This window comes from Enhydra lutris, unplaced genomic scaffold (genome assembly GCF_002288905.1).
Source record: "Enhydra lutris kenyoni isolate GAN:26980312 unplaced genomic scaffold, ASM228890v2 scaffoldscaffold4, whole genome shotgun sequence".
Lineage (NCBI taxonomy): Eukaryota > Metazoa > Chordata > Mammalia > Carnivora > Mustelidae > Enhydra > Enhydra lutris.
In genome coordinates, this window is record NW_019154088.1 from 456120 (window position 1) to 525262 (window position 69143).

The 69143-nt window shown below is 45.7% G+C and overlaps 5 protein-coding genes across 9 annotated transcripts; 3 read left to right on the forward strand and 2 right to left on the reverse strand.

Moving 5' to 3' along the window:
- Positions 1-2847: 2847 nt before the first annotated feature.
- On the reverse strand, positions 2848-11623 carry LOC111140568 (purine nucleoside phosphorylase). The gene is made up of 6 exons (XM_022492783.1): positions 11515-11623; positions 8516-8685; positions 4709-4812; positions 4331-4506; positions 4025-4215; positions 2848-3504 (listed from the first exon to the last, which is right to left on the reverse strand). The coding sequence occupies exons 1-6, from the start codon at positions 11523-11525 to the stop codon at positions 3278-3280; spliced, it is 879 nt and encodes a 292-aa protein (XP_022348491.1). The 5' UTR covers positions 11526-11623; the 3' UTR covers positions 2848-3277.
- Positions 11624-24590: 12967 nt separating this feature from the next.
- LOC111162295 (phosphatidylinositol-4,5-bisphosphate 4-phosphatase 1) lies at positions 24591-28166 on the forward strand. 2 transcript variants are annotated; one of them, XM_022526608.1, is made up of 7 exons: positions 24591-24897; positions 25218-25408; positions 25772-25878; positions 26313-26418; positions 26623-26675; positions 26777-26867; positions 27332-28166. In XM_022526608.1, the coding sequence occupies exons 1-7, from the start codon at positions 24735-24737 to the stop codon at positions 27473-27475; spliced, it is 855 nt and encodes a 284-aa protein (XP_022382316.1). In that variant the 5' UTR covers positions 24591-24734; the 3' UTR covers positions 27476-28166. The 2 variants fall into 2 exon arrangements, with proteins under 2 accessions (XP_022382316.1, XP_022382326.1); XM_022526618.1 differs by having other exon boundaries at positions 24591-24876.
- An 84-nt stretch (positions 28167-28250) lies between these two features.
- LOC111162273 (apurinic/apyrimidinic endodeoxyribonuclease 1) lies at positions 28251-31229 on the reverse strand. 4 transcript variants are annotated; one of them, XM_022526578.1, is made up of 5 exons: positions 31195-31229; positions 30731-30856; positions 30345-30529; positions 29357-29549; positions 28251-29027 (listed from the first exon to the last, which is right to left on the reverse strand). In XM_022526578.1, the coding sequence occupies exons 2-5, from the start codon at positions 30786-30788 to the stop codon at positions 28510-28512; spliced, it is 954 nt and encodes a 317-aa protein (XP_022382286.1). In that variant the 5' UTR covers positions 30789-30856; positions 31195-31229; the 3' UTR covers positions 28251-28509. The 4 variants fall into 4 exon arrangements, with proteins under 4 accessions (XP_022382286.1, XP_022382277.1, XP_022382303.1 ...); XM_022526569.1 differs by having other exon boundaries at positions 31164-31214; XM_022526595.1 differs by lacking the exon at positions 31195-31229 and adding an exon at positions 31010-31140.
- Positions 31230-31529: 300 nt separating this feature from the next.
- On the forward strand, positions 31530-38235 carry LOC111160105 (O-sialoglycoprotein endopeptidase). Its single transcript, XM_022522950.1, has 11 exons — positions 31530-31916; positions 33355-33474; positions 33659-33834; positions 35824-35919; positions 36056-36105; positions 36250-36328; positions 36902-36967; positions 37076-37166; positions 37596-37671; positions 37771-37869; positions 38024-38235. The coding sequence occupies exons 1-11, from the start codon at positions 31802-31804 to the stop codon at positions 38061-38063; spliced, it is 1008 nt and encodes a 335-aa protein (XP_022378658.1). The 5' UTR covers positions 31530-31801; the 3' UTR covers positions 38064-38235.
- A 12874-nt stretch (positions 38236-51109) lies between these two features.
- LOC111158145 (kelch like family member 33) lies at positions 51110-58501 on the forward strand. Its single transcript, XM_022520033.1, has 4 exons — positions 51110-51863; positions 56636-57560; positions 57676-57843; positions 57949-58501. Exons 1-4 carry the CDS (start codon positions 51110-51112, stop codon positions 58499-58501), a joined length of 2400 nt encoding a protein of 799 aa, XP_022375741.1.
- Positions 58502-69143: the final 10642 nt, after the last annotated feature.

The window sequence follows — 69143 nt, forward strand, 5'->3', positions numbered from 1 at the left end:
TGTGTGTTTTGACACCTATCCTGAGATAAAGAAAATCAATTTTGGGGGGCGCCTAGGTGGCTCAGTCAGTTAAGCATCTGCCTTCCATTCAGGTCATGATCTCAGGACCCTGGGATTGAGCCCCGTGTCTCTTCCTCCCTTTGCCCCTCAGCTTTCCCTTGCTTGTGCTCTGTCTCTCAAATAAATAAAATCTTTTTCTTTTAAATCTATTTTGCAGGCACCTCTAGAGAGCAATAGTCTCATCACAGACTGTTTTTGAGAACTACCCTTCTCTGGGTTCTCTTCCCAGACCTTCTTCCTTCACTTTTGCTTTATTCTCTTGCTCACCTAAACTGATCCATTCAGTTTGGGTTGAGTTGGTTGGCACTTTGAAGATACTTGATAAAATGCAGTGTACCCATGCAATGGACTATTCCTTGGTTATAAAAAGAAACGAGGTACTGATAGAGGCTGTAACCCAGAAGAACCTAGAAAACATGCCAAGTGAAAGAAGCCAGATACAAAGTCCACATGAATCTATATACAATTCCCTTCATATAAAGGTCCAAGATAATTCTATCTATAGATCAGAAACTAGACTAATGGTTGCTTGGGTTAGGGAGTGTTGAGGGCATAGTAGCTAAAAGGTACAAGGTTTCCTTCTGAGTTGCTTAAAATATTCTTTAATTTCCTGTGGGGATGATTATACTGACCTGTGAAAATACTAAACGTCAATGAATTATTTACTTTAAATGGATGAATGTTATTATACATAAATTAATAAAGCTGCTTTTATTCTTCTTTTAAAATTTTACTTATCTGGGTGCCTGGGTGGCTCAGTGGGTTAAGCCTCTGCCTTTGGCTCGGGTTCTGATCTCAGGGTCCTGGGATTGAACCCCATGTTGGGCTCTCTGTTCAGCAGGGAGCCTGCTTCCCACTCTCTCTCTGCCTGCCTCTCTGACTGCTTGTGATCTCTGTCAAATAAATAAATAAAATCTTAAAAAAAAAAAAAGGATTTTATTTATCTGAGAGGGGGGGAGGGGCGCAGAGGGAGGGAGAAGCAGGCTCCCGCATGAGCAGGGAGCCTGGGAACAGGGAGGGAGGGTGGATCCCAGGACCCTGGGATCACAACCTGAGCTGGAAGGCAGACACTTCATCAACTAAGCCACCCAGAAGCCCTTGAATCTAGTATTTTATCATTAAATACATGACACCCTTTACAGGGTAAATGGGCAAACCCATCTACTACATCTAAAAGGCTAAAGGTGTGTCTAACAATTCCATTTGAATCTCTCTGGGACCTATTTTTTAGATGGCACCATTCTCATTCCCGAGCCGTCTCACCATGAGGTAGATCAGGGGTAGGAAAGCCAAGCGACAAATGCTTTCCCTTTCTAACTTCCAAGTATGTTTGCCCATGTCTCATTAGAACCCTCATGTCCTCTGTCCTCATTACACTTGTTTGACAATGACCCAAGAACATGTCTAGTACTTTTTATAGCTCTGTGCTTTGGCTCACCTGATTATGAAAACCTTTTCCTCCCTTCCATCCTTTAGGGCTAACAACCCAATCCTTAAGGTCCAGAGTATACAACTGGTCTATCCTTTGGGCTCCCATTTTATGTAACTTGTACACATTTTATATCATCTTGTATTAACAGTTAATGGTTTCACAAATGCATCTCTCTTAAGATTGAAGGGCAGTTAAGAGGACTTTTATATTTTTAATTTAATATTTTCTTGGCTGAGGGTGTTATAAATCACTAACTTGATAAAAAATGTTTATGAACCATCTCATTAGATGAACAAGTTACAGTAACATACGTATCTGAAGGACACACAGTACTTCCCTCTAAACCAGCTCTCTCACGGGCACGTGGCTTACACCAGCAGAGTGCCTGAAGGTCCAGGGTTTTAGAGCCAGTGGATGTACAAAAAATAGACGAGATAGAGACTGGGGACAGGGCCATTCCAGGATACTTTTTCTTTGTGCTGAGTTCAGGTAGGTAGGTCAGTTACCAAACAAAGGATGATTTGAGAGGCTTTAAAAGTTTTCAATGGACAACTGACATATCACTACTATTAGTGGCTCATCCAACTCCACCTTTCCTCAAAAGGCAAAGAGGTCTGGGAGAGTAGCGTGGTTTTGCAACTCACCGGCCAGCTGAATGCAAACTGGTGAGTGCATAGAATAGTGCAATGAACCAGCAAATGCCTGGATGTTGGGTCACTGGGGTGTTCTGAGCAAGCAAAAGTGAAGAGAAAGATTAGAACCCAGGAAGGAAGCAACAGGAGAGAAGGAGGTTCTCAGAGAGAAGTGAAGTATGAGCTAACTTCACAGGTTTGCCTGGCGCTGGCAGGACTCGAACCTGCAGCGGGATGACTGGTAGCAGAGAAAGAGGTATTTGCCACAGCATTGCCAGAATGCAGAGAGGGAATGTAGGGTTGCCATTAATTATGGCAGAAGTTAGGGTAAGGGAGAGAAAGAAACCAACAAGAAATATAATCGGGGAGTAAGAAGAAAATAGCCAACTGTGGAACAGCTGAGACCAGTGAAGCAATTCAGATATTCATCAGAGTGTAGACAGGGCATAAAGCAATCAGAAGGCAAAGGACAGAGGCAAGACTGGTCTGAAGAAAGGGGCCGTCTTGTGCCAGATGTTAACCCTTCCTTCTTTACCTTCTAACATCTCTATCTTTCAGTCTTGGCTCTCCTTCATCCTTCCATGCAGTCACACACGACCCATCTCAGTTCTTCGCCACTTGTCTTAGAAGCAGATAGTCACACAAGACATGGGATCTCAACCATTGATGCCAAACTCGGCCTGTGCCCCTACCCTCATCCCAAACCACACAAAAATGAAGGAATTATTTCATCTTTCTTTTTATTCTCAAAATATGGGAATACAAAAGTCCTAGGGGTATTGGACTGTGCTGGCCCTTACGGGGGCTCTCCTGCTTTGGAGGAGTCAGAACCGAGTCCCGGGAATGTGAAAGCATTACATCAGAAGGACAGCAGTAGCTACTGTGCCAAGTTCAACAGCCCAAGTCACACCCCCGCCATTGACACAGCAGGGGCTGGGCTCTAGCTCCTGAAGAAGAAGGTGGGGAAGTGATAAATGATTTGAGATAATGAGAAAAAAAGCCTGTGCAGAATGGTCTGGTGGAAGAAATGGCGAAGGTGAAGGACAGGGGTCTTCCTCTCCTCTCTCCTACTACTGAAGGGCAGAGGCACGTGACCCCAGCAAGGGACCAAAGTAGACAGCAGCTACTTGGATCCCATTAGGGAAAGGCCAGATCACTCCAGCTCACAGGCTTTGGCAGGTGGTGGGATACTGGCCATAAGAACAGAGACAAACTGTTCCAATTTTTCTGCAGCTTGTCTTCCGGCCTCCAGTACTTCCTCATGATTGGCCTTCCCCTTGGTTTCATAATCCAAGACGACTTTGTTAGTGATGAGGGAGAAGCCAAAGACTCGAAGTCCACAGTGCCTTGCAACTATAACTTCTGGTACTGTGCTCATGCCTGATGAGGAGAGAGAGGAAATCAACCGTCAGGATCCTCAAAGGACTATTTTCCTCACCCTCTGGCCTCATCTCCATTCGTTACCTCACTGACAATTTAGTATCTCAAAAAATCATCCAGAGAAGCAGCTAATTTCCTGTCTGGCTTAGGTTGTTCTGTATTGCTTCAATGAGTGGGGCCTCAGAGGGCCTTACACATCACTTATAAACACTACGATTACTTCTCTGTTTCTGGTTATTCTAAAGTCAATTCTAAGGATGAGGTTCCATCTTCCAGCCAGAGGTACATGGATGGGTCATTAGCATTATGGCTGTTAAAGCCCTAGGTGCTGGGTGGGGAGGTTTAATGCTGACAAGACACCAAATCTCAACACCTTTCAAATCAGTTTAACTCAATCTTCCCTTAAGTTATATCCTCTCCCAATTTACCAATGAGGTCTATCATTTTTTACCCCTTTCCATCCCTATTTTTACCACGCCCCTCCCCTCTTCAAGCCTCCAGCCAAAGTTCCCCTGCTCACCAACAGCATCTGCCCCCAGCTTCTGCAGCAGCCCACACTCTGCCACAGTCTCAAAGGAGGGGCCTGCCAGCATCACATAGGTGCCTTCCTTTAGCTCTCTCTGCTCCCCCATCTGTTTCCAGGCACTGTGAGCCCTCTGCCTCATATCCCGGTCATAGGCATCGGACATGGCAGGGAAACGAAGTCCAAACCTAGGACACAGGTTAGAATCTCAGATTCCTGGAACCACATGAGCCCTCTCCTGATTTCCAGACAAATCCTTAAACCCTACCCAGCTATAAAAAAATTACAAAGTAAGATACACACCTTTCATCATTGGGCCCCATAAGAGGGTTCACACCACTGAAGCCAGGTAAGTTGATGTGATCACGGATCAGCATGATATCTCCGACCTCAAACTCAGGGTTGAGTCCTCCAGCTGCATTGGTGACCACTAGGGTGTCCACACCCATAAGGTAGAAGACCCTCACTGGGAATGTCACCTTATAAGCACAAGACAAAAGATCATAAAGTGTTCTTAACAATGTCACCAACCCACTCACACAGATAGGCAAGATACAGATCAGGAAAGAAGAGAAAGGAAAGGCCTAAAACCTACCTAGCCCAGGAATCTAGGTAATAAAATAGGATTAAGAACTCTCTTCCCCCTCCTTCCAGATCCATCCAGGCTTTGACCTGACTTACCTTCCAGATTGAGTAGCCTTCGTACATGTGGAATCTGCCCTGCATCACCACACAGGCCTTGCCATTCAGGAACCCAAACACCAGTCGACCAGCATGACCTGGCACTGTATGCAAAACAGAAAGGAGAAAGAATGGGGTGATGTCTTCATAGGATACATATCCACTGAGCACCCACCAGCCAACTCATTGCGCCCAACATGTGAGGATGTAATTAAGCCGAAGAAAACATTCTTCTCTCTCCTTTCAGAAAGCTGAAGTCTGGCAGAGACAGAAATAAATCAATCATAAGCCTACAAATAAGTATATAAATACATCTTGAGATTGGGGCTATGGGAGTAAGGATGTTCAATGTGAACCATGTAGCAAGGGAAAGAAGGAGAGGTTTTTTTTAAAGAAACTTCAAAAGGATAAGAAGGCCATACCACAAGAGAATGAAAGTGAGTAAAAAATAAGAGTAAGTGGGAAATACTGATTGCAGTAAATGTAGTCATTACACATTACTTTTCCAAAAATTTTAAAACTCTCAAAATGTATATTCTTATTTTTTTTTAAGATTTTATTTATTCATGGGGCGCCTGGGTGGCTCAGTGGGTTAAGCCTCTGCCTTTGGCTCAGGTCGTGATCTCAGGGTCCTGGGATTGAGCCCCGCATCGGGCTCTCTGCTCAGCAGGGAGCCTGCATCCCCCTCTATCCTGCCTGCTGCTCTGCCTATTTGTGACCTCTCTGTGTCAAAAAAAAAAAAGATTTTATTTCTTCATTTGACAGAGAGAGAGAGAGAGAGAGAGCACAAGCAGGGGGAGCGGCAGGCAGAGAGGGAGAGGGAGAAGCAGACTCCCCACTGAGCAAGCCTGACGTGGGGCTCAATCCCAGGATCCTGGGATCATGACCTGAGCTGAAGGCAGACGCTTAACTGAATGCGACACCCAGGTACCCCTCTTCTTATTTCTTACCCTAACTAAACCATGGTTTAATTGACTCTTGAGAGGGAACTCATGGTATATTCTAGCTTCCTAAAGAAGCTACTGACCAGCAGGCAAATGGGCTGAGTTTGGACCCATCTAAGTCACCTCCATTATGACCCACAAAACCATCGTGTAGGAATACAGGCCCCTAATGGGGCCTGCAGGGATGTGGGAGTGCCAAATAACTCCCCACACAGACATAAGAACCACTATTACCATTTCCCTTCTCTGGCATTTCTCTTCTAATGGACTAGAGGGAATGGGTGGTGTGAGAGAGGGACCAAAATCAAGAGGAAAAGTTGATGGATGGTCAGAGACAGAAGAGCTTATAAAAAAGTAAAAAACCTGCCAGTAATAGAGCAGAGATAACAGAGCTAGGAAAAGGAAAGTATAAAAAAATAGGCTGATAAAGAAAAATTAATCCACTTATCACTTAGTATAGCACCCTTCTTGGGGTGGGGTGGGGAAGGGCAGGTGGAGCCAATGTCACTGCCACCTCCCTTAGAAAACTTTGCCCTTTGCCTTCCCTCTTTCTCTTTTTTTAAGGATTTATTTATTTGAGAGAGAGGGTGCACAGAGGAAGGGTCAGAGGGATAGAGTCTTAAGCAGAAACCCCACTGAAAGCCAGCAGAATTCTGGGCTCCATCTCACAACTCTGAGATCAGACCTGAGCTGAAACCAGGAGTCAGAGTCCATGGCTCTGAGCCACCCAGATGCCCTCCCCTCCCCGTCTTTTTAATCTTTGTTTTCCCCAACCCCCCATTTCCACCTCCCTGCTCTGGTCTCCCAATCTTGCTTCATAGGGTTTGAAAAATACCTGTGCAAAGTCTTAACTCCTAGAGAAAAGGGGAAGGAAGACAGGAATTTAAAACATGAGTAAGGGGCGCCTGGGTGGCTCAGTGGGTTAAAGCCTCCACTTTCTGTTCAGGTCATGATCCCAGGGTCCTGGGATGGAGCCCCGCATCGGGCTCTCTCCTCAGCAGGGAGCCTGCTTCCCCCGCTCTCTCTACCTGCCTCTCTGCCTACTTGTGATCTCTTGTCAAACAAATAAATAAAATATTTTAAAAATAATAAAATAAAACATGAGTAAACAAATCAATGGATATTAGTTATCTGAGAATTAATAAGTAAACCAAATAAACCACTCTTGCCCTTATTTTACCTGGTCTATCCGCCCTCCCCTCATTTTTTCCCCCAGAGAACCAGCTAAGGTCACTAACCTAAAGTTCATGAACCACAGGTGAAAACAGAGTTTCATAGGTAGTAAATGGAAAAATGTCAGTAAATTAAGAGATTTGGCTAACATGGGAGAGTAGCGAAGGGAAGTGTGTGGCCGCTCCAGGAGTTGCCCACAGTTTGGGGGGGGGCATAAACCCAGAAGGTTAATCCAGTTTATTACTTACAAGTAATAGGAACTTCCCAGCCTCATTTATTACTTTCATATGAGCCTACTCTCAGTGTGAAAGGGGACGAGCAGGAGCAGATCGTGACTCCCAGGCATCTTGTAAAGTAGGTGCATCACCTTAGGTGCAATCTTTACCCACTCAAAAATCCATCCCACATTAGCAGTAAGGATTTGGGCATCACCCCGAATTGTTATTTTCCTTACTCATAAATTGAAGGCATGGCTTCCCCCTTTTTAAGTAAACTCTTCCCCAACAGGGGATTCGAAGTCCTAACCCTGAGACCAAGAGATGCATACTCTACCCATGAGCCCAACAAGTACTCCCTACCTGCCTCTTTTCTGAGGGGTAGGCTTAGAGTTTTCTAGCTGCTATTAAGATACTGGATATGCCATCCTCAGACCCCATGGAGCTCCACGTGCATAGGGGACATCAGCTCCTTTCCTCTTCCAAAGGGTGAGTGTCAATCAGGTCTTGCGTATCCATGCATTATCTGTGTATTTTGTCTACAAGAACATGGCAAACTGTGTTCATTTATTATTGGGCACCAGTGTGTGCCTTATCCTGGGACAGGAGCTAGAGCTGGGGAGATTGGGAATGGTAGGAAGACGTAGGACAGGGCTTCCCTGACTGTCCCTAGGGGTTAAGAGCACTACTCTTTCCATTTAATCTGCAGACTGAAAGAAATGAGAGGGGTTGTGCAGATGCGGTGACTACATAGTGTGTGAGGATAAGGAGCATGGGAGTGAGATGCTGCAAAGCTTTATGAAATTCAGAATCGTTACACCACTGGAAATATGTCATCATGTGGTACCACTGCCACACACCTGCCCTGTTTACTACAAAATTTCTTTTGGCGGGGGGGATTTCCTTCTAAAGTCACTCTGATTCATGGTGGTCTCTTTCCACCACCACGCCCCCCCCCTTTTTTTTTAAAGATTTTATTTATTTATTTGACAGACAGAGATCACAAGTAGGCAGAGAGGCAGGCAGAGAGAGAGGAAGGGAAGCAGGCTCCCTGCTGAGCAGAGAGCCCGACACAGGGCTCGATCCCAGGACCCTGGGATCATGACCTGAGCCAAAGGCAGAGGCTTTAACCCACTGAGCCACCCAGGCGCCCCCACGCCCCCCTTTTTAAAGACAGATTGAGAGAGAGCGCACGTGCACAAGCAGGGGGAGCAGCAAGCAGAGGGAGAAGCAGGCTCCCCACTGAGCAAGGAGCCTAATGCAGGACTTGATCCCAGGACCCTGGGATTATGACCTGAACCAAAGGAAGATGCTTAACCAACTGAGCCACCTAGGTGTTCCTATTTTTCCCCTCTCTTAAACAAGCTGTCCTTAGTCAAATGCTGTAGAGGCCAAGCAGGTGCAGGCATGAAAGAAGCACACCTTCTCATCAGTATCCCTTGGTCCAATTCCTCACCGCCCCCCCTTGCCAGCACCTGTACTTTGGGGAAAGTTTGGAATCTCGCTGTAGTCAAAGCTTTGGGTCTCCGTTAATTTATTGGCCAGATTCCCTAGCCCAGAGCCACAGATAATCGCCACTTGAGGTCGGTGCTTGGTTTGGCACAGAAGCCATTTACTCGTTTGCTGATAATCATCATACGTAAATCTAGGAGAAAAGGAAAATCAAGGTAAGTTTCTCTCTCAACCCATCACACACTAAGGACTTTCAGTGCAAAAAGGCTGGGAGATGTGCCAGGGTGGTAGGGGACACAGAAGCTAGACAAAGAACAGCCCCAGAGGGGGGATCCTTGCTCTCAGGAAATACCACACTAAATACCCACCCACTCCTCTTTCTGAATCAGACCCACCGAGAAAAAGTCTGGCTGGAAACTCCCTCCTCATTCCAGAGCCTGGCAAAAGTTAATGATACCTATGTTTCCACCCCGATCCCAAGCCCCAACTTCAGTTTTGCTACCCCTGGCAGGTTTAGTATCTCTCTTTACGGCAAAGATTTAGAAAGGAAGGGCCCATAGAGTCTACAGAGAAGTACAGTAAAATAATCAAATCAAGGAGGCTAAAATGGCTGGGTCTCAGGATTAAGACTTCTTTAGGGCAGTGACAAGCCCAATACAATCCTTCTACCCTATCTATCACTGAGGATACTCAAAATGTAATTAAGACTACCCTGTGGGCAGGGATAAAAGGCAATGGGAACACTCCAGTAAAAATCTATGTGCCAGGGACGCCTGGGTGGCTCAGTGGGTTAAAGCCTCTGCCTTCGGCTCAGGTCATGATCCCAGGGTCCTGGGATCGAGCCCCGCATCAGGCTCTTTGCTCAGTTCCTCCTCTCTCTCTGCCTGGGGCTTTGCCTACTTGTGATCTCTGTCTGTCAAATAAATTAAAAAAAAAAAAAATCTATGTGCCAGTTAGTTCCCCCACATCCATATTGCTGGGATACTCAGACCAACACAGACCCTGTTCAATGGAATTGCAAAGGGTAGTTTGCCACCAGCAACCAGATTAAGCCAAAAAAGCAGCTTTGGTTGTCAACAGCTCCAACAGAACTGACTGCCTCATGTTTCTCAACAGCAGCTGGTTACAAATTCTGTAAGCCCACCCCTAGAGATCCGTAATTCCGGGGAGAGTCCCAAGGATCTATATTTTTTACAGAAGTGTCTTAGGTAATTCTGATTCAAAAACCAGGTTTAAGAATTTCTGGTCTAGAGGAATGCAGAACTCAACCTGGATTCTAGTCTCAATTTTGCCTGTTTAAGCAAATAACCTGTGTTTCAAAGTCTTTCCTCAAGTATAAAGCAAAGGAACGTCATCAGCCCCACCGGTCTTACAGGTGCAGTTTGAAAATGATTTAGAAACTTATCAGTAAGCTCCTAAAGGCCTTACACTCCATAAATCAAGGTTCAGGTCCACAGCACTTGAACCTTTCTCCCACTTTCCCCATCTGTGTTCTCCATCCTGCTCTCTCCCATCACCCTTCTCTTCACCAAGGTTCTCTGCTCTTCAAAGACCTAACCATAGACACTTACTTGGAACCCATGCATACCCAAGAACCAACTGAGAATTCTTCTCACAATTCCAATCCAATTCTCAAACACCCAACTGGAAAAAAAAACAAAGATGGGGCGGCAAGGGAGGGAGGGCCGCGAGTGGGACTGAGATGTGACAGAGCTGAAGACACCTAACCAAACCTTCAAAGGAAATCTTTTCTTTAAAAGCAAAGGCTTTGAAACCAGATGACTCTACAATAAAACAGGCTACCCTCTAGGTAGTAACTGGATAAAGGATGGGGGGGTTGGATAATGGGGCTGGGGCCACAGGATGATGCAAAGAAGCAATGAAATGGTTCATCAAATAGAATCCCAAGAGGTGCAAAAGAAATGAAAAGTGAGAAGCCCTGGACATCTAGCATATCTAGCAACAGTTTATACAACTTCTTCATGGGCCATCAGTCCCCCAAGAACACCCTGGATCTCGGTGCATCCAAGAGCTACTGTGATCCCCAATGCTGGTGACTTGGAATGCAATTTCTGGGACTAAGGCAGAGTTTTCCAAGGTGCGAGGCGGGAGGAATGGGCAATCTTTTGCTCAGTTCAATAAGTAAGGATTTCCTTCTCTCCTTGGAAACTCCATCCCCAACTTACTTTAAAAGAAAGGGGGGGGGTGCGCACCTGGGTGGCTCAGTCGGTTAAGAGTCTCACTTCGGATCATGAGGCTCAGGCCATGATGTCAGGGTCCTCTAACTGAGTCTCCCGGAGGGCTCCCTACTCAGCTTCTCCCAGTTCCTCTACCCTTCCCCCTCTGTTCCTGCGCGCATTCTTTCTCTCAAATTTTATAAGTCTTAAACCTTTTTTTTTTTTTTTTTTTTAAAGTAGGCTCTACGCCCAAGGTGGGGCTTGAACTCAGGATTCTTGAGATCGAGAGTCACAGACTCTCTACGGACTGAGCCAGTCAGGCGCCCGGACTCGAAGTTATTTTAATTGGATCTCCAATTTGAAGGGAAGGGAGGCGCTGTGTGGGACTTCAGGATTTCTCCTCTGAAAACGGTCACCAAAAAAAAACCTCGCAGCTTTACCTAAACTCTACAACGCACATCTGTGAAAAGCACACGGGGTGGGAAGACCTCTTCCCGGTACGCGTGTCAGGGTGGCTGGGGGACAGGGCGTATGCCCCCCTGACACTTGGATCTCAGTGCGCGCGCGCACACCCACACAAACACACCGGCTCCTTCCCGGAGTAGACTACACCGTACTTATACTACACGGGTCCCCTTCATGCTCCCGTGACGCCAGCCCTGCTCGATTCCTGCTCCCCCAGTGCTGCGCCGCGCGGCCGCGACACCTGGCTCCCCGCCAGGCCTCTCTGCATTTCCAGGGCACTCGTTCCCCCTCTTGGCCCCCTCGGGGCCCTGGTACCGGGCTTCCACATCTCGGTGACAGCAGTTCCCCTCCCAGGTTCCCCGGGCCTGCAGCCCTCTCACCGCTTCTCCATGGCGCCGCCGCCGCCCTGTGGAAGAGACCGTCTTCGGCCTCTCGGAACCGGTCCGCTGAGCCGCTCTGAGCTGTACTGGCCGGGAGCCGTGTGCCCAGTCAATGCAGTTACTCACTGCTGGCTCTCAGCCCAGCCCGGAGTCCCCAGCCAATGGCAGCCGAACACGCAAGACAGCCCCCATCTCCATGGTGACACACCCAGATTCAATCGCCCCAGGCTGGGCTAACTACTTAATCTGAGTTCTCCCAGCGCAGAACCTGACCTCGCTCCACCCCACCCCCTAGAGGCTTCTAGCACTGCATCCCAGCCCCCACTTCCGTTCGCCAGGCCGAAGTTTCCCTTAAGCAAGCCTCTTCCACCCTTTCCGGATTGTGTCTAGAGCGAACCGCGAGAGATTTGAAAAGACAAAAATTTAAACCTTATATCTTGCAACTGCAGAATAAAATTAAGTGAGCCTGTATCTGAGTTGTGTCAAAATTTGCAACGAGGATGCAAGGCAAACACAAATTCATTGGGGGTCTTAGGAATTGCAATTTGGGAGACTTGGATTTGGGAAGAAAACCAAATTGTGTTCCGCTGAAGGGAAAATGTTAAAAAAAGGGGGGGGGGGAATCCCAAGAAGATTTACATAAATTGTTTTGCCAAATTAGGATTGTCTGAGAGAGTCTAATTTCCGTTGAATTTCCAGTTTGCTTTCCGGGGCTGCAAGAAGCCAAGATGTTGCAGTTTGGCAACGAACTATATTTAAAGTCTATGTTCTGTGCAGAGATGGACCTACATAAGCCCCACTTCCCTAATAGCTTCCTGGTTCCACTTTTCCTGACAGTAGTGATTCCATTCCAGGTTTTCCACTTTCATATTTTTTTTTTAAAGATTTTATTTATTCATCTGACAGTCAGAGATCACAGGTAGGCAGAGAGAGGAAGGGAAGCAGGCTCCCTGCTGAGCAGAGAGCCTGATGCCAGCTCTATCCCAGGACCCCGGGATCATGACCTGAGCCGAAGGCAGAGGCCTTAACCCACTGAGCCACCCAGGCGCCCCACCACTTTCATATTTTTTGACCAACATCTTTCCTTGGAAAGCACTGATGATCAACCATTGGGTCATCTGTTATCCACCTAGCTCAGAAGGTTCATTCCTAAAAGGTCATGCATGTCCCAAAGAGGAGGGAAAATGAAATGTCATAGATGATGAATGTAATGGAGAGCATATAGTCACAGCAACAAAGAGGTTTTTAAGAGGCAAGTCTTAGACATTGTCCTCATCTTAAAAGTCCACGGAGTTGATTTGTCTTCAGGGATTGCTAATGGTTAGCAGTAGGTTGATCATTTTAAACCTTTGTGTGACCATAATTTTGACATCTTGAATGGCTAAACAACAGTGAGAAATTCAAAGCATCATTGATTTAATTATAATTAAAAAGGAGCATGTAAGTACAATAATAAATATGATTATTTGTAATTCAGATCTTAGAAGGGCTCCAAGTCCTGTGGGGAGTCCACTGAAAAGTGGACTGAAAGAAAACTTTAAACCGACTTAGAGGACTGAAAAAACTTCTTTTAATGATGACAAGTTTAAGTATTCTGGTGGTTTTCAACTGAGCCTGTTTGTGAGGTGTTAATCTAGGTGCAGCAGGAAGTCTTGGGGATGGTACAGACTCCTTGAGCAGCCAGCAAGTAATCCAAAGCTCTTCTGTCATCTGGTACAACTCAAGCAAGGGAATCTAGAGACCATTGTGCTCTAATGGTCCTCACAGTGGATCTGGCTATTCTATTAACCATCCAGGACAGATTCATAATCATGACCTCATTTGTGGCAGGTCCTGCCAGAAAAAAAGGATCACGAAATTCTAAGGAAATCCATACCTTCGTTAGGATTGTATCCTATAATACAGGATGTCCATAGCGATTGTCCATAGTGATGATCTTCCTATTTGTAGGAGTCATCATCTGGGAGGTCATTTAATGGAAATCATTCAATGGAAAGAGCTCTCTTGTTTCTATGGTGAGTGTCTTTAGGGCAGGAGAGATCCCTGTGTCCAACTGAAATACAGTGAAGGGAGAAACTAGATATTCTAGGAGACACTGTCCTGTCATTCTCTGACTATGATGAGGGAGCAGAAGGCAAGCTGAGGACAAAGCATAGGCTGACACCCCACAATGTACCTCTCCCCAAGTGGGAGTGCCTGTGTTCCTCAGGCACTCCTGGTTCCTGACTGCCCTAAAACTAAGGGAAGGAAAAAACAAATGGTTTTAATAGAGATCACCATCTTGCAAGACATGAGTCTCCATCAGTTTACCAATGTCTTAGTGATTTACAAGAAAAAGAGCATTCTTATCAATATCCTACCTCCCAGAGACCCATAACTCAGTTTCCTGGAGCCCTAACATCACCCTCCCTTCCTTGAGTGATGTGGGAAACCAAGGCAGAAAGGAAAGTAAACAAAATTAAGTTTCTTCTTGACCTGCAGCCCATTGACAAGGACCTGAGATGGGCAGAGTATGACATTAATCCAGGAAATTCCCAACTGTCTTAAGGTTGATGACTTACTAGAAGAAAAAACAACCCTAGCTTGACAGTAGCAAGGCCTCTAGCATCCCGAGAGTCTTCTATAGCATATCAAAGTCCTTTTGGACACCTCCCTTTTTCCTTGCCTCCCCCAACTCCCAAGTATATGATCAACCATTCCTCACAACCCCAGTGCAACAGCTCCTTCTGCCCACAGGTCCTGTCCCTGTGCTTTCATAAAATTACTTGTTTGCACCAAAGACATCTCAAGAATTGTTTCCTGGCCATTGGCTCCAGATTTCAATAATATTCAAAGACTACATCATCTAGGCAGTAAAATGTCCAAGGTTGCCACTTGTAGGCATGGACAAATGCCTACATATATCCCATAGGATATGGGAAGCACAAAATATTTCTTTCCAAGTCTGATTATCTATAGACTCATCTATAAGTATGGAGGGTAAGACAGGAGAAAACCAGGGGCCTGTTTTGTTCAAGCAGCCAGATGACTGCTTCTTTTGATAGCAGAGCTTAGTTGAAAGACTCTTTTGCAAAGGGGTGGCAGGTAATTCGTTAAGAAATTTAGAACAGGGTTAGAGGGTGAGTTTATGGTTAGGCCAGTAAAATGAGATTCCTAACCACTATGAAGTTCAGCAGGGACTCCCCAGGTAGGAATAGCCTTTTTTTTTTTTTTTAAGATTTTATTTGTTTATTTGACAGAGAGAGATCACAAGAAGGCAGAGAGGCAGGCAGAGAGAGGGAGGGAGAAGCAGGCTCCCCACTGAGCAGAGAGCCAGACATGTGGCTTGATCCCAGGACCCAGGCATCATGACCTGAGCCGGAGGCAGACGTTTAATGACTGACCCACCCAGGGACCCCTGATAATTTTTGGTGATGGCTTCAAGTTGTATTGTTTACCCCATGAGACCATCTAATCGGTTTTCTAATGTGTCAAATCATGTATATATTGCAGGACTATCTCTATAGGCAATCAGGGAAAATTGTTAGAACCTATCCATAGATTTCATCTGGGGTCAAATTTACAATCTATTCTGTTCATTTCTTTCTAGTTTGCCAAACGAATTTGTCAGCAAATTCAGGAGACACGGACGTTGCAGGTGGTAAGTGATAATAGGATAGGGGCTGACTTAAAGCAGCTGGGGTAGTAGCTGAATCAGCCAAATGATCTCCTTTGCTTTTCTCCATGTTTGTCTTAGAGTGTCATGGATTTTAATGACCACCAGAGATTTGGGCGGTTGGATAGCATTTAAAGATCAAATATATCTTAAAATTTTTTTTTTCATTTTCTGTTCAGAAGTCAAGAAACCCCCTTTATTTCTAGATACCAGAACCATGAGCATACAAAAACCATGAGCAACACCAGATGCCTATCTACTATTGATATAGATGTTAGCAGCCTTATTTTTACCTAGAAAATAGGCAGTAGATATTGCCAGAGAGTTCTGCCTGCTGAGCAGAACTGGCCTCTGGTATGGGTTTAGCCTCAGTGGTTTCAGTTAAGGATATTACAGCATCACTGGCTCAGTAGTGACTGGTTTCAACCTTTGAGTAGGATCTGTCAGTAAACCAGATTAATTCAGCATTCTTTTTTTTTTCTTTTTAAAGATTTTATTTATTTATTTATTTATTTATTTATTTATTTATTTATGTATGTATTTGAGAGAGAGAGAGAGAGTGAGCAGGGGAGGAGCAGAGGGAGAGGGACAAGCAGACTTGGCGCTGAGTGCAGAGCCTACTCGGGGCTCAATCTCACACCCCTGAGATCACGCCCTAAACTGAAATCAAGAGTCAGACACTTCACCAACTGAGCCCAAGCGCCCCTAATTCAGCATTCTTGAGAGGCACTTCCTGTTTATCAATTCAAGGGGTTAAAAGTTGGTTCCTCTGTGTTAAACGGTCATGAGAGTTTTCATCACCTGGCAGAGAAAGAATGGCAGGAAATCCTCTTGAGGTGTTTCATCAGGCTCAAATGTGGAAATATTTCCCTCTTTTGGGAAAAGATATGTGTGCCTCATGGGCCTCAAGGACATCTCATCCTAAAGGATGAATAGCTGCTGAGGTACTAAAATGAATTGGCGAGTGCCTTGGATGAAACCCGTCTGAAAAGGGACTGGTAATGATTTTAAAACAGTTATAGGTATATTAGAAACTCTCAGCACTTGAGTAGTTCCAGGACTCTGAGGAGGCGGATGGGGTTAACGACAGACAGCGTTGCCCAGTGTCCACAAGCTTTGGTCACCTCATCTCCCACAGCGTAATCTATCTCCTCCAAAGGATTGATCTGGAGGGTGGAAGAACAAATAAACAAAAACCCTTTGGGGCCCCTGAGCAGCCCTAATGTTGAAATTTGGCTTGTTTTCCTGGGAAAGATGCCATGAAATTTGAGGGCTAACAATCTTGTCATAGCCTCTCAAGTTTGAAGCAGTTCATCCAATGCCGAGGCTTTTTGCAGTACTGGCAATCCCTTAAGGGGTGATTTGCCTGGAGAGTTTGGTAAGAAAGTTTAGTCAATTGCTGTAATTGCAGGCTGGTAATCTGGGTTGCTTATATTTGAGTATTTAGGGCTTGTGTGGGTTTCCTTTTGATATCATTTTGAATAGCCCACCAGAGCTGCCTGGCAGTAATTAATTCGGTCATGAGGTCGGTTGCATAGCAGCACAGTTAAGTTCCAGTTTTTGATTTGAGTTGCAAGTTCCTCTTACAAACCTTCAATATAAGCAGAATTTAATGGGGTGGAAGAAAGATGGTCAACTTTTTCAGTGCCATGTAGTGGTTTAAAAGATTCCTCAAATCTTTAAACAAACAAACAAACAAACTATTCATCAGATCTTTGGACACATTTTTGGATTTTTTTTTCCAGTCAGTAGTATGGGAGAAACCACTAGGAAGCTTTCTGTGGAGTCTTTAGCTAATTTTGAGGCTTCCTTCATGCCTAAGGCCTTTTTGTGGGCAAGTCCAATAAAGAATCTTTTTGCATCCATTCTCTGCCAAGTCTTTCATCTACTAACACGTGAAAGAGCTGATAAGAGAAAGAGAATCCTGGGGCACCTGGGTGGCTCAGTGTGTTAAGCCTCTGCCTTCGGCTCAGGTCATGATCCCAGGGTCCAGTTTCCAGTCCATACTACTGGACTGGCTTATAAATTTGGACTACAATCAAGAATTCTCTAGCAAACCCAATAGGGTTTTTTTTTAGGGTTGGGGAACTGCTTGGTAATAGCTCAAAGTTCAGCTTTAGTCCTAGGAGAATGAGAGACCTGGAGCCCTAAGATGTCATCTCCTGGCTTAACTTTAAAGGGGGTACATCATGGCAGGCCTGTACATCATAGGACATCTCTGTGGCTCAGTTGGGTAAGTGTCTGCCTTGGGCTCAGGTCATGATCCTGGAAGGAGTCCTGCCTCGAGCACCCTGCTCAGGAGGAAGCCTGCTCCTCCTTCTGCCGACAGCTCCCTCTGCTTGTGCGCGCTCTCTCTCTCTCTCGCTGACAAATAAGTAAAATCTTAAAAAGAAAAAGGGGGGGGGTCCCTCCTGAGGAACCTCCAGATAATCATTACAGAAAGGAAGTTCAACAAGCAAAGGGACAGGAATAATGAATAGGTAAGCAGGGGTGGAGCAGAGGGAGGGAGGGATGGAGCAGCAGAGGATTCTTCTAGTTTAGTAAATCTCCGAGATAATTCAGAATTTGCCTTAGTTTAGAACTAGTATCCTAGAAAGAAGGAATTTTTGAGTCATTAACACGTTTTGAGGCCTCGAAATGCTAGTTAAAATTAACTTCCTATCTGGGTTGTGGTTTAGCCTTATATCCTTTCTCTAATTGATTGCACAGATAAACTAACTTAGGAATCCCGAAGGAGCCCCGGTTGGCCAATTAAATTTTAAATCATCCCAGGTAATCATTGTCCAGACAGATAGGAATTTGCAGGATGAGGGCCCATAATTCTTATACTTAAAACCAGCACTATTTCCAGAAGGGTGCCCAGCAGCCTTGCTTCAGAAAGCAAACTTCCCATTTTCAAGAGAAACTGTGAAAAACAGCGGGCCACAGAGGACACTCCAATAAAGCCAAACCTCAAACTGGAAAGTTCAGATTACAAGAGGACTCAGCAGACTGACTGGGACCACTGGGGAGTTAAAGGAGCAAGATGGACTCTGTAAGTACCTTATTTGAATCTATGGTAGAGACAGAGGAGGGAGGTGAGACACTCCGCAGGCCCACTTCTGACACCATGTAATGTCAAACAAAATTTGCAATGAACTTGCAAGGCAAACAAAAAATGTATTTGGGTAACCTCCCAGTATGATGTGAAAAGGCTATTTCATCATTCTCTTGCTTTGTTTCCAAGTTTGGGATAATTTTTCTTAAGAGCCCTTTTTCATTCTCCCAACACATCCCAGTTCAGACAATAAATCACATGGCAACCAAACTTATAGAATATCGTGGATATATTCTCCACCTTCCCGGCCATCCTTTTCTTGACATATTCTTATCCAGGTTTATCCTTTAGGATGTGGCACCCAGAACCAAAAATTAAAAATCTCCACATATGCCTTGAACCATGAAGGCTACAGAATAATTCAGACTCCCATAATTTCAACACTATCTCAGCACAACGCATGGAATGAACAAAGATCACATTAGTAGCCACATGGTATCTCATTGGCTTATGTTGAGCAACTGAAATTTTCAAAGTCTTCTTTATCTAGAATGCTCCTTTTGTAAAAATCTTTCAAAATGCTGAATTTACTCCTCCTGACACATAAAATTATTCCCCTCTTCTGTATCTTCTTCCACCTATGTATCCCTTTCTATTAGAACTCAGTTAATATTGAAACTCAGTTTGGTGAATATTGCACACACACACACACACACACACACACACATATACACACATATACATATGTGTGTATATGTGTGTGTGTGTGTGTGTGAATAAACATAAATAAATAAATAAACATAATAAATAAATAAATAAACATAAATAAAAAGAATAAACATTCTTTTTATTGTTAAATCAGTCTGGGTGGGTTTTGTTTTGTTTTGTTTTTAAAGATTTTATTTATTTATTTGACAGAGAGAGAGAGAGAGAGAGAGAGATCACAAGCAGGCAGGCAGAGAGAGAGGGGAAAGCAGGCCCCCTGCTAAGCAGAGAGCCCAACACGGGGCTCAATCCCAGAACCCTGAGATCATGACCTGAGCCAAAGGCAGAGGCCCTACCCACTGAGCCACCCAGGCGCCCCTCTTATACATGTTTTATAAAACAAATTGATGGGATGTCTGGGTGGCTCAGTTGGTTAAGTGTCTGCCTTCGGCTCAGGTCATGATCCCAGGGTCTTGGGATCAAGTCCTGCTGGGCAAGGAGTCTGCTTCTCCCTCTACCCCTTGCTCATGCTGTCTCTTGCTATCTCTCTCTCTCATATAAATAAATAAAATCTTTTTAAAATAGAAGCCCCAGCAAGCCAGCACATACAGTTGCTAGACATATGAGTAAGGCCATCTTGGACCATTCAGTTATTTCCAGTCACCCATTACGTATTCATGAATGAGCCCAGGTGAGACCAGCAAAAGAACCATGCAGCCAACATGCAAAATAACAAGGAGAAAACACATATCACTTTGTTTGGGGGTTGTTCATTATTTGCAATAGACAGCTAAAGACAAGAAGTATACCTCTCCTTCATGCCAGCAGGGATTTTTTCCACCTCTTTTATGGCTCTTCTCACAAATTACTGCCTTGCTTTATGGGTATGAATCTTCTGACCACTACCAGATTGTAATGTCACTGAGGGCGAAACAATTTATTGGCCTTAGATTTCTCCTACAGGACTATACTCAGAACTGTAGGTATTAGATGATGAGTCCATTTGCAGATTAACTAATGGCTCCTTGGAATTCAAGTCCCAAAGGAATTTATTATAAGGCAGTTTTCATTGTGAGAGCACTTAGAGAACCACTGTCCTTCCTTAGTTCTGTTCCAAACATATATGGATGGAGGTAAATCCGGCATTGAAAGGGATCTAAACAGGACATATTCAGGGATTATTCCATCAGACCTCCCATCAAAGCCTCACATTCCTGTCCAACAGAACATGCTTCTTACTGGTTAACATTTATGTCTCATCATGGGATGCGTGGGTGGCTCAGTTGGTTAAAGTCTCTGCCTTCGGCTCAGGCATGATCCAGGGATCCTGGGATCCTGGGATCCAGCCCCGCATCGGGCTCTCTGCTCAGCCGGGAGTCTGCTTCCTCCTCTCTCTCTCTCTCTCTGCCTGCCTCTCTGCCTACTTGTGATCTCTGTCAAATAAATAAATAAAATCTTTAAATGGGATGCCTGGGTGGCTCAGTTGGTTAAGCCACTGCTTTCAGCTCAGGTCATGATCCCAGGGTCCTGGGATCGAGTCCTACATTGGGCTCTTTGTTCGCAGGGAACCTGCTTCTCTCTCTGCCTCTGCCTGCCACTCTGGCTTCTTGTGTGTGCTCTCTCTCACTCTCTCTCTCTCTCTCTCTGACAAATAAATAAATAAATAAATAAAATCTATAAATAAAATCTTAAAAAAAAAGATGTGGTTCATATACACAATGGAATTTTACTCAGCCATCAGAAAGGATGAATACTCACCATTTGCATTGACATGGATAGAACTGGAGAGGATTATGCTAAGCAAAATAAGTCAAACAAAGAAAGACAATTATATGGTTTCACTCATATGTAGAACATAAGGAATAGCATGGAAGACCACAAGGGAAGGGGGGGGAAACTGAATGGGAAGAAATTAGAGAGGCAGACAAACCATGAGAGACTCTGGACTCCAGGAAACAAACTGAGGGTTACAGAAAGGAGGAGGGTGGGGGGATGGGGTAACTGGGTGATGGGTATTAAGGAGGGCATGTGTTGTGATGAGCAGTTGCTGTTATATGCAAGTAATGAATCGCTGGACACTACATCAAAAACTAATATATGTTGGTTAACTGAATATAATAAAAAAATAAATAGATACCAAATATGGCTTTGGTGAAGGTGGAGAGAGTCATAAAAGGACAGGTTTTGGAATGTAAGTATAACTAACGTACAAATAATGAACACTGTTACACTGTAGAGTGAACACTTGGGTTTGTGTGCCAGAAACACTATAAAGAACAGCAGACTGGCCTGTCCCCCTGTAGAGCTCCAGTCCCTTCCCCATTTGAATCCAGATGTTCCTTAGTTCATTAGGTGTATGTGGGACCTAGGTGGTGGGAGGATACCAGCATCTAAGTAGAACCTGTCCTGGGAAAGTTGTCTAATGATCAGAACCTAGGTGAAGTCTCCAGCTCCTGCAGCAGCCACAAGTGCTAGGACAGCAGCGATTCCTTTATCATCACGTATTTGGGGTGGGTTGTACTTCCTTCATTGTTAGGCTCAGTGGAGAGGCTTCTGGCTAAACTGGCCATGGTCCTTGGAGTTGTCTTTTCAATTCCCTGTCGCCTCCCAGATGTAAGGCAGTTACCATTTGAGCTATGACCTGGGGAAACTCAGTGTGGTTTACGTTCCCATAGAGACCACACAAGGTTGGAGAAGGAGGCTGGTGGGTACACTGCAAAAGTTGGGTTCGGAGGTTACTAGTAGACATCAGAGTTCTCCTTTAGTTTCTGGGAAGGGAGTGAGGTAGAACCCTTGTCTGAAGGATTCTTCGGGAAAAGGCAGCCATTCCAGCATGGTTTTCAGTCAAGGATCCTCTACATTTAATAGATCTGAGCTAAAATGGCCCATCTGTCTCAATCAGATATTTACCACGACCATGAGCTGGTACCACCTTTTGTCTTTGTCTCCCAGTATTTCCTTCTCCTATGACAATGGGGTCTTTCCCATCTGTACTTGCTTAATTAGAGGAAATTACTTCAGTAACACCTAAAACAAAGACTTTTATTCTATCATCCATCATTAATCCCAGAATAATAGTCAGCTCATCCTACACTTACATAATTAAAGAAATCCTCCTAAACTATTCTTTACATAACAAGGGACTACTCACCTTGACTTCTGAACCTGCCCAACCTGAAACACCCAATAAAGGTGAAAGAATACAGATCCCTAAGTGGGGGGATCCTGCTGTCTAGGTACCCATTTGGTAGAGCACTTTGGTAGGCTTGAAAATTGCAGGTGTCCCCTATTTTTTGCAAGTTCAAGTTATGCCACTTTGGTTTATGAAACACCTACATTAGTACAGGTAAACCTCAGAAATATTGCAGGTTTAGTTCCAGACCATTGGAACAATGATAATACCACAAGAGAGTGATTCAAGTGAGTTTTTTGGTTTCCCAATGTGTATAAAAGTTATGTTTACACAATATTATAGTCTATTAAGTGTGCAATAGTATATCTGAAAAGTACTTACCTTGATTAAATACTGCTAAAAATGCTAACCACTAATAAAAAAACTAAACCCAAAGATATATATACCTTGTGATCAAAATCTACAAAAGAAAATACAGATGGACATAAAAATTTAAATGTAATATATTTTTGGAACAACATGGCGTAGTTGGAGATAGAAAGGTATAATCCAATGGAGGTAAAGCCAACTCAAACGTGCATTCAAGAAGGAGCATAAAGAAATGATTTAATGTTCCTAGGATCTGTTTCCACCTAACAAGTAACTGAGAAGGCAAAAGCCCTTGGTATACTGACCCAAGATATTTCAGTAATGAGGCTTAATCATTTGTTAATAAGTAACTCATATTTTTGAAAATTTCATAATGTCATAATTTATTACTGTTGCTTTTGGAAGGATGGATTTCATGAGGCATCCAATTAAAAAATAAAATTTCCCACCTGGTAAGAAAAAGGCTAACCAATCATCTGAGCTTTCAGCAAGTTGTAATCACTGATTACAGATCACCACAACCAATATAATAATAATGGATAAATTGGCAATGTTGTATAATTACCAAACGGTGACTCAGACACGAAGTGAACAAATGCTGTTGTAAAAATGGCGCTGATAAATTTGCTTGACACCGGATTGCCACAACCTTCAGTTTGTAAAAAACCGCAATACCTGCGACGAGCAATAAAGCCAAGCGCACAAAAACGAGGTATGCCTGTAAATGTTTTCCCTAAGCGTAAGAAATCCGAAGAGCCTTTCGCTTTAAAAAAAAAAAAAAAAGGAAAATAGCTTTCACCGTTCTGCCGCTGACTCCGGTGGAGGCAGCACGCCTAGAAGGGAAAGTGGCACCACCCAGCTCCTTCCCTGGGAACTACACTCAGCATGAAGCCGCCATAGGTTTGAATTGTGTCTTTGAAACTCTGCTTTTTTTTCTCCATGTATTTTGTTCATCTCTTAGCAAGAAGTGTCCTACGGTATCAGAAAAGCCTAAGAGAGATTATTTTGGGGGTTTGGGACCACTCAAAAAATTTTCCATAATAATTAATGGTAATTGTTTCTTCCCTTTATTCACTTCAGCTTAAGAAAGATTTCATAAGACTTCTCCTTTCGGATACGGGTGTTTGGGGGGAACCTGTAGTCTTATCAGCTATGCAAGTTGAGTATGGAGGAATACGGATGAACCGGAGAGTGAGTAGGATTGGCTCTATGTTTAAATGTCCGAGCTGCTCAGCTTTTCCAGTACTTGTCAGAATCACCTTCATTAGCAGTATCCTGGGTGGGGCAAAGTTGTGACTAGTCTAAAAACGGTCTCATCTTGTCAGACTAAGTAATTAAAATATCCTTATACTTAATCGGGTCAAGAAATTGAGTGAAACATGAGATATCCTTGTAGTGGTAGATCCAGACTCATTGAAGAGGTGATTTCATAACCAGGGATGGGGAGTGGGAAGGTTGAGTCTGCAGGGCAGGCTCCTGGAGAAGCCAGGCTTGGGTTTGGTTCCAGAAGTGACTCCAGTGTGAAAGGCCTGGTAACCTTAACGTTTCAATCCATTTCGTACACATGGTACACATGTACAAATGGTGCACATTTACTCCAACTTTTTACAGGTGTCTTTGCAGCCTGCCTAATCACCACCGACCTCCCTCTTTTCTCAGCTCCGCCCCAGCTCTGACACTTTCACGGCCGGCTCCTTCAACCACGCCCCCGGCTTCCGGACCAAAGTTCGGACCAATACAGTTGCACCCCACGGGTCACAGGAGAGGCCAGCCAATTGGAGACCAACTGTAACCGCAAAGAGGAGATGTCTTTTAGTGGCATCTTTGGGCCAATGAGGAGCAATGATTCCGCGCTCACTATGGGCGCGTAACAGAGGACGCGCGGCTTCCTGAAACACGTGACCAGCCCGCTGAAGCCGCCTAGTCCCACCTCCTGGTCTGGAGGTAACGCGATGGCTACGCTTCCAATGGCTCGCAGAACCTCTCGTCACGTGCAGTTTTTGCAGGCCCAGCGGCCTCCGGGAGGTCATGTGACAGTTGACGTTGCCGCGGCTCTCCCCAATGGAAAAAAAGAGCTGCCTTGGCAGGACCAAGAATTGATTTGTGGCCACGAATAACAGCACGGCCGGGGCGGGGATAGCCTATCACGTGCTTGCGGGACGGAATCGGGCGGGGTGGGCCACTGGTTGCGGGGCGAGCTGGGCGCGAGGCGCGCAGGCGCCCTGGGGACCCGGTAGCGGCGGCGGCGGTGGCTGCGGAGACGGCAGCGGCGGAGAGAGCCGGATCCTTGGCCGAAGGAGGAGGCGGTGGCGGCGGCGGCCATGGCGGCAGACGGAGAGCGATCCCCGCTGCTCTCCGAGCCCATCGACGGTGGCGCCGGCGGCAACGGATTAGTGGGGCCCGGCGGGAGTGGGGCTGGGCCCGGGGGAGGCCTGACCCCTTCCGCACCACCGTACGGAGCCGGTAAACATACCCCGCCCCAGGGTAAGCCGGGGCGGGTCCGAGGTGTTCCCGGGGGTACTCTGGAGCAGCGGGAGGGGGCGGGGCCTGGGGCGGAGGCGGGGCCCCAGCGCCAGGTGCGGAGCAGTTGCACCTGTGACTGGGTGACGCTCTCTTTCTTTCGCAATTGCCATGGAGCTTGGGAAAGGAAGGGGCTTCTAGGGAAGCTGATTGAAGCACGGATTATAAGAAGCCCGCCGAGCTAGGTCAGAAGGGTTGAGGACGAAAAAGAGTTCCTTGACCCTTTGGAGCATCAGTGAGGTGTCTGCAAGTGATGCCACCCTCCTTTTTACTTTCCTCTTCAGCATTTCCCCCGTTCCCTGAGGGACACCCCGCCGTGTTGCCTGGGGAGGACCCGCCCCCCTATTCCCCTCTGACCAGCCCGGACAGTGGGAGTGCCCCTATGATCACCTGCCGAGTCTGCCAGTCTCTCATCAACGTGGAAGGCAAGATGCATCAGCATGTAGTGAAATGTGGCGTCTGCAATGAAGCCACTGTGAGTTATACATATCTATGAAATGGGCCCTGTTTCCTAGATCCTCTTTCTGATCCCTCGATTCTAGACTCTGACCTTCAGGTGTTAGCCAAGTGCTAGTCATGAAACCCCGGTTTCAGTTCCAGGAGTCTCACACTGTCATTTCTCCAGAAGCCACTCACTGAAGATAATGTTTACAATCCTGTACCTTCATACCTGTCTTGGATACTTAAGCCTAGTTTTTGTGAATCTCATGTTATAATTTCATCTGTCTGTCCTGGCTAAAATCTTATTTCTCTGATCTCTCCTCAGAAGGTGTTTTTGGAGGAAATGGAAGGGATTGGAATTAGAGGTTTGCTTACCGATGTCCTCATTATTCTCTAGCCAATCAAGAATGCACCTCCAGGGAAAAAATATGTTCGTTGCCCCTGTAACTGTCTCCTTATCTGCAAAGTGACTTCCCAGCGGATTGCCTGCCCTCGGCCCTACTGGTAAGAGACATAAGGTGGAGAAGGGCATCAGTGGGAAAAATTGGAAAGCCGTAAAAAGGATGAATGTTTGCAGAGAACCTTAAGTTGAAAGAGCCTCGTGTTTATTTAGAAAGAGAAAAATACTGCGGACTGTTGTATCTTTTAGAATATTATAGCCATCTTTCACATCTGACAATAAAAAGATTGGGGTGAAATGGTGTCTTATAGGACATAGAGAGTCTAGTAGGCTGGGTGAATTATCATGAGATAAAAGAGAAATTAGCGATCTGAAGTTTAAACTGTGTTATTTCTCAATTCCCTGGGGATAGGGTTGGGGTGGTGTGGGGTATAGTACACGTACAGAGAAGTAGAGGAGTGGAGGGTGTGGAGGAGGGATAGTGTGGGGACCTTTAAGATTAAAAGTTATTTAAACGTAGTCATTTTCTTCTTTACAGCAAAAGAATCATCAACCTGGGGCCTGTGCATCCAGGACCTCTGAGTCCGGAACCACAACCTATGGGTGTCAGGGTTATCTGTGGACATTGCAAGAATACTTTCCTGGTGAGGAGGAATATTGGGAAGTCTTGGGAAGGAGGGGGAGAAACAGAAGTAATCATGAATGTATTTCTGAGTTATGATAATTAATCCTAAAAAGGCTTGTTCTAATTTCCCTTCTGTTCATTTCCTACCCTCCCCTGCCCCAAGGGCTTCATCAGACATGGCCCTGCTTCTATTAATTGGTTCTCCCCTTTTTGTTCTCCATAGTGGACAGAATTCACAGACCGAACCTTGGCCCGTTGCCCTCACTGCAGGAAAGTGTAAGTGATTGGAGAGTGGCATTGTTGAGCGACTAATTGTTGACATGTGTGGGAAAATCTGCAAGGCTTTTGCAAACATCCATTTGTTTGCCTCCCCACAGGTCATCTATTGGGCGCAGATATCCACGAAAGAGATGTATCTGCTGCTTCTTGCTTGGCTTACTCTTGGCCGTCACTGCCACTGGCCTTGCTGTGAGTAATCTTGATCCAGCCCCTCTCATTCTTCAGCCTCATCTCCATAGCCTAAGATTTGGGAAATGGCTACCTTAAAAACAGTGAAAGATTAACTGAGGGGGTTTTGTTTTAATGTGTAGGTGAACTGAACTTGAAGGTAACTGATAATCTTCATTGTTAACTGTAGGAGTAAAAATCAGCCATCTTCTTTATGCAGAAGATAGGGCAGTGGAGAAATGTGTTAAATTAAAAAGAGTTGTTGTAAGGAAACCTGGCTCACCTGTTAGAAAAACTGACAGATGTCTAGAATTATATAACTTATGTACGTGCCTAGGGGAAGGGAGCAGAACAACTGGCTAAGGTGGTCCCTGAAGATGGATACACATGGATAGGGAACCAGGGATTGAAGCTCCCAGTCTGTTACTACAATTTCTAGAAAATGTTAAGAGATCAACAGTAACCCCATCTTCCTTCTTCATCAGTTTGGCACATGGAAGCATGCACGGCGATATGGAGGCATCTATGCAGCCTGGGCATTTGTCATCCTGTTGGCTGTGCTGTGTTTGGGCCGGGCCCTCTATTGGGCCTGTATGAAGGTCAGCCACCCTGTCCAGAACTTCTCCTGAGCTTCATGACAACCCACAGACTGTGCCTGGCCCCTCCCTGGTGGGGACAGTGACACTACGAAGGGAACCGTGGTAAAAGGCTCCCTCGGCTTCTGTAAAGGGAGCCAAGCAGCTGCCTTCCTTTTCCCTGGGGAGAGGTAGGAAGGAACCAGGCCCTCACCTAGGTTTGGAGGGGTAGAGAAGACCACTGCTGGCCATCTGCTTTCCTCCAAGGGCTGCTGTGTTTAGGGTGAAATAGAATGTTGCCCCTAAACCTGGGTCCTAGAAGAGGGTTCTAGCCTTGTCCTTCTATTATGCTGAGAGCCATTCCTGTCCCTTAAACATTCCAGGGCAGGGTGGGGGTGGGTAGCCCTGGGGGTTCCCTCCCTCTTTTGCACCATTAGGACCTTGCTGCTGCTATTGCACTTCACCAGGGGCTGGCTCTGGCCTCAGTACCCTCAGTCTCCTCTCCCCCCATTCCGTGTCCTGGGGGGGTGGGGTCAGCCGCTGCTTTGTACAGAACCACAGGAACTGATGTGTATATAACTATTTAATGTGGGGTATGTTCCCCCAGTCCTGTATTTCCCTTAATTCCTCCTTCCAACCTTACCCCCTAGTTGGGAGTATTTAACTGGGCTGGGTAGGGTTGCTCTGTCTTGGGGGAGGCTAGGGATTCATCCTGTGCTTGTAAATAAATACGGTCATGACTATCCTTTTCTAGTTGTTTATCTTTATATGTAAAAAACGAGGGGAATTTGTAGCCCCACGAAGGGGTAGAATACAAAGACAGCAAGGCTGAAACTATGGCTCTTTATTTTCATGTGGACAATTCAAAGGAAGTCATCAGTAGCTTTTTTTAATGTAAAAAAAAAAAAAATGGGGGGGTTTAAAGAAAAGCATCAGTAGTAAGCTGGTTGAAGGATTTGTATTGTTAGAAGGGAAATACAGTGCACATATTTCTAGAGAGCAGTTTTTAAAGATGTTTTGGGGAGGTTAAGTTTTAAAGCTAAATTGGGGGGCTTATTTCCCAGTTTTAAAGTAATTTAGGGATGGTGTCACAGTGCTAAGTATAGGGTGATAGGACAGTGGTCACTACCCAGGGCCTTGGAACGGATCTTGCTGTCACACAATGCAGGTAACAGAGAGTGAGACAACAAAAAGTAATCAAGGCGCCAACCGACATTTTTGGATCGAGCATTCATCATATAGGTCCAAAAGGTATAGGCATAGGCCGTGTTGGGGTAGAGGTGCCGGAAACTGTCAGCCAGTGGCACGGCCTGTAGTAATTCCCCAAAGCCTTGACGCTCTTGTGGAGTGAAGCCAGCATTCTTTTTGTTTCCCTTGGGGTTGCGAAGGTCGATTTCTTCATGAGCCACATTGAGGTCCCCACATAGCACAAGGGGCTTGCGGGAAGCCAAACCCTTCAGGAATTTGCGAAAGGCTTCATCCCAGCGCTGCCGGTACTCCAAGCGTACCAGACCTCGGCCTGCATTAGGTACATAGGCTGTTACCAGCACAAATGCATCAAATTCAGCCACGATCACTCGGCCTTCCTGATCATGTTCCTCTTCACCTACAGAAATGATGAAACAAAATCAGCACAAAAAAGTGTAAGAAGGGGCCTCTGGTTAGCTCAGTTGTTAAGCATCCGCTTTCAGCTCAGGTCATGATCTCAGCATCCTGGGATTGAGCCCCATGTTGGGCTCCCTGCTCAGCAGGAAGCCTGCTTCTCCCTCTCTCACTCCCCCTGCTTGTGTTCCCTCTATTGTGGTCAAATAAACAAAATCTTAAAAAAGTGTAAGAAAAGGAAAAGCAAAGAAAATAATTCACATTAGGAGCTGGGGTAGGGTATTAGCCGTTGGATTGGAAGAGTTCAGGGATTAGAAATGAACAGGGTCTCACCAATGCCATAGGAGACTTTCAGGGGACACTGGCGGGAAAGCAGGCCCACACCACTGTACCCCTCCTTGTCTGAAGGAGCTGACCAGTACTGATGGGATAGTCCAGGTAACTCTTGAAGTTCAACTGGTAGTTTGTTCTCTGAACATTTGGTCTCTTGGAGGCAGAGGATATCTGGGGCTTCTTCCTTTACCCACTGTGAGTAAAATGAAAAGTAGAAAAAGTACTATCAATTCAGACATTCACTGAAGACTCTGTGCCAAGTACTAGAACTACACTGCTTAGACACAATCACTATGCTTAAGAGTCTAAGCACGTGGCAGCTAGGTGGCTCAGTTAAACATCTGCCTTAAGCTCAGGTCATGATTTCAGAGTCCTGGGATGAGCCCAGGGTTGGGCTCCTTGCTCAGTCGGGCGTCTGCTTCTCCCTCTCCATTTGCCCCCCCCCACCCTTTGTGCACTCTAATAAAATATTTAAAGAAAAAGTCTAGTAAGCGTAACAGCTAAATTCTATAACTGGCAACTAACAGGAAAAATGAGTATTACATGCAATGCTGAAGAGACGGTATTTCTTTCATAGGAAATGAATAGCCACGTTAAGATTTTTAAGCGGTATTTTTAAAATTTAAACTCCAGACCACAGGTGGGGCTCCAACTCACGACGCCCCAAATGAACCAGCGAGGGACTCCTAAACCGTAATTTAAATGGAAGACCTACTGGAAATAAAGCAAGTCCAAAAACAAGGTGCATGGCAAAGAGTTAAAGCCATTAATTAAAACAATAGAAATGGAGTTGAAAAATTGGACATTTCTCAGAAATACAGTAGTTCTATAACTTGGTGAAGCTCCTCCTTTTAACTTTCACCAAAAAAAATCTACACACAAAGGGAAAATAAAACCTACACATTGGGACTAAAATGTTAAGGTGATTAAATCCCAAGATCGTTCAATACGAAAGAGAGTCCCTTCCCCCTCCCTGAATTCCACTCACATCTAAACCTTTCTTCTTAATCCAGGCTCGAAGCCCATCCACATTCCAGGAGCAGATCTTGAGGGTGGCCGATTTACCATTGGGCGAGGTTTTCTGATCTGGGGGGTCCTCATACAAGACTGGCCCCTCTCCTGCCTCTTTTTCGTTTTTCTTTGCTCCCGCCTTACTCTTCTTGGCTTCTGGCTCTACAAAATAAGTAATACACAATGATAAAATGTTGACAAAAAGCAACTTTGATCCGCTTTACTATAGACACACTGAGAGTTGTTATGACTTCTTTACAATCTGCAAGAACACACTGAGTACGTTCCCACTTCCCGTTCACTGAAGGAATCTGAAACCCCCATGGCAGCCTCTAGGGATAGGGGCTCATTTCGTTTTCTTACCAATCTTGGGTTCTTCCCCGTCTTCTACCACGGCTCCCTTTTTTCCACGCTTCGGCATCACTGTAACGAAAGCCTTTCTGAACCAGTACCACGTCGCCCACCGAAGCAGTATTTTTACCGTGTTCCCTGCAGACAGGAAGAGGTCGTGAAGTCAGCTAAGGCTGGGGAAAAGACTCCTCCCTCGGGCGCCCCCGCACTAGGTACCGCCTCTCAAACCATATTATCTCTGAATCCTTTCCCCGCCTCCATGCACCACAGGCCCTTCAGCCCCTCACCCACAAGACTAGATCATTTCAGGGTGCCTTGTGCAGTCCTCGTGAGATCCGCCCTCGGGCCAATCGAGGGCCTTAATTCAGGGTTTTGATTTAGGCTTGCGGATCAGACGTCCGGGAAGCCCCTCTGCTGGGCAAACAAGAGCAACCCAGTATCTGACCTGCTCCGATCCCAGCCTGGCTCCTCCTTACCCGAGCACAAAGAGTCTTGCACGCTGGGCCCCCACGTGGGTATGGGGAATGGTCACGTGACCCGAGGAGCACCGCCTCAGGTAGAGGAGTGCGTGTGACTGGTCGTCTGGGACCATGTGACAGAGAGGCTCGGCCTTTCCCGCTCCCCGCCGCCAAGTCTCCAAGGGACTGAAGGCCCCAGCCTTTCCTTCTTGGGCTGTTTATGGTGTGCCAGATGCACGACTCGTTCTACCACCCCGACCGAAGACTCCCAGTGCTGGGCAAGAGCGGGAAAAAAATCAGTGGAGGTGTCTGGACTGGACCACGGGAGAGAAGTAAAGGAATGGCTAGGAATGTAAGGAGCAGATGCCAGCTCAGCGTCCCTGGCAGTTAGGAGGACAGGTCCTTGAAGGGGCCTTGATGGGTCGCCGGGACGACGGGGGTGGGGCTGGCGCGGGCGTGCGAGCCTTGGAGCGCTTTGGGGCCCGTCTCGGTGCGCGCTTCTGCCTGGCACCTGGCGTTTGAGTCTTCCTGCGCGCTCCGGAATCCACGGCCCGGCGCGGCCTGGTGAGGGCCCTGCGGCTCCTGTGGTAGCCAGCCCTGCCGGCGTTTTCTCTCAGTCTCCGCCATGCCGGCGGTGCTAGGGTTTGAAGGCAGCGCTAACAAGATTGGCGTGGGAGTGGTCCGGGATGGCGCGGTGCTGGCGAATCCGCGGCGGACTTACGTCACGCCTCCGGGCACAGGTGCGTGTGTGGGGGACTAGAGTTCGCCGCGCGCTCCTCGGCATGGCAGCACCTTCCATCTGTCTGAGCGCTGGCTAGCAAAGTAGGGCGTGGGGCGCGTTGTCCGCTTGTAGAGGTTTTTGCCCCGAATCTCTGAGATTATGTGACAGTATGAACATGACAGGCTGATGGTTAGAAGAGTCACAGGCACTTGGACCTGTATCTTCTGGGTTTCTTTTGCTTTTATTAAGTGCTTTTTATATACTAATCGTCAGCTGGATGCTAGATACAAGAGTAGATATTAGGAACAGCTTTGGAGTCGGACGTAAGAACAAAACTTTACGGTATGATGAACAGTATAACAGATGCAATCAGAATTATCTAGAATGAGAAGGAGTGTAGAGACTTCCACCTTGGGTGTTAGACAGGAACAGTAATATTCGTGTTCAGTATTTGGTTTGGGGTTTATGTTCCTGACTCTTTAAATGGAAATAATAATAGCATTATTGGGTCTTAAGAAATAAGTGAAATTACTAAACATATTACAACTCATCTAACAAATGTTATTTCTAAGTTATTATGTTGGTTTTTTTTAAGATTTTATTTATTTATGTGAGAGAGAAAGTGAGAGAGAGCACGAGAGGAGAGAAGGTCAGAGGGAGAAACAGACTCCTCACAGAGCTGGGAGCCCTATGTGGGACTCGATTCCGGAACTCCAGGATCACGAACTGAGCCAAAGGCAGTTGCCTGAAGCCACCCAGGCGCCCCTCTTACATTGTATTTTATCCACCATCCCTTAAAACTCCTGCATATAAAGGAGAAGGCAACTGACTTGTATATACCTGCAAAGCCTCCCTGAAATGATGATGTTGTGATGGGTTACTTGTTAGAACATATATATCTTGTGTTTAGTAGTCACTCCTTTAGGCATTTTGGCACCGGGATTACAAAGATAAATAGCCAGTGCTTTACGATGCTCATGGTTAAACTGGGGAAACTACAAATAATTATAATGCTCTAATTGTTATATGTTTAATGTGGTGTATAGAGTATAAAGATGTGATTGTGCATGGGGTTTGTAGGGCCACAGAGAAGATCACCAAAGGGTGAAGTGAAAAGTAGCTTTCACTTGAATTGAGTCCTGAAGGCTGAGTAGGAGTTGGGTATGAAGAAGGGCATTTCTGGAGAGCTGGTATGCCTAGCTGAACAGGCTAGGGTGTATCTGAACACCTGGAAGACAAGATGCTTGAGGAGAGTGAAAGGGACTCTTCCTACACTGTGTAAATGTTAAAAACAAAACAAAACAAAAAAACAGTTGTTTTGCCAGTAAAATGGGTTTATTCAGGAATAGTAGAGAATTGCAATTTGGATCAGGGAATCTATGGCAAAACCATAGGCAAGTCTACCTGCCTTTGCTATAGAAAAACTCTGTGACCTCTGACCTGTGTCCATCTCCTAGGATTCCTTCCGGGTGATACTGCTAGGCATCACCGAGCTGTTATCCTGGACCTGCTACAGGAGGCACTGACAGAGGCTGGATTAACCTCCCAGGATATTGATTGCATTGCCTACACCAAAGGTATAGCTGGGATAGTGGTTGACAAAAATGAAGAATATACCTGGAGCCTGGCTAGGTTAGAATAGCCCACTGCTCTCCTTTCCTACCACCACTACCCCTACCTCACCTCTTACATCCCTTACTTTCCCCAGCTCTGTTTTTCCCAGTGTCCATAGGATTTTAACTCCCATTTCTGTCCCCCTAGGCCCTGGCATGGGTGCCCCACTGGTTACTGTGGCTGTTGTGGCCCGCACTGTGGCCCAGCTGTGGAATAAGCCATTGCTGGGTGTCAACCACTGTATAGGCCACATTGAGATGGGCCGCCTTATCACCGGAGCCACCAGCCCAACTGTGCTGTATGTCAGTGGAGGAAACACACAGGTATTTGGAGTACTCTATCATTCCCTCGTCATTTTTAAGGCACTGTGCCAGCAACTTTCATGTACTCAGTGTGGCACCTGTGAGAACAAAGCTGGGCTCATCTGAACCTAAAATGTTATGCACTAGAAAACCCACAAGAAAGTTTGCATTATTGCAGATTTGGGCAGGATGATCACGATATTGGATGGCATTTATTTAAAAGATTGTACTCATTTATTAGAGAGACAGAGAGAGAACATGAGCAGGGGAGAGGGAGAAGCCGACGACTTCCCCCTGAACAGGGAGCTCAGTGCGGGGCTTGATCCAAGGACCTTGGGATTATGACCTGAGTGGAAAGCAGAAGCTAGTGACTGAGACACCCAGGCACACCTTACATGGTTTTTATATATGTGGTTATAAAGATAAGAAATTTCCAATTTAGGGGCGCCTGGGTGGCTCAGTGGGTTAAGCCGCTGCCTTCGGCTTGGGTCATGATCTCAGGGTCCTGGGATCGAGTCCCGAGTCGGGATCTCTGCTCAGCGGGGAGCCTGCTTCCCTCTCTCTCTCTGCCTGCCTCTCTGTCTACTTGTGGTCTCTGTCTGTCAAATAAATAAATAAAATCTTTAAAAAAAAAAAGAAATTTCCAATTTAGAAAAAAAAGAATAGTAAATATTGAAGCCTTCAAAGTAATGAAAGGGTTCTTTCTTTTGTTAATCTGAAGCTTATTTTTTCTCTGTATCTTAGCAATTAAAACTAAGGGGCACTATGTGATGTGTTTTTTCACAATAATTTCATGTTTTGTTTTACGTTACTGGTAGTAAATAGAAGTTGTTAATCTAAGAGTGTGAAAACAGAAATAATTTAAAAAACATTTTATAAGTGGTAGAAGGCATTTTAAGTTTATAGGTGAAGCCAGAGTTGTTTGGAGTACCATGCAAGACCTTTTTCTGTTGTGATTGGAGAACTCCAGTCTTTCTTTCCCACAGAACACCTGACAGGATTATTTTTAGAAAAAGTGATCATCCCCAGCTAATGAAAGGCTTAAAACTTTATTTTGTGACATAGTTATTTAGGATGAAGCACATATTCCTATAAAAATGAGTGGGAACTTTTACAGGTAGAGGACATATAGCTGGCAGGGGCCTGAAGGGTGGCATACAAAATAAGGGACTTGGGGTGTGCACAGTAGCAATGGAGGCTTGCAAGAGTTACTAAAGAGAAGCAGTGATGGTTTTCTCTTCTTCCTTCTTGAAACCTGTTAAGGTGGGAAAACAGGGAAGATGATTGGGTAGAGAAGTAGACAACAGAAGTAGAAAGGCAGGATTTTTTTTTTCCCTTTCCCTTTTGTGGCCAGCCTTTTAACAGCAGATTACAATCTATATCAGAATAGAAGGAAATCCTTAGCAGCACTGGAAAGGGAAAAGGACTTCTTATGGTCTTAAGGAAACACTGAATGTTAGAAGTATACGTGTCAGTGGGTGGTAAATATTCTCTGGTAGAAGCTGGTCATATGTGAAGAATGAACATAAGTTGATTGCCATGCTGAGTTGGGTGTGTTATTAATGTGATCCGGTATAGGATTTTTGGAGGTTTTCAACTCTGCCTCTTGTGTTGTTTCCAAATAACACTGCCCTGGTAGAATAGTCTAGAAGGACTCTGGTTCCGTGCCTCCAAGCCGGAAAGCCTGTTTAATCCATAGTGTCAAGACTGCCTTTAAAGGATGTATTAGGAACCTCCAAGCTAGAAAAATGTATTTGAAATGAGAATTGCTTCTACCCTGACCTAGGGTGCCTTCTGTAGATTAGGAATCTGCTCTGGGAATCCTCAGGGTACTTTAAACTTAGATAAGAGCTATGAGAAAGTACCTGTTCAGAGTTTGGGTGAATTCTTTTGTTCCATTTTTTATTGGAAGCTGCAGCGGCCATGTTGATCCTCTGCTATGTTCTTCCCCAAAGCCAAATACTCCTCTTTACAGACTTGAGGTTTCATGGACATCCTCATCACCCTTAGGTGATTGCATATTCAGAACATCGTTACCGCATCTTTGGGGAAACCATCGATATTGCTGTGGGTAATTGTCTGGATCGTTTTGCTCGAGTGCTGAAGGTAAGCCACTGGGGCTAGAGAAAACATAAGGTATGGATAAATTTCTGGGGAGCCATGGAAATGGAAGTAGAAAATAGTGAATTAGTTTCTTATGCTTTCTGAATATCTGATTCCATCCTCTTTTACCTTCTACTAGATTTCCAATGACCCGAGTCCAGGCTACAATATTGAACAGATGGCAAAGCGGTAAGGAAACATAAGAGGGAGAAGGCTGACTGGTCGGTCTTCCGGGATTTCCCTGTACATACAGTAAGGAGGTTTGGGAGCACTTTGGAGGGTGAGCAGCCAGCTGACTAAAGCCTTCGTGCCTCTACACTCACTCCCACACAGAGGCAAGAAGCTAGTTGAGTTGCCATATACTGTGAAGGGGATGGACGTTTCATTCTCGGGGATACTGTCTTTCATTGAGGTGAGTGTGGACAGGTGAGGAGAGAGCACTGCCATGCTTTTTAATGAGGCGTATCTGTTTTGCTCACCATTGTATTTCCTATGTGTAGTGTAGTTCTGGTCTGTATTAATGATGCTGACTAAATTCATTAAGCAAATATTTATTAAACATCTGTGTGCCAGGCACTGTTCCAGGCAATAGCAGTATAGCATAGAGCAAAATAAAAATCTCTTTCTATTTGGCACTTACATTCTATTGGGGGGGTGGTAGTGACAAAGAAACAAGTGGGGGCGGAAGATAATAATACAATAAGAAGGGTCAGATAATGATAAGCATTAGGGAGAAAGTTGAGCCGAGTAAGGGGTTGGGAGGGTTGGGGGTGCCAGGGCAGACATTTGTGATTATTGAATCCTGAATAAATGCTGCCCATTCCATAGCTCAGTGCCAGTGAAAGGCAAAGTGCAGTGTAGACATGCTGGTAAGTGGAATTGTAGTGAGACACAGTGATCCTCCAGGCGCACTTATTTTTGCTCTCACGTTCTCCCCAAACCATACTTTATTTATTTATTTATTTATTTTCTTCTTTAATTATAGGACGTAGCCCAGCGGATGCTGGCCACAGGCGAGTGTACTCCTGAGGATTTATGTTTCTCTCTGCAGGTAATGGGATAAAATGCCGGGAGAGAAAGTTGGGTCTGGAGGAGCTTTTACGTAGTAGAACAGAACCGGGATCCCCTCTGTTGTTCTCACTTTATCTGTCCCCCACAGGAAACCGTGTTTGCAATGCTGGTAGAGATCACAGAGCGAGCCATGGCACATTGTGGCTCCCAGGAGGCCCTCATCGTGGGAGGTGTGGGGTGTATGTATCATTGAACTGTGCACCTCTTTCCTGTTCTTGGACATTAGTGTCTTCCTCCTGCTAGTCTAAATCTCTTAAGGGGGGACGCCTGGGTGGCTCAGTTGGTTGGACGACTGCCTTTGGCTCAGGTCATGATCCCGGAGTCCTGGGATCGAGTCCCGCATCAGGCTCCCAGCTCCATGGGGAGTCTGCTTCTCCCTCTGACCTTCTCATTGCTCATGCTCTCTCTCACTGTCTCTCTCTCAAATAAATAAATAAAATCTTTTTTAAAAAAAATAAATAAATAAATCTCTTAAGGGTTTGGGAAAATTAGAAGTTTCTGCTTCCTAGCTTGCCCCCAAACTCCTACTTCATAATTGTAAGTAAACACACATGAGGTGTACAGCTGGACCATGCAGAAAGGGCTGCCTACCCCCTACCTCCTCACAGGTAATTTGAGGCTACAGGAAATGATGGAGACAATGTGCCAGGAACGTGGAGCCCGGCTTTTTGCCACAGATGAGAGGTAAAGGCCCTTTCCCTTTCTTGATTTTTTCTTTTTTTCCTCCAATTACTATGATTCTTCACCCTTGAATCCCAAATTTCATATCTTTTTTCTTCCTAGATTCTGCATTGACAATGGAGCCATGATTGCCCAGGCTGGCTGGGAGATGTTTCGGGCAGGCCACAGGACCCCCCTTAGTGATTCTGGGATCACACAGAGGTGTGTATCCTCCTGGTGGGGGTAGATAGGATTATATGGGAGGTAGGCAAAAATCAGCAGGGAAGAGGGTCTAGAATCATGAGGGTAGAGGGAATGGAGGCTTCTAAGGGATAGCTGTCCACCAGGTTTTCTGTGTTTTTTTTTTTTTTCACAGGTATCGGACAGATGAAGTAGAAGTGACTTGGAGGGACTAACAAGGTTAACAGGATCAGAGTAGGTAGTGCCCTGAGTGGAGCTTACGGCAACTTGGGCCTTAATCTCTGTCCTGACCTGAGTGTCCTGGCAAGGCTATGGACTCCTGTCTCCCATCGTTTGAACCTGAGGTTGACTCAGCAATAAACTGTTTTTGGTTTTGTATGTTGGTAATTGGCTTGTGTTAATCAAGAATGATGCAGGGTTGGCACTGGATAAATTCTTGTTGGTGGGGTGAGTGGGTAAGGAGGTAAGGGTCAGAGCAGAGCCTTGGCCGACTGTTCAGGGCTGCTGCTTTGAAGTTAAGATGGAGGGGCCATCTTTTTTTTTTTTAAAGATTTCATTTATTTATTTGACAGAGAGAGATCACAAGTCAGCAGAGAGGTAGTCAGAGAGAGAGGAGGAAACAGGCTCCCTAACTGAGCAGAGAGCCCGATGTAGGCCTCGATCCCAGGATCCTGAGACCATGACCTGAGCTGAAGGCAGAGGCTTAACCCACTGAGCCACCCAGGCGCCCTGGAGGGGCCATCTTAGGTGCTCTTCTAACATCCTCTTAATAATAATATTATCATTATTAATACTATTTTAGTGTCCTGCTTCATGCCGACTGCTTTGTGTTTGCTGTCTCGTTTAAATTCTTTGAGGTAGGTTCTCAGGACTTGCCTCAAAATACCAGGGAGCCAGGTCTCATTTTGTACTAATTTGTAACTAAAGAGCAAAACTGTTTCTCCTCCGTGCACTTACTCCTACATACTCCACACACTTCCAGGGGCAGGCCTGTAGGGGTGCCCTGGATCCCTCCCTCCCTGCCCCAGCTGCCAGAACTAATGTCATCGTAGGCTTTATCTTGTTTGTTAGTCACCATGAGAAGTGCCAAACTACCAAGGCACCTTCAGCTCTGCACTCTAATAACCATTACTCTCCATGCCTTTTTTTGTTTCTCCTGAAATTCTTTTGTGCTCTTTGGAACTAATAGCTGGTTATTTGTAAAATTGCCTATATCCTCAAGTTCTCTTCTGAATGTTCTCTTTACATTCCTGCTCAGAGCCCCGGTTTCTCCTGAGGACTCTGCTTCTCCTACCGCCTCTAGTGGTGCTGTTTTCTCTCCCCCACATCCTTTGTACCACTGGCCCTGGAGGTGGGGGTGGGGGTGTCCTCATTTTTCCTCATTCTGTGTTGTCTGTTCCCTCTCGTCCCTACCACACCTTAGCTTTGAAACACATGTCATTTATTAGACTAGACCATGCCACAGCCGCTCCTATTAAATCTTGATTTTAGGTGTGCCTGGGTGGCTCAGTTGGTTAAGCACATGCCTTCAGCTCAGGTTATGATCCCAGGGTCCTAGGATGGAGTCCCGAGCTGGGCTCCCTGCTCAGCGGGAAGTCTGCTTCTCCCTCTTCTTCTGTCCCTCCCCATCACTCGTGCTCTCCCTCTCTCTCAAATAAATACATAAAATCTTAAAAAAAAACAAACCCACATCTTGATTTTAGTACCTGTGTGGATCATCCTTCTAATGCTCTGGTCTCAGCTCTGTGCTCCTCCCGTGATCTTGTCCCCCTGCCCCTCCTGTAACCACTCATTCCCTTGGTCCTAGTCTAGACCTATAGCCCCACCGTATCTCAATCTCAGACATCCCTCCTGTCTTTCCAGCTCATTTCCTTTAGTGCACTGAGTCTAACAATTCATCTCTTTACCAGGCCCTGCAATCTTTTGATTTTCCTTTCCACTGACCTCATCCCCTACGTGTCTTCATTCCCCTCCCGCTGAACTCCAGTTATGAGCACTTCACTACAAATGCCTCACCTTTCTTGCCCTTCTTGCTTTTGTCACACTTCAACTCTTCACATACTTGATTCCTAGAGCCACGCAGCTGAAAGGGCTAACTCGTCTTGCTTTAACTGCATCATCCCAAAACTTAGGCCACCTCACAGTATACCCTAGTCCTTTCACTTGCCTTCTTTCCAGTAACCATTTTATACCTTCTGGCCCCTCAAATCTGTGTCTCCCCTGATTTTCACTCTTTGGCTCCTATTTTAGTGAGAAGATAGAAACAATCAGAACATTCATGAGTTCCCACCACTATATCCAACCACCTTCCAGTATTTATTCCAGTGTACTCTGCTTTCCCTTCTGTTCCTGTATTAACAGTATACTGTTAATACCTGTTACTCTAGGGGCGCGTGGGTGGCTCAGTGGGTTAAGCCTCTGCCTTCGGCTAAAGTCGTGATCCCAGGGCCCTGGGATCGAGCCCCGCATCGGGCTCCCTGCTCGGCGGTGAGCCTGCTTCTCCTCTCTTTCTATGCCTGCCTCTGCCTACTTGTGATCTCTGTCTGTCAAATAAATAAAATCTTTAAAAAAAAAAAAAAAAAAAAACTTGTTACTATATACTCAGTTGGGATTGATTTTGCTCCCCAGAGGACATTAGTTGTCACAACTGGGAGACCAGGCTACTGGGTAGAGACCAGGCATGCTGCAAAATACCCTGCAATGTACAGAACAGCTCCTCACACAAAGAATTCCCTAGGCTAAAACGTCATTGAGAATCCATGCTGAAACGAACTGTCCATGCTCCTGTCTAACTACTTTGATGGTCCATCCCATCCTCTAGCCTTTCAGGACATCTCTCAGTTTCTCTTTTTCTGTAGAGGCCGTATTTCCCTTTCTTTCCTAGATCTTCTCAGCACACAGCTGTGCTTTCATTTTCCTCATCTGAAAACACATGATTGCCTCTTGCACCCATTTTCCCCTTTCAGTTGCTTCCCATTTTTCTGCTCCATTTTATAGCAAAACATCTTAAAAAGAGTTGTTTCCAGTTCCTCACAACCAACTCCCTATGAAGAAGTCCACTCCACCAAGGCTGTCTTTTTTTGTTTTTTTATAAGATTGTATTTATTTGTGAGGGACGGGGAGAGGGAGGACGAGCACACACATGTGTACTTGAGTAGGGAGAGGGGCAGAGGGAGAAGGAGAAGCAGACTCCCTGCTGAGGAGGGGCTTGATCCCAGGAACCAGAGATCATGACCTGAGCCACCCAGGCGTCCCCACCGATGGCTGTTCTTATGATGGTCACCAGTGACTTCACATAGCTAACTTTAATGGCATATTCAGCTTCATCCCATGTAGGCTATCAGCAGCTTTTGATACTCCCTCTTTGAAACATTTACTTGGTTTTAGGACACATTCTCTGGTTTGCCTCCTAGCTTACTGACTGCTCTTTGTTTGTCTTCTTTGATGGTTTCTCCTCATTTTCACAAGCTGGTAACTCTAGGGTTCAGTCCTTGGACTGCTTCTGTACACACATACCTTCAGTGATTTTGTCCAATCTTCTACATTAAAACCATTTCAATGTGGGTGACTCCCAATTTTTTAGCCCCAACCTGAACTTCTGTTCAGAATATTTAGCTGCCAATTGGAATTTCAACTTGGATATCTCAAATTTAACATACACAAAACTGAACTTTTTTCCTCCCCATCTTTATGCTGCTGACTTTGACAACCCCATCCTTCTAGTTCATGTCAAAGTGCCCTGGTGTTATTTGGCACCTGTTTTTCATCTCCTCCAATTCATCAGATCACACTGACTTTACCTTCAGAATATATCCAGAATCCTGTTTCTTCTTACTTCCATTGCTCCCACCCTAGACCAAGCCAGAATTCTCTGTCTCCGATATGGCAGTAGCTGGTGTATCTGCTTCTACCACTGTCCACTTAAACTCCATTTTCAACACAGCAGCCACAGTGAATGGTATTACCATAAAAGCCAGATTATGTTACTCTGCTGCTCAAAACCCTCTGTGTCTTCCTGTATTGCAGTAAAAGCTAGAGTCCTTCAAAGGTCTGTGACACCTTCCGTGATATGCCCTGCATCTCCCCACTTACTACTTTGACCTCATTTCCTGCTATTCACCTTGTTCATTCTTTTCCAGCAATAGTGGCCTTTTTGTTTTTCCTTAAACACTGAAGATCTGCCAGCCCCTCAAGGGTCTTCATTCTTTTTTTTTTTTTAAATTAACATATAGTGTATTATTTGCCCCAGGGGTACAGGTCTGTGAATCGTCAGGCTTACACATTTCACAGCACTATCATAGCACATACCCTCCCCAATGTCCATCACCCAACCACCCTCTCCATACCACCCTCCCCAACCCCCCCGCCAACCCTCAGTTTGTTTTGTGAGTCTCTTGTGGTTTGTCTCCCCCCTGATCCCATCTTGTTTCATTTTTTCCTTCTCTACCCCCAAACCCTGCACTTTGCCTCTCAAATTCCTCATATCAGGGAGATCATAAGATAATTGTCTTTCTTGGGGCACCTGGGTGGCTCAGTGGGTTAAAGCCTCTACCTTTGGCTCAGGTCATGATCCCAGGGTCCTGGGATCCAGCCCCGAATTGGGCTCTCTGCTCAACAGGGAACCTGCTTCCTCCTCTCTCTGCCTGCCTCTCTGCCTACTTGTGATTTCTGTCTGTCAAATAAATAAATAAAATCTTTTTAAAAAAAGTTGTTTAAAAAAAAGATAATTGTCTTTCTCTGATTGACTTATTTCGCTCAACATAATACCCTCTAGTTCATCCACGTTGTTGCAAATGGTAAGATTTCATTTCTTCTGATGGCTGCATAGTATTCCATTGTGTATATATATCACATCTTCTTTATCCATTCGTCTGTTGATGGACATCTAGGTTTTTTCCATAGTTTGGCTATTGTGGACATTGCTGCTATAAACGTTCAGGTGCACGTGCCCTCAGGGTCTTCATTCTTGTTGCTCCCTCTGCTCAAGAACTCTTCCTCAGCTAGAGCCTGTTCCATTAGTCTCATAATCTTTAAGTCTTTGCTCTAATTTTTTTCTTTCTTTAGTGAGGACTTTCTGACAATCCTACTTAAAATTATACTCCTCCAGCACTTTTTAGCCCCCTTCCTGTTTTATTTCTCTTGATAGCACTTATCACCTTCTAATCTAATAGGTTTTTTAAAAGATTTTATTTGACAGACATCACAAGTAGGCAGAGAGACAGGCAGAGAGAGAGGGAAGCAGGCTCTCCGCTGAGCAAAGAATCAGATGCGGGGCTCAATCCCAGGACCCTGAGACCATGACCTGAGCCTAAGGCAGAAGCTTAACCCACTGAGCCTCCTAGGCACTCCTAATCTAATAGTTTTATTTGTGTTTGTTGTTTGACTCCTCCCATTAGAGTAGGAACTTCATGAGATGAAGGGATTTTTATCTTGTTTTATTCATTGCCGTGTAATCTCCCAGTACTTGGAATAGGGTGGACATTCAGTTAGCATTTGCTGAATGAGTAAGTTGCTGTGGAGGTAAACCAGAGATAATAAAAAACTATCAAGTTAAGACTTGGGTCAAAAGATAAAACAAATTGGGATTATATGCACTTGGGAAAAGAGTAAGTTTCTGGTTACGTACTAAGTAGAAAGTGCTGATAAACACTTTTTTCATTGACAAGGAGCGACCCATAAATGGGTTGAAAATACACTGAGACATGGACATTTATAATCAGAAATTTTGGGGTAGAAGACAGAGTGTTTAGGATACAGGTAGAAAGGAAAATTCCTCTCCATGAATATATTTGAGAACAAGAATGATCTCTGCCTCTCTAGGCTTGGGGAGTTAATTTGGTAAATGGGAATCAAGCATATTATTTTGTATTAGCCTCGGGTATTGTAAGTTTTTATTAATATTGTGGGATGAAATGGATCTTGGAGGGGGATCTTTTTTAGCCCTATTAGACCCAGCTGGTTCTGCTTAGTAGGAGACTTCTTTAGGGAGCTTGGGCTCTTGGCTGAGGCTTCTCAAGATAGCCTCACAGTTTGTAAAACCAAGAGACTAAAATCATGGCTCCTTGAGTCCCAAATTGTGGACTTCTCCTAGCTCAGTCTCTCCCGAGTCTCCTATTGGCAGTACAGGGTCAGTGTGTGCTGCTGATTTCCACGAGTGAAGACACTTGAGGATTGTCAGGCCCCTGGACAGCATCCAGCTGAGTCATATATGGAGCCCCAGGGCAGGCTGACTAAAGGATCAGAGGTAGGCTCCTGTTACAGAAGGCAGTGTGAGAAAGGGAACCTGTACTCAGCTCACCTGGCCTTGAGACTAGCTCTACCCCTAGGGTCTTTGCTCTGTGGTTTGGAATTTCGCCAAACTCATGACTATGAGGGCGGCATCCTGGGAATGTTGCAGGACTTCATGAAGACACATGCCACTCAGACTACACAATTAGGAAGAAAGCAGAGGACAGGTGAGCACAATGGTCAGTTCCTACTTTCCGACAGTTTCCCTACTTGCTGGTCCTGTTCCTACATACCTACTTTGATTCACCTGTAAGTCCTGCTCAGAGGTGTGGCCTGAAGGAACAGGAATATTGAAAGAAGTAAGTTTCAGTTTCCCCCTTTAGTGGTGCTTCTGCTTCTGCTTCTCTGGTATAAGGTCACAATGTCTTCAAAAGCTTTTCAGCTGCAGAAAAAAACCCCAAATTCAGCAAGGAACAGAGATCAGCTCCTCCCCACCCACTGGGGGATTTTAGGGAGAAGCCAAGAATATTAGGCTTCTCCATCTCACAGCACAATGAGGGAAGCTGGGAACCCTGATTCCTGTGGTGTCTCTTTGCCAGGGAGCATCCTTCCTCAAGGAGGCCTACTCTATCTACCCTGCCCTTCCTGGATGTGGGAAAGCTGGTTTCCTTTTATGGCTAGAGCAGCAATTGGAAACTCAAAAGCCTGTAAGAATCAGACATATAATAGCAAAGACTAAAATGGACCAGGTGAGAACTGTGACAACCAGGAATACCTACCCTGTTCTGTTGGGCAGCAACTACTTGGCTCCAGCTGAGTGTGTCCCATGAGATGGAGGCCCCAAACTACCAGATGCATGTTAAATATTGGCAATTAGTTTTGAAAATTGTAAATTCTATATGATCTGAACTAAACTTGTACAGCTAAGCTCCAGTCCAGAGGCCACCAGTGTTCAACACCTGGTCTAGAGACTCCCTCACCAGAAGTTCTTTTTTTTTTTAAATTAATTAATTTATTTATTTGACAGAGAGAGATCACAAGTAGGCAGAGAGGCAGGCAGAGAGAGAGGAAGGGAAGCAGGCTTCCTGCTGAGCAGAGAGCCCGATGCGGGGCTCTATCCCAGGACCCTGGGATCATGACCTGAGCCGAAGGCAGAGGCTTTAACCCACTGAGCCACCCAGGCGCCCCCACCAGAAGTTCTTGACATGGTCCTGCACACTGTTCAAGCTTACTGAATAGGACAGAGCCATGTGATAGGTGCCCGCCTGGACCGAAGAGCTCCAGTTCACATCTGCTGAGGAAGGTGGGTTGCAGAATGACTAGAGGAGGGGCCTCATTTCTCAGGCAGGAGAGGAAATGAGTTACTGTTGGTAGTTCTGGATTTCTTATGGGTGTCAACCTTGAGTTGTATCTCACTTCCTCATCCTCTTACTGGCTTGCTCACTTACCAGGTTTCTTGTAGAATGTATAGAGCAGGAGCAGAAGGATAAGCAGCATAGCAATGAGTACTGCCCAACAAGTGAGGAGGAACATGAGCAGGCAAAGCAGAGCCCAGGAGGGAGAGCCAGGGATGGTACCGATGGAAGGAAGGGCACCAGATTGCAGGGGAGAGTGAATGCCGCCTATCCTTTGTCCAAACCTCAGTGCCACCCACTCTTGTACCCCAAGGATACTCCTCCAACTCTCCCAGGTCCTCCTAACCCAGGACCTGACCCCATGATAACAAGTGCTCATACTAATCAGGCAACCACCTAAGGGAGGCGTGGAGACAAAGTTGACAAGGGCATAGGAGCAGAGGAAAAGTTGGAGATGATGGGGGTGATGTTCAGTTTTGGGAGAGATGAAAGGTCAGGAGGTTGGTCTACAAATGAATCATGGGTTTTAGGTTTAGAGAGACAAGGACAGCAAATTCTGGCTTCCTTCCCTCATACTCTATTCCCTACTCGTCACCGCAACTTCCATGCACACCACCACCAAGTTAGCAGACGTTTTTTTTTCCACTTTCAGGACTAGAGATGAAGAAAACAGGTGTGTCAGGGCCAAGCCCTATACGTCAGAGGTAGGGCAGTGAGGGGCAGGAGGGGAAAGGTGATTAATGAAGGCCCGTGTGGGGGTGGAGGAGGAGTACTCACCAATAAGAATAAATACTACAGCAATAAGGAATGTGAATAGATAGCCTCACATAGTTCATGGGTCCTGCCTTAGCCTTTCCCAAAAAGCCGATTTATTATTATTATATATAATATATATATTATATATATATAATAATTATATTATTATTATTATTATCCGATAGTTTATTCTGGCAGAGCTACTTTAAGAGGGCACGGCAATCACTGGGGAACGGTCCCAGGAAGAGAGAGAGTGATTGCCCCCTTCTCCTTTCGAGAGGTAGGAGGGAGTGAACAAAGAAGAAAGAGTTGAGGGAGCTTAGGGGTCTTAAGGGGAAGAAAGGATGGGAGTAGAGTGCAGGGAGACACCTGGTAAGTGAGGGATGGGAAGATGGGAGGCAGATGGAAGAGAGTTATTCTCCCTAAACTTTGCCTTGATATACAGACAGACTTTGAATTTTTCTATACGAGCTTGGACTGTCTCTTAAACACCGGCCAACCACAATCATCACCTCCCTACATTGTCATCTAACTACTGGTTGCTGAGTTGGAGCCCTCTTGTACTCCTCATCCTCCAAAAATTATGCTCTTAGGATAGCCCTAGACTCTACCTACATTTTCTCCTTTTTCCACCAAGACTCTTGGTAAGATAACAACTAACCTGGAAGATTTCAGGGGTTGAAACAAAGCAGGAAAGGACAGAGGACAGAAGAGCATTGAAGATTATGGGCAGTCGTGAGGGGGACAGAGACAGACACCATCCATGCTCATGCCTGAGGAGAAGGGCAGGCAGAGGCAGAAATCAGTGCATTGCAAACGCAGTGCATTCCCCTCATATTTTCACCTAGCTTTCCCAGAAGTTGCTTGACATACTAAATTTTATACTATCTTTGAAGGTTTTACCCTGCCCACATAAATCCCCTTAGGTCATTCTTGGTTTTTGAGCATTACACTGGCAGGCGATGGACTAAGTAAAGTTTCTCTCTCTCATCTCCTCCTTAGGTTCACTCACCTGATGGTGATTAGAGAGGGCATACAGGCAGGACCCTTGCTCTGCCTAACTGTGGAAATCCTAGCCACATTGGTATTCTGGCCCCAGGCAGCTCCCATTCGCACACCCACACCGGTCCTATTTCCTGGAGCTTCTCCAGTCATACAGGAGCCTGGAAATGAGCCTGGGAACAGACATTCCTTTGTGGGGAGAGAACCACATCACAGAGCAGTAGGACTACCTAGGTACCATCAGTGCCAAAAGGGGGAATGGAAGTTTGTTTGAAGGTGCTGGGGTGGGGAGAATACCAAATTTTATTTTATTAAAAAAAAAAAAGATTTTTATGTATTTATTTGAGAGAGAGGGAGAGAGCATACAAGGAGGGGGGAGGGGCAGAGGGAGAAGCAGGCTCTCCGCTGAGCAGGGAGTCCCACAAAGGGCTTGATCCCAGAAGCCTGGGATCAAGACCCAAGCTGAAGACAGACACTCAACCAACTGAGCTACCCAGATGCCCCGGGAATACCAAATTTGATAATCAAAGACCACCACACAATTTTTTAGTGAAATGAGGGATGGGAAGAAATGGTGAAGGAAGGTGAGGGGCTACCTGCACATAAACTACTTTTAATGTGATTGATGAAGTCTCTTGCTCATTTCATCACTTATACCCTCAGCCCTCAGAGGCAGAAAGCAGGGCTCCAGGTCATTCTGCCCAGAAGGCTGGAGTGGAGGGCCTTACTGCTTGTGGCAGAGATCCCCAGGTAGGAAAGTGTGTTCACATGATGGCAGAGATAGCTGGCGCAGGGTCCTGGAAACAACAGTGGAAGCATTAGTGGTGAGAGAAGGGGTAGATGCTCCATGCCTTGGTATGGTTCTCACCTTGAAGTCTCCAGAGATGCTGGTCCCTGTGAGTACCCCAGTGGCTAAAGAGAAAAAGATGGAAAACATGCCAAAGAAACTGCCCTCTGGACCTCACCACTGTGGGACCATATTTTCCAAGTAAATGCTATTTATGTAAAAGAACAGAGAAAAACTGGGTTTGGGAGGGGGCAACTCCTGGCTTCCCTTCATTCAGGCAAGATAACACCTGTACCCAGTTTACTGTCAGTGACTTAGGCTGGGACAAATAAGGCAAGATTGTAAATTAGTCAGCCCAGGGACCTATAGGACTTAGTATTCTGATGGCCAACTTGCAAATGACATATGGAATCAGAACTCATGGGGTCTTTTCTGGGGAGATGTGGACTAATGAGGTGCCCTGCTCCGAGGGGAGGTGACATTTTGAGGCATGCATTCCCTTTAATACATTTCTCAGCCAGCTTCCCATTGTCTCACCTGGGCACCCAAAGAAGAAAGTGGCTGGTCAGGTGGGGGTTGTGGGGAGGAATGTTCTAGCAGATAGTTGATGAAAGAGAGGATTTGGGTGGTGGGGCGCCTAGGTGGCTCAGTTGATTATGCGTCTGCCTAACCCAGGGTCCTGGGACCCAGCAGGGGAGTCTGCTCCTCTGACTTCCAGCAGGGGAGTCTATCCTCCCATAGCCCCTTCTCGTGCTTTCTTTCAATGTCAAATAAATATTTTTTAAAAAGAGAGGGGGATCAGGAAGATTGTTTGGAGGAATACCATGGGTGTTTTTTAAAAAAAAAAAAAAAAAAAAGAGAAGTGAGTGGAAGGGAAGGAAGAACTCCCACCTCCTCACTCTCTTCTCCCATCCTCTTAAGTTCCGTTTCCCATCGGCCTCTTCCCATAAAGGAGTCTGGCTAAATGGGTGTCCTTTTCCTTCTTGCCTCAAATTGCAAAGTGTCCCTTCCCTTACTAGAAGGGTGGATCTCAAGATTGTGAATATCTGGGAGCTGGAAATGGCATTTCTCATCTGGTAGTCTTGTCTAGTGCTCATCCTAGCAGATCCCTAGAATACATCCTTATTTTTCCCTGAAAGAGTTGGCATATGGAGTCTGTTCCAGCAAATTTGTGCAGTTTCAGGTTGAGTCCCTGAGAATCTGCTCTGCCAGCTACACACACACACACACACACACACACACACACACACACACAATTCCATATCTCCCCACATTTGGCCCTTTTCCGATCTGTCCAGCTCTTACGGCCATCCCCTCAGTTACTCTAACCCTCACCTTGACTCCCTGGCCACTGCCTTAGACCTCCACTCCACACTACCCATTGCCAAGCACAGAAGGACTGTCAGGGTCACCAGGCCCACCAACACTAACTCATTTTCCAGATCTGTGTTAGGTAGCTGCACCCATGCTCCCGGAAGGGCAGAGACTTTATTGACTGATTTGATGCCTCCACCTGATTCTTAAAATGACTTGTCCAGGCTGGAGTCACAAAAAGTGCAGGCTGGTGGTCAGCGGATTTGGGAAAAGGGCATATCAAAGAAGGGGATGAACATTACCTGGAGCAGGTTTGAAAAGATCTCTGTGAAAACTGCCTGTTCATAGCCATCACTTGTTAGCCAAAGCGAAGGTGATCCAGATGGAACCGCCAAGTGCTGGACCCAGGCTTCTTGAAATAGGAAATAGTGCCAGAGAGGAGAGGAAAGAGGAACAAGTCTGGTCTCACCCCTCCCTGATGGGAAAGCCATCCTCTCACGCAGTGTGAGGAACAATCATGCTTTGCTCTCTGGTTGAGTCAGCCTGGACAAATCTTTTTTATTGGTCAGCGAATCCACCCCAGCAGCCACGCCCCAAACCCCAATCCTATCTTCCAGGGAGAGGGGAGAGAAGAGGCATTGCTGTCTTATTCCCTAAATTTCTTCCCCATAAAGATACCTAGAACTATAGCAAAACCCCCAGATTTAGGGGGTCTCAGAGTAAGAAAGAGGTGTTATCCTGGACAGATGGAGCAGCTGTTGGTGTCCCACCCCAGAGAAAATGCTCATGATCCCCCAGAACATTGGTTCCCCCCAGCAGCAGAGATCACTCCACCTTCCACTGATGGGTCCTCATCCCAGGGATCTAGGTGAGGATTAGACTCATCCTGACTCTCTGAACACACAGGGTTGGGCTTCTCTTTCTCACCACTGACCCCACTTCTGGACAGGGAGGAAATCCCAAGGTGTGGGGTGGATCACCGGTGGTAGGTATCCCTGACTCCCCCTTCACCTCTGCCCTGGGTGGATCCAGCCTGGTTATGTGTGCATTTCATGTCAGTACTGTTCCCTCCAGAATCTCAGCTTTATCGTGCACAGGAAAACCAACAGCCAAACCCTAGAACTGACCCCAAACACATCCCTCCCTTCGATTTTCTGGTCCCAGGCTCCCGCGGGTCTGTGCAGACCTCCACACCCACCCCCCAACCCCCCAGACCCATTCGGTGAATGCAGCCTTTATAGCCTGGCTCACTCCCCCATCCCTGCATCCTTTTTGGCTTCTGAATTTGCCTCGCTCAGCGCAAGGACGTGACCTACAGGTGGAAGGGAGGAGGTCATCTCGGGACGAGCCCAGGGGGATTGGATGACAGAGTTTGGGCGCCCGGAGTCCAGTCCCCAAGCCCGCCAGCACCGGCTATAATTAGTCGGGTGGGGCCATTGACCCGGTTGCGGGGCAAGTTCCCTCTGCCACACGGTCCGAAGCTAATAAGGTTCAAGTGAGAGGCAGGAGGAACGCTGGTTTCTCGGGAGGGTGACTATCGGGATGGGCTGGGGGCAAGCCGGGTGGGATACACTGCGGCTACTGAATCCGTACACAGGCTCCTTGCACGCTTCGCTGCGCTTGGTGAATCCCAGAGTCGGGCAGCATAGCCTAGGGGCTCGAACCTTGGGATTGGGGGTGGGGAGTGGGGTTTGAAGTAGGGAGAGGGACTGTCATGTTGCCGGGTTGGAGGCAGGGGTTCCTCCGGCCTCTCTGGGTCCAGCTCTGAACCCCTCCTCTCTTCCCTCTGTTCACCTGCGGCAAAACAGCGAACCCGACCATGAGCGTCTCGGACTCCGCACATCATCCCTCCGACCCCGGGAGCGTCTCTCTTCCTGCCCAGAAGGACCTCCTCGGCCTCCCTTTACCCGACCAGAGAACCCCTTCCTGGCCTCGTTCCCCGGACGAGGATCCCGGTTTGCCCCCCTTTCCTCTGGAAGACACTGTCCCCAGGCCTTTGGACCCGGGGAACCTTCCATCTCCAGCCTTGTCCCTAGAGGAAGAAGAGGAGGAAGAGACTGAAGACGAAGAGGACTCGGCGGAGCCGGAGGGACTGCGCAGCGAGGAACACCCGAGCCAGTTTTTCGCGGAGGCACAGCGGCTTCGGGAGCAGAGGTTGTTGCTGGACGAAGAGGTGTCCATTGCGGGGCGAGTATACGGGGTGCATCGGGTAATCTTGGCTGCGATTAGCAGCCTCTTCCGAGACAGGCTGCTGGGCGGCAAAAGGCCACAACCGCCCCTCAGCCTAGACGTGACCGCCAGGGCCTGGGAGGCCGTGCTGACCTTTGCCTATGAGGGGTTCCTGGGCCCTGCCCCGGGGGGAGATGTGCTGGTCGTGGCGGAGGCTCTGGGAGCACCCCGGGTGAAGGCCGCGGCCCAGTGGAGATGCGAAGGGGCTGGAAGCGCCAGGGAAGACGGAAAGCCGCCCAGCCAGGTGGAGGAGCTGAGGGAAAACCTGCGCAGTATTGAGCTCCTATACAAAGAGGGTGTCGGGTGCGACCTGGAGCTGGAGGCAGGCGCCTGTCGGCTGCGAGGTGAGAACCTGGGTGGCATTACATTACTGCAGGTGCAAATATGTGTGTGCAAGCTGTGGGTGGTTTGATCTCTACCACAGTGGTTTTGATCCCTGCTGTAGTCAGAATTTCCCTGGGGGTGGCCTTTGGTGCCTTTCCTGACCCACTGAGAGTTGAGGCATGCGCAGCTGAGTTGTTTTCCTGGGAGCACTGACAGATTTAAGATGACCCTTCAACGTGTGGCTTTCCCTGTGCCCAGTAACAAGGGATTTCCAGCCAGCTGGCTGGTGTTAGGAGTATAGTCTAAGCCAGGAGAACAAGCAGAAAGTGATTGACTCAAACAGGGTGTTTAACCAAAGGCCCTTCTTGGCATCTTCTATTTAGGACATAGGAAAGCCAGAGGAATATGGTGGGAAAACTCACCGTGTGTCCTCTCACCTAAGTGTTCTTGACACCATGGTAGATAGGAGTCCTACAGCTAACAACAAGATCTGGCTTTGTTTTTCCACAATCTTAAGACTACCAGGACATGGCACTTTGAAGTTAACTGTGTTCATCACTAGGAAAGCTAAGGACAGTTGAATAAATTGAGTATTATTCAGATTCTACTAACTTAGTGAGGTAGGGGGGTCCAGGAATTTTTACACACGTCCTCTCTTTTCATTCTTGCTTTAAACTAGTAAAGTAGGTATCGTTATCCCTAGGTGCAGGGGGAAAGTGGTAAACTAAGACATGATAACTGGTGAGAACAAGGATATTAGCTGATATTCAATAGCCCAGTCTGCTTTCACTAGGCCATGCATTCCCTTCTGTGCGACCAAACCAAAGACACATAGGATCTGACAAATCGGAGTTAGAATGCAAGCACATACAAATTTGAAATTAAAAGGTATTGATTCAGAGATTATCTAGTTCAGCTTTTATACTTTACTGATAAAGAGACCAGACTTCAAGACAGGTCCAAAATCACAAAGTTACTCCTCATTGGAATGACTGGAACCCAAAGTGCTTCTGGGACTCCCAGAGGAAAAACCATTGGGTCTTAGCTTGGACTGCTTTAACAAAAATACCATAGACTGGGTGGTTTGACAACAGAAATTTATTTCTTAACAGTTCTGGAGCCTGGAAGTCCAAGATCAGGGTGCCCTTATGGTCACATTCTGGTTAGGGCTCTCTTCCAGGTTTGCAAAGGGTCACCTTCTCACTGTATCCCCACTTGGTGGAGGGAGAGGTTATCTCGCTAATGTCTATTCTTATAAGGGTAGTAATCCCATTCATGAGGGTTCCACTCCCATACCTAATTACCTGCCAAAGGCCCCACCTACAAATATCACCACACTGGGGACTACGGCTTCAACGTATGATTTGGACGGGGGGAGATTCAATCCACAGCAGGTCTTTGTGTGCTTGTTATCATTTCTGATAGTAGTAACTGGGGGGGGGGATTTACAATTTCATAGTTACAAAGTTTTCTCTAGGGTTTGGAATTTAAACGTACTTCTATCCCTGCCTTCATTTCCCTAAGAAACATTTCAAATTAATGGTGGAAACCTGCCATGTAAAATTCTAGGGAATAATGATGAATAGGAGGGAGAATACAAGTGACCATAACTCTTTCCCTGTGGCCCTGAGCTACAGGTTGGTTGACTATATGGGAACTGAAAAGGCTTACCTGCCTTGAGGAATGCAGTTTTTCTCAGGCAATATGTATTTGAAAGCTGTCACTGATAATCACTTCTCAGGAAGCACTGAGGCACTACTGACTGCTTAAAAAGATAGTGGAAAGCCACATCAACATCACCTGTCCTTTGAGAGAGGCCAATGTGCCACAGCTGGTCAGAGCAGCTGGAGGTTTGTAAGCTTTCCTGGGAGTTCAGTCCTGTTACCTGCCTGAGAGGACTTCCACTAGCATTTCCCCTTTTTTTCTTATGAAGCATTTCAAACACACAGCAAATTAAGAAAATATTAATATGAACGCTCAAATACCCATCTCCCAGACTTAATAGTTAACATTTTTCTAAAAGGATTTTATTTATTTATTTGACAGACAGAGATCACAAGTAGGCATAGAGGCAGACAGAAGAGAGAGACGGAAGCAGGCTCCCTGCTGAGCAGAGAGCCCTATGCGAGACTCGATCCCAGGACCCCGGGATCATGACCTGAGCTGAAGGAAGAGGCTTTAACCCACTGCGCCACCCAGATACCCCTTAACAGTTAACATTTTTATGATATTTGTTTCATCTCTTTATTTATCACTGAAGTTTAAAGTAAATCTGACATTTTGCTGATAAATACTTGGGTCTGTGTCTCTTTAAAAGAGGACATTACCATAATACCTTCCTTATGTCTAATGAAGTGAATAATAATTCCTTAGTATTATCTAGTCCATGTTGAAATTTTCCCACTTGTCCAAAAAACGTCTTTTAGAGCTGGTTCTTTCAACCTAGGACCCGCCTGAGGATTATGCTGTGCTCAGATACACATCTCTTATGCTTCCTTTATTCTTGTGATGACTTGACTTAGTTGAAAAAACAGGATTAGTTAGGTTATAGAATGCTTCATTTTCTAGATGTGTATGTGTTTTCCATTATGGTTTTAACTTTTCCTTTAGTCTCTCAATTTCCTATAAATTTGAATTGAGAGCTAGAGCTTCGATTAGATTTAGGTTAAATATTCCTAGGAACATTGCCAAAGGCAAGGGAAGCAAGGGAAAAAATGAACTATTGGGATTTTATCAAGATCAAAAGCTTTTGCACAGCAAAGGAAACAGTTAACAAAACCAAAAGACAACTGACAGAATGGGAGAAGATATTTGCAAATGACATATCAGATAAAGGGCTAGTGTCCAAAATTTATAAAGAACTTAGCAAACTCAACACCCAAAGAACAAATAATCCAATCAAGAAATGGGCAGAGGACATGAACAGACATTTCTGCAAAGAAGACATCCAGATGGCCAACAGACACATGAAAAAGTGCTCCATATCACTCGGCATCAGGGAAATACAAATCAAAACCACAATGAGATACCACCTCACACCAGTCAGAATGGCTAAAATTAACAAGTCAGGAAATGACAGATGCTGGCGAGGATGCGGAGAAAGGGGAACCCTCCTACACTATTGGTGGGAATGCAAGCTGGTGCAACCACTCTGGAAAACAGCATGGAGGTTCCTCAAAATGTTGAAAATAGAACTCCCCTATGACCCAGCAATTGCACTGCTGGGTATTTACCCTAAAGATACAAACGTAGTGATCCAAAGGGGCACGTGCACCCGAATGTTTATAGCAGCAATGTCTACAATAGCCAAACTATGGAAAGAACCTAGATGTCCATCAACAGACGAATGGATAAAGAAGATGTGGTATATATACACAATGGAATACTATGCAGCCATCAAAAGAAATGAAATCTTGCCATTTGCAACGACATGGATGGAACTAGAGGGTATCATGCTTAGCGAAATAAGTCAATCAGAGAAAGACAACTATCATATGATCTCCCTGATATGAGGGAGAGGAGATGCAACATGGGGGGTTAAGGGTGTAGGAGAAGAATAAATGAAACAAGATGGGATTGGGAGGGAGACAAACCATAAGTGACTCTTAATCTCACAAAACAAACTGAGGGTTAATGGGGGGAGGGGGTTGGGGGGGTGGGATTATGGACATTGGGGAGGGTATGTGCTATGGTGAGTGCTGTGAAGTGTGTAAACCTGGCGATTCACAGACCTGTACCCCTGGGGATAAAAAGATATTATATGTTTTAAAAAAATAAAACTTAAATTGTCTATAAAAAAAAAAAAAAAAAAGATTTAGGTTAAATATTTTGGTCATAATACTCCATGCCAAATGCCAAATATCTTAAATTGAGTTGCATTAGGAAGCATATGAGTTTAGTGATTTAGTAGCTTTGGTTAACCGGATAGTTTGGTGTCACGGGGGCCATGCAGACAGGAAGGGTATGGATACCCCAGTATGCTCCTTGCGGCCTGACATCATTGCCATTAGGTGGTGAGATCAGCTCAGATCTTCTTATCTGTGGGATAGAAAATAAATCACTTCCTTTCTGTAGGATTCAGTTTCCTTCTCTTAAAAGGAGCAACAGAACTGGATGATTTTGAAGGCGTCCAGTTTAAAATGTCATGATTCCATGTATTGTACTGACATGGGCGGGAGGTGTGCAGAGAAAAGCTGTAAATGGGAAACCTTAAGTAGGAGATGGCAGTTAGAGGAGGTTAGGTCACAGCCATTCCTGAATGTGATACCATTTTCTGATTAAAACTGGAATAACAAAATGACTGAAGCCAGTGGCTTTTACAATGGCAAAGGAAATAACTTTATTTTGTTCACAATACAAACTTATATAAATTGCACATTGGTCTTTGCAGTTTGTTTTTTGCCCCTTTTTAGCAAATGCTGTCTATAGCATCTACTCAACTTGATCCATCAAGGCTCTTTTTCTAATTGACCTAGATAAAAAAAAAACAACACAAAACGAAAAACTAAAGCAATGTTTATCGCAGTGTCTTTAGGCCACTAACATGAGAATATGCAGGATGCTTGAAAATATAAAGATACAAATTTCTAGGGTCTCCATCCAGACCTACTGAGTCAGAATCTTCGGGGGTGGGTCCCTGAATCCTGCATTTTAACAAGCACCCCATGGTATTCTTTTGCACACCACAGTTTGGCCTGTGGCCTTGGGTGGTGGGCCCAAGTTGGGGGTGTGAAGCTGGGATCGTGCCTGGCAATTTGCAACACTCTGGATTCCCCTCTGCTTCTTCTTGCAGTGCACCGAGCAGCCCTGGCCTGTGGCAGTGAGTTCTTTGGCGCCATGCTCCTGAGTGGGATGAGGGAATCCCAGGGCACAGAGGTGTCTCTGCATACCATCTCTGCCCAGGACCTGAGACTCCTCATTTCTTTCGCCTACTCTGGTGCCGTGCGGGCAAGGTGGCCAGGACTACTGAGAGCTGCCCAGGCTGCTCTGCAGTACCAGAGCTCTTCTTGCCTTGCTCTGTGCCAGAGAGCCTTGGCCCGGGGCCTCAGCCCTGCACGCTGCCTGGCCCTGTTCCCCATAGCTGAAGCCCCTGGATTAGAGAGGCTCTGGAGCAAAGCCCGTCACTACCTCCTCACCCACCTGCCTGCTGTGGCTTTGTGCCCCACTTTCCCCTCTTTACCATCTACCTGCCTGGCCGAGCTCCTGGATAGCGATGAACTACACGTGCAAGAGGAGTTTGAGGCCTTCATGGCCGCATGGCGTTGGTTAGCTGCCAACCCCGAGACCCAGGAGTCAGAGGCCAAGGCCCTGCTTCGATGTGTTCGCTTTGGCCGCATGTCCACCAGGGAGCTGCGGAGGGTACGGGCAGCTGGGCTGCCTCCAGCCCTGCCCCCAGACTTGCTGCATCAGCTCCTGGTGGAGGCTGCAGTTCCGGGTCAAGTGAGGCGGAGGGAGCCTGACCAGGCCCTGGTAGTGATTGGCGGGGATGGGCTCCGATCAGACATGGCCAGAAGACAGCCATCCCGAGGAGTGTGGTGGGCCCGGGCCTTCTGCTGCGGTACAGGATTGGTTCGAACTGTGGATTGGGGACAGCTCCCTGCCCTGCCTGCCCCGGGGCGTTTCCGGCACGGGGCTGCGAGCCTGGCAGGAAGTGAACTCTATGTGTGTGGGGGACAGGATTTCTACAGTCATGCCAACACCCTGGCTTCAACTCTCAGGTATGGGCCCCATTGAAGAGCAGGCCTCAGGGTGGGCAGCTGAGGGAAGTTGTTGGCCCAGCCAACCTCAGAGTCCTGGGGTCACTACTCTCACCTCTCATTCCACTGTGTCCAGGTGGGACCCCAGTCAAGAGGACTGGGAGGAGGTGGCGCCTTTGTGCCAGGCTCGGAGCTTTTTTCCCTTGGTGGCACTGGATGGACTACTCTATGCCCTGGGCGGCCGGAACGGTGATGTTGCTCTCGACTCTGTGGAGGCGTATAACCCCGAGCTCAATGTCTGGAGGTGAGCAGGGAAGGGGCTGTTTCTAGACATTAGGGAGAGACTAGGGGACTTGGAAGGGAAGCCGAAGAGGATTTTTGCCTGATCAGGTGCCCTGTTCTCCCTCAGGCCAGCTCCTGCCCTTCCAGCACCATGCTTTGCCCACGCAGCTGCTGTTTTGGAGGGCCGACTGTACGTGAGCGGTGGCTGCAGCGGTGCTGGCCAATACCTGTCCTCCTTGCTGCACTATGACCCCAAGCTGGAGAAGCCAGGGACACTTCTGAGCCCTATGGGCATACCTCGGGCTGGCCATGTCATGGCCGCTCTGGGGGGCCGGCTGTATGTAGCAGGTGGGCTAGGCAAAACGGGGGACCTACTGAGCTTTGAGGCCTATGAGCCAAGGACTGATAGCTGGACTCATCTGGCACCTTTGCCCTCCCCCCATGTGGGGGCTGCAGGTGCAGCTCTGCAGGGGGAGCTCCTGGTGCTGGGGGGCTACAGCCACCATACTTATGCCCTCTCCCACCTTATCCATGCTTACTGCCCTGGCCTGGGCCGCTGGCTCTGCCTGGGAACTCTACCGAAGCCTCGGGCTGAGATGCCGGCCTGCATCCTGGAGCTGCCCACTGTGCAGCACATAGCTTTAGTTCCTACGCGGCACCAAACCAAACCTGCTGGGTGAGTGGGGAGCAGCAGGGGCTGAGGGGGTGGAGGAAGGGATCAGAAATATCATGAGAGAAGGACACAGATGATGGGGGGGAGAAGGAGAAGGTTTTATTCATGATAGCATTTTATTCTAGCACAGTGTTTCATAACTCACAAACTGCTTTTGTATATATGATCTCTGTTGAGCAAAAGGTAGCTCCAGAACTCCTGGGAAAAGGCTGTTGGAGAGGGGGAGGCAGCTGAAGGCCTGGATAAGGTGAGGAGGCCCAGGAGCAGCTCTACAAGGTTTAGGGACCCTGACACGATTGTTGGTGGGGCAAGCGTATCTATTGGGAAGACAGTTAAGAAGTTCCAGTAGTCAGTGTGTAGGGGCCACGAGAGGACAGTCAGCAAAAGTGCTGATTCTGACCCATGGATCAAAATGAAAAACGTGGAAGGGCTACCCCTGAAAGAGTATGAGGAGTGTGGGGAAAAGGACTGTAATTGTCATGCTCTTCCCTTTTTCAGAACTTGCTCCTTTCTACTCTCCAATCCCCGGGACACCTAAACCCTCTTGGCAATATTCTTTCTCAGGTAACTTGCAGGTTCAGTCCAATGTTTCCTCAGCCCACACACTTCAGGCTGCCCCTAAGAGCCTCTTGGCAGAAGTCCTTGTCCCGACCTGGCAACCTGGTGCTGCACGGGAGCCCGAGTTGCCCAGGAGATGAGGCGGGAATGCTGCGTGTGGGGAAGAGGAGGAGGCCCAGGCAAAGGAGCCAGGTGTCTATAGTGGGAAAGGGATGGGATGAGGTTTGAGTGGTGGGATGGAAAAAGCCAGAAGTCTGACTGGCTTCTTTCCTTCCTTTGAGGTAGTTCAGGGATCAGGAGTGACAACAGGACAGTTGCGGTATGAGGTCCTAAGTTGTGAGACGAGGTGGAAGAGAGGAAAAGTGAGAGACAAAGAGGACTCAGGAAAGTGGTTTCCCCACTTTCTTTCTCTTTCCTCTTGAGTTTTTAAGATTCATTTCCCTTTTTTTGGCCAGGCAAAGTTAAGTCAGATGCTTCCTTTCTCCCTTCCTCCACCATGCTCTTTCTTCCTTTCTTTTTCCTTTCCTTTTCTTTCTTCTTTCTTTTCTCTTCTCCCTTCTCGCACATAGTGACCAATCCCCTACTATGTGCCAGGCACTAAATGAGGCACAAGGACACAGAGATTGGAGAGCTCCTGACCAGCAGGTAGACTTGTGGGTGGACTTAGGAGTAGGGCCACTTATCTCATCCCTCTCTTTGCTCGCTTTTAGAGGTGTGAGAACTCAGACAACAGAGGAGTGAACTCTGCCCAGGGAAAGCTTCTGCTAAGGAAGTCATCATCAAATAGGTGTAGTTTGGATTGGATTTTGAAGACTCCTTGGAAACTCACCAGTCAGAAAAGGGGAAAGGCACTCCAGTCAGAGAAAAGGAGCAGGTAGGACATGTAGTGCCCTGCGTCTCTCTAGCAAAGGGAATGCCAGTATTCCAGAGGGTTCTTTGGAGGCTTCTGCTGCTGTTGCCAGCCCACCCTCTTCTCTGGAGCTTTTCTGAAGATAGTAGCTTGCACTTAATTATATATTCCCTCCATCCACAACTCTCCTAAGTCTTTCCTGTTTGGTATTTCCATTTCTGACCCCTGAGCAGCTCAGGACAAAGAAGGGCCAGTTCTTTGTATAGGTCAGTTTTCTATTACCATTGTTCATTAAGATTCTCATGCTCCTAAGGGTGAGATAAAGGAGTCTCTCTTGTGCCTTTCTTCATCCTGGCCTGGAGGTGCTTGACATACTTTTGTTTATTTTATTTTATTTTTTTTGAGATTTCATTATTAAGTTCTTTTGCCCCCCTATATCTCTGGTTTGGAGCATAGATGAACATAAGGAGGGATAAGTAGAATATATATGAGAAAAGGGAAGAAAGACTGAAGAAACCAGAGAAGAAGGATATTGAGGGTTCTGAGAAACTATGAGGATTGAGTCTTTAGGATGAACTTCTGTGAACATATTTTTTGTGGTTTGTAGGCAAAGGCAGACTAAAATAAAGGTTTCATAATTATTGAATGATTCTTGTCTCAGTTTTTCTATTATAAAAATCATGTAAAAGTCCCATGTAATTTGGCTTCTATCTCCACCACACTATTGAAACCACCTACCCTCGTTGTCACCATGACCTACTTGTCACTTAATAATATAAGGCCATCCTCATTCTCCCTCACCTTTCTGGAGGATTGACTGGCTTGAAAATTGGCTCTTTCCTGAATATTTCTCCTCCCCTGGTTCCAGAGAGCACACTCTCCTGGGCCTTATCTTACTTTTCCAATCCAAAGAGGCGGTAGAGGGGATGCCTGGCTGGCTTAGTTGGAGTAACATGTGACTCTTGATCTTGGGGTTGTGAGTTCAAGCCCCATGTTGGGTGTAGAGATTATTTAAACAAACAAACAAACAAATAAATAAATTTTAAAAAATTGTTAAAACAAAAAAAAACCAAAGAGGTGGCAGAAAGCTATATTATCCAAAAGGGCATGGCTCCATTCCAGGTAATGCTAACAGCCAAGGATCCAAAAGTATGTGGATAGGGGTAGTTAGTTACAGAAGTCTCTAGCTTTTGCTATTTAGGATTTTGTTTGTTTTTAAAGGTAGGCATCCCACCCAGATGTGTTTGGAGCCCGATGCAGGGTTTGAACTCATGACCCTTAGATCAGGAATTGGATACCTAAACAGCTGAGTCACCCAGGCACCCCCTCATTATTAGGTTTTGGGTTGAGGAAGGAGTGAGAAGAGAGATGAAGGCCTCTGATTTGTAGCAGGACAGTGGCTAGTGGTCTACTCCTCACTGAGAAAGTCCTGATATAGGGCAGGTAACAGGTTGGGTCCCTAGCCAAGTGGTCTGAGATTCAGTGTAGTATTGCAGCCCCAGAAGGGAGATGGAGTGAGAATCAGGAATGGGATGGAAAACACTCACACAGAGTGGGCAATCATGAGAATCCAGGGATTAGGCTACAGTTTGGTGAGTGTGTGGAGGCCCAGGATTCTTACCTTTGGTACATCAGATAATGAGGATTTTAGGTCCCTCCACACTCTTCTTTCAACCTCCGTTGTGGGTAAGGATGAAATTTCTGTATTGCTCCCATCTTTTCAAGACTGACTCAGGACCTGGATAGGACTGGGCATGCAGGCTGGTGTCTGGTATCAGTAAATGCATTGGACTACCAGGATCCTTGGTCTCCTGTGCCTCATTCTAGGTTGTCCATGTTCTTCCTTTACCTTGCTTTATGTTCATTTGCCTTGAGAAATCTTCCCTCCCCTCCATGTAAAGTTATAATAATTAACCTGGGTTCTAGTCTGATTTTTTTCCTGCCTTCCTCACCTCTACTTGGATGAACTACCGTCATGACTTCAGATTCATCAGGCTTTGTTGATATTATCAGTTTTGCCATTTTCCTATACACAAAGCTTTCAAATCATTTAAGTTTGTTCTCCCCTTATCTTTCTTCTTTACTTGACTCATCATGTGATTCTGAGCTACTGAAATAGAAACCTAACTGGTTTCTTGTCCCAATGTTTTATCTGTTAAAAACATTACATGTATTATGTCCTGGACACCTGGAAAGTTTAAGAGGAGGAAAAAGTTTAAAATGAGAAAAAAAAAAAGGAGGTGAAAGTGATATGAAAATCCTAGCAGATACAAAACCAAGTATCCTTATTTGCCCAGAAAGAGCCTGGGCTGAAGAAGCAACAAGGCCAGAAGACTGGAAAACTGCCCAGCAAGATTGCTTAATGGAATCACAGAATGAGGAGATTTTAGAGATCATGTCATTCAAACTTTTCTTTATAAAGTGCAGGAAGCCAAGGTATGTGGCACAGTCTAGGTAATGAAGAGGAAAGCTGTTTATGAGAGCAGTTTCCAGGTGACATATCTGTACATAAGGACCAAGAGGCTGGCTTAGACAAGCGTCACAGTTTGGGGTCTATAGGCAAGAAAGTCCTAACTACTCTTTCAGGGCCTAGACTGCATTCCAAATCTTAGCCAACCCCTGGGATCAAGGGGCTACATATGGAAGAGTGTGTATTTATCATAGTTCCTGTTAATACAGGACAAAAAAATACACACACACACACACACATATACATATGCAGGGATATATGTGTATGACACTAACAGTGAGATTATAGTCTTTTTTCTCCTCGAAGAGATAGGATGTTTATGATATTATTGTCACAGCTGGAATTCAAGATACAAAATCTGTATTTCTGATTAGAATAATGGGAAAAAAGCGCATCCTGAAAGTGTATGAATTAGAATCAGTAACTTGGGTTCAAGCCCCAGATCAATTGCTGCTTTGGTAATTGTAAGTCCCTTAATCACTTTGAATGACAGAATTTTAGTCCATGAACTAGGGATAATAGCTGTACTATGAACATCATAGTGCTAGTAGAGTCATGAGCCCCAGAGCTTGGGATAGTCCTAAGGACCTATAGGTACATCTGGAAAAGTATGCCCCGGTAGTCGGTAAACCAAATTCCAAGGCCACATCCTTTTTGATTGGTGAACTAGATAATGTCAAACAAGATAGTCGGTGTGCTGTACGGTTCCCTGAGACCATAAGTGTCACTCACAGGGTTAAGAGGTATATTCCCAGCTACTCTGGCCTGAAATTGCTCCTAAGATAAGGATGTAGGCTCATCTGGACTCTAGCTAGGGCCAGGGCATTTAGGGGGTTAGGGATCTTCTAGCTCTATACCAGCTTGACTAATCATCAGATAGGCAATTTGAACCCCAATGCATACTTTTCAACAAACTGTCACTGATGAAAACCAACTCTCTCATAACAAAGTAAAAACCACTTGTTTTATAGTACTTGCTATGTTCCAGGCAGTGTGCTAAATGCTTTACATACAGTATCTCATTAAAATGTCAATAGAACCCATAAAAAGTGGATGCTATCATTATCCACCCCCACTTTTTAAAAAGATTTTATTTATTTACTTGAGAGAGAGAGAAAGAGCATGAGAAGAAAGAGGGCCAGAGGGAGAAGCAAACTCCATGCTGAGCAGGGAGCCTGATGCGTATCCCCTTTTTACAGATAAAAAACTGAAACTTAGGGGCACCTGGGTGACTCAGTGGGTTAAGCCACTGCCTTCAGCTCAGGTCCTGGGATTGAGCCCCATATCGGGCTCTCTGCTCAGCAGGGAGCCTCCTCCCTACCACCCCCCCCACCTCTCTGCCTACTTGGGATTTCTGTCAAATAAATAAATAAAATCTTTAAAAAAACCCCTGAAACTTAGAGGAGTGACTTTATTTACCTAAGGTTATATTGTTTATAAATGTTGAGTGTGTATTCAAACTCAAGTAGAAGGAATTCAAGCCCATTTTCTTTCTATCTTTTTTAAGATTTTATTTATTTATTTGAGTGAGAGAGTGAGAGAGACAGAGAGTGCAAAGGGGAGGGGCAGAGGGAGAGAGAGAGAGAAGCAGACTCCCTGCTGATACAGGGCTCCATCCCCGGACCCTGAGACTGTGACCTGAACCCAAGGCATATGCTTAACCAACTGAGCCATTGGGTGCCCAGATCCTGCTTTCTTTAATTATGTCACCTCTCCAATGTAGATCCGCCTCTACAGAATGGTGGGCTTTATTTATGAAACTCATTATTGGATACTACAAATGGGAACAATTAAAGGTATAAATGGCACTGGAGGCTTAGAGACATAGTCCTAAGGAGTCTGATATAAAAGTGCTGTAACACATACTAGTTGTGAATTTCAAAGAAGCTCAGGTAGAGCACAAAGCTCTTCCTTCCAGTAGTTTGTCTCATTTGCTAGGATGTGTTGAGCCAGGGATTGTTGCGAGTATAGTATATCAGGTGAAACTTTTCAAACAGAGGACCTTGACTGGCCATTTTACCTTATCAGCAATATCTGATAGTCTTAGCGCAGACTCAAGGACCAGTCTCTTACTCAGTTCAGGATTTATGAGATCACCTTACCTTATTTTTTCTTCTGCAGCCTAGGTCACACAGCTCATCAACAGCAGAGTAGAATTTAGACACAGATCTGTTGGACTCCAGAGTGCACACCTAGTTACTATACTATACCATCTCCACACCCATCTTAGAGTCTCTAATGTGGTGGCCAAGTATTCCACTCCTCCTGGGACTATCCTTATTCCCATATTTGGTTTCATTATTCCCACAAGCCATTAAAAGATTCCCCCAAGTCCACTATTTTTACATCCAAAGTTTACTATGAAATGCCCCATCCACCCAGAAGCAGCACTCAAGTCCTACGTGAGATCAGGTTTCCTGATCATGTTTTTAATATGATTACTCTTTGTTTGTTTGTTTGTTTTAATATGATTACTCTTTGACATGAGTCTGTACTCCTTGGGCAGGTCCCACCTTCCAAGACTTATGAACTGCTAACATCCTCTTTTAATGTGTTCATGAAAAAGGTCTCCAGGGGCACCTGGGTGTCTCAGTCAATTAAGTGTCTATCTTCGGCTCAGATCGTAAACTTGGGGGCCTAGGATCGAGCTCAACATCAGGTTCTCTGCTGAGCAGGAAATCCCTCTGTCCCTCCCCTTGCCCATGTTCTCTCTCTCTCTCTTTCTCTCAAATAAACAAGTAAATAAAATTTAAAAAGAGAGAGAAAGAAAGAGGCCTCCAGGACAGCAGTTCATTTTAACATTTAAACAGTGGCATTCTGTAGGCAATAATGCTAAAGACATGTCAAAGGTAGCAGATTACTGTGGTCAAGGTCTGGAATGGGAATCAAGGGACTTGTGTTCTAGTCCTAGCTCCTTCTCTTACTGACTGTTTCAACTGGGGCAGGTCATTCGAACCCTTTGGACTGTCAAATGAGAAACTGAGTAGTTAGGAAAGTGTTAACAGCTCTTTTTCTCCAACTGCTAAAATGTGGCTAGCAAGCTACAGGCAGGATTGTCCAGCCCTGTTCAGAGCCTCCAGGATAACTGATTCACAGCATGGACTCCTCTTCTCAGGTCCTCACAAGGAGCAGTGCTATGGGGCAATACTAAGTGCTAGATTACCTGGCCATAGCAACTTCTGTAGTGAATCTGGGTAAGTTTTTGTTAGAGCTGCATATGTAGAATGTGGCCACCCAAAATGGCCTCTGACCACTTGTGTAGTCTGTTCAAACACATGCTTGCTAATATGCAGGGAGCAGGTGTTGAAGTTACCTGTTAACTGAGTTTTAAAGGTTTTTTTTTTTTTAAGATTTTATTTATTTATTTGACAGACAGAGATCACAAGTAGGCAGAGAGAGAGGAGGAAGCAGGGTCCCCGCTAAGCAGAGAGCCTGATGCAGGTCTTGATCCCAGCACCCTGGGATCCTGACCTGAGCTGAAGACAGAGGCTTTAATCCACTGAGCCAACCAGGCGCCCCCTGTTAACTGAGTTTTAGACAGCATGGATTCTTTTGTTCTAATATTATTTAACAAATGTCCCAAGACATTATGAAAGTTGATATTACATTTTTATACAAAAGGTAGAAGAAGGCAGAACAATATATTAAATCTATTCACTGTCTTCTGTTAAGACCTCTTCCCAATACCTCTCTGTGGGCTGAGAAACAAGGTCACTTCCCTGAACACAATGACTAGACTGATCCTAGGGCACAAGGATGGGAAGGAGTGCTGAATCTGATAGATCACCACAATGTCTCCTTGTATTTGTTGACTGTAACCCTGGGGCTGTACAGCTATTAGGGAAACATGACTTCACTGCATACATCCCAGAGGTTGGTTTAGATGCTGATTAATCTGATATCAATGAAGAAATATTTGTTGAATGAATAATGAGGGAATGTAGCCATTTCTACAGATATGAGGCTCCTTGTCCAAGCAGAGGTGCTTGCTACCTGGATTGACATCTACTTCAGCTAACCTACCTACCAGGATAAGCAATTCTACTGCAAGTCACTATTGCACAAACCAATGTATTAGGAAGTGATTTAAAATGTTTAAGGAGGGTGGGTTGACTACAATGTAATCTGATGTAAACTAGCCTTAAATGTTGCAGGTCTAGTGTTCCAGTTATCTAATGATGCATAACAAACCACCCAAAACTTAGTGACTTAAAACAACAACTACTTTACTATTTTTCTCATGATTTTATGTGTCATTGGTTTCACTTAAATTTAGGTAGGGTTTAGCTAGATGATTTTTCTGTTCTGTGTTCATTGATGGAGGTTACTTGGTTGTATTCAGCTAGTCAGTGGGCTGGTCTGGAATGCCCAAGACAGCTAGGTTCACATGTTTGGTGCCATCATGGGAGTGGCTGGAAAACTAACTCAACTGAGATCATTAACTAAAGCACCTACCTGTACGTGGCCTCTTCCGTGAGGTAGTCAAAGGGTAGTTGAACTTACTCGGCAGCCTCCAGAGGGAGGCTTCCAAGAGTCCTGGGTAGAAGGTGCGAAGTTTCTTTGACCTAGCCTCAAAAGTCCCAGAATGACACTTCTGCACATATATTGGCCAAGAAAGTCACCAAGTCAACCCAGATTCAAGAAGTGAAAAATCAGACTCCATTTCTCAGTGACAGGAGAAGCAAAAAATTTGTGATCTATTTTAATCTGTCATACCTGATAAGGAAGACTAGACAAAAAGGGAGAGTTTACAGTCCCTTAAAGGAAGGTGAAGAGAGGTGTTAGTAAATGTCAACAGGTCAGAGACCAAACGCAGGGTTGTTTTGAGTTAGAGGGGTCAGAAAGAAAAATGCCCTAAAGTTCTTGGGCTTCTGTAGCTTTCAGGTGGCCCAGAGGGCTACTTTGGGACGTCAGGTACTACTGAATAAGTGCTTGTCCGTGTATCACAACTTGTATGATGTTTCAAAGTTGGTAGTAGTTAGACTGAACAGAAACACAAGCTGTAAGTCTAAAGGTAATTATTCACAAAGAAGAACAAATCCATTGAAACCAGTGGCCTTTACATTCCCAAGGTTCTCACTCTTCTCAGCTTCTTATCTGAGGAGGCCCGCCCTTCCCAGTTCAAAGTCCTATCTCTCCAGGAAGTTGCTCAAAGTCCCTTCCCCACATAAACCTGTAGTTTGTTTCCTAGTGGAATATAGCATTTCTCATAATCTGCCTATTTTTTAAAAAGATTTTACTTATTTATTTGACATGGAGAGAGAGATCACAAGTAGGCAGAGAGGCAGGCAGAGAGAGAGGGGGAAGCAGGCTTCCTGCTGAGCAGAAAGCCTGATGTGGGGCTCGATCCCAGGACCCTGAGATCATGACCTGAGCAGAAGGCAGAGGCTTAACCCACTGTGCCACCCAGGCACCCCATGCCTATTATTTTTTTTATAAAAGCTTTTTTAAAACATTATTTTTATTAACATATAATGTATTATTTGCCCCAGGGGTACAGGTCTGTGAATCGTCAGGCTTACATATTTCACAGCACTCACCATAGCACATACCCTCCCCAATATTCATAACCCAACCACCCTATCCCTATTCCCCCACTTCCCAGCAACCCTCAGTTTGTTTTGTGAGATTAAGAGTCTCTTAGGGGTTGTCTCCCTCCTGATCCCATCTTGTTTCATTTTTCCCTTCCCTATCCCCCACAACATTCCCCTGCCCTGCCTCTCAAATTCCTCATATCAGAGAGATCTCATGATAATTATTTTTCCCCGATTAACTTATTTCATTTAGCATAATACCTTCTAGTTCCATCCACGTCATTGCAAATGGCAAGATTTCATTTCTTTTGATGGCTGCATAGTATTCCATTGTGTATATATATCTCACATCTTCTTTATCCATTCATCTGTTGATGGACATCTAGGTTCTTTCCATAGTTTGGCTATATGGACATTGCTGCTATAAACATTTGGGTGCATATGCCCCTTCAGATAACAGTCTTTGTATCTTTAGGGTAAATACCCAGTAGTGCGATAGCTGGGTCATAGGATAGCTCTATTTTCAACTTTTTTATAGAATTTTTATAGAAATTTTATAGAAGCAGGCAGAGAGAGAGAGAGGAGGAAGCAGGCTCCCCGCTGAGCAGAGAGTCCGATGCGGGGCTCGATCCCAGGACCCTGGGATCATGACCTGAGCCGAAGGCTTTAGACCCACTGAGCCACCCAGGTGCCCCTATTTTCAACTTTTTGAGGAACCTCCATGTTGTTTTCCAGAGTTCTGCCTAATTATTTTGTGACTTCTGCATATGTCTGTCTCCTTCATGAGATCATGAAGCCTTGAGAAGAATGCATGTTTTATACATTTTACATGCTATCATTTGCACTTGGTAGATGTTTAACAGATTAGACAATTTTTTAATTGAAGTGTAGTTGATATATAATATTATAGTAAGCAGGTGTTTGTTGAATCAAAATGGGGGAGGACAAGAAGTGTGCAATAAAGCAGACAAGAAGAGATGAACAATTTTCATAGGTGGTAGGGCCCTTAATAAAGGGGTTTCAAAAGGCTCAGAGGATGGCACTCCTTCGCCCCAGAAAGGAATCAGTCTGGACACTACAATCTGAAGAAAGTTTGCTTCAACTCAAGAGGCTAATTTAGAAAAGCAGGACTCAAAGGAACAAACATTGGCAATGTGCATTTATAACTGTCCACTGGAGAGAAAAACTACATTTGGACTTTGTAAACTTTTTGCTAGTCGAGAGATTTTCTCTGTTG

Coding starts and splice junctions, on each gene's coding strand:
- LOC111140568 (XM_022492783.1), bottom strand. Junction 4,813..8,515: donor AAACTTTCCCCAAAGTACAG/GTGCTGGCAAGG, acceptor TTTTGCATACAG/TGCCAGGTCATGCTGGTCGA. Junction 4,216..4,330: donor ATGGGGCCCAATGATGAAAG/GTGTGTATCTTA, acceptor CCTGTGTCCTAG/GTTTGGACTTCGTTTCCCTG.
- LOC111162295 (XM_022526608.1), top strand. CDS start 24,735: ATGGCGGCAGACGGAGAGCGATCCCCGCTGCTCTCCGAGCCCATCGAC. Junction 25,879..26,312: donor GCCTGCCCTCGGCCCTACTG/GTAAGAGACATA, acceptor TCTTCTTTACAG/CAAAAGAATCATCAACCTGG. Junction 26,419..26,622: donor ATTGCAAGAATACTTTCCTG/GTGAGGAGGAAT, acceptor TGTTCTCCATAG/TGGACAGAATTCACAGACCG.
- LOC111162273 (XM_022526578.1), bottom strand. CDS start 30,788: ATGCCGAAGCGTGGAAAAAAGGGAGCCGTGGTAGAAGACGGGGAAGAA. Junction 29,550..30,344: donor TTAAGAAGAAAGGTTTAGAT/GTGAGTGGAATT, acceptor TTTTACTCACAG/TGGGTAAAGGAAGAAGCCCC. Junction 29,028..29,356: donor GAAAGTCTCCTATGGCATTG/GTGAGACCCTGT, acceptor TCATTTCTGTAG/GTGAAGAGGAACATGATCAG.
- LOC111160105 (XM_022522950.1), top strand. CDS start 31,802: ATGCCGGCGGTGCTAGGGTTTGAAGGCAGCGCTAACAAGATTGGCGTG. Junction 36,106..36,249: donor ATTGAACAGATGGCAAAGCG/GTAAGGAAACAT, acceptor ACTCCCACACAG/AGGCAAGAAGCTAGTTGAGT. Junction 37,167..37,595: donor CATCGTGGGAGGTGTGGGGT/GTATGTATCATT, acceptor ACCTCCTCACAG/GTAATTTGAGGCTACAGGAA.
- LOC111158145 (XM_022520033.1), top strand. CDS start 51,110: ATGAGCGTCTCGGACTCCGCACATCATCCCTCCGACCCCGGGAGCGTC. Junction 51,864..56,635: donor AGGCGCCTGTCGGCTGCGAG/GTGAGAACCTGG, acceptor TTCTTCTTGCAG/TGCACCGAGCAGCCCTGGCC. Junction 57,561..57,675: donor ACCCTGGCTTCAACTCTCAG/GTATGGGCCCCA, acceptor CACTGTGTCCAG/GTGGGACCCCAGTCAAGAGG.